Source organism: Grampus griseus (genome assembly GCF_964374135.1).
Source record: "Grampus griseus genome assembly, chromosome: 19".
In the NCBI taxonomy this organism is placed as follows: Eukaryota; Metazoa; Chordata; class Mammalia; order Artiodactyla; family Delphinidae; genus Grampus; species Grampus griseus.
The window spans coordinates 56,925,241-56,997,329 of NC_139013.1; the positions used below are offsets into that span (position 1 = coordinate 56,925,241).

The 72,089-nt window shown below is 49.1% G+C and overlaps 1 protein-coding gene across 5 annotated transcripts; it reads right to left on the minus strand.

The window, feature by feature from the left end:
• Positions 1-348: 348 nt before the first annotated feature.
• KLHDC4 (kelch domain containing 4) lies at positions 349-55,593 on the minus strand. Of its 5 annotated transcripts, XM_082677071.1 has the most exons (13): positions 55,454-55,593; positions 51,587-51,678; positions 51,365-51,412; positions 48,843-48,921; positions 48,170-48,268; positions 42,610-42,746; positions 18,522-18,614; positions 7,264-7,423; positions 4,745-4,820; positions 2,552-2,760; positions 1,637-2,042; positions 880-993; positions 349-535 (listed from the first exon to the last, which is right to left on the minus strand). In XM_082677071.1, exons 1-13 carry the CDS (start codon positions 55,550-55,552, stop codon positions 471-473), a joined length of 1,677 nt encoding a protein of 558 aa, XP_082533197.1. In that variant the 5' UTR covers positions 55,553-55,593; the 3' UTR covers positions 349-470. The 5 variants fall into 5 exon arrangements, with proteins under 5 accessions (XP_082533197.1, XP_082533198.1, XP_082533201.1 ...); XM_082677072.1 differs by lacking the exon at positions 51,365-51,412; XM_082677075.1 differs by lacking the exons at positions 51,365-51,412; positions 55,454-55,593 and adding an exon at positions 54,291-54,311.
• Positions 55,594-72,089: the final 16,496 nt, after the last annotated feature.

Sequence of the window (72,089 nt, forward strand, 5' to 3'; positions counted from 1 at the left end):
CTCCAGAGAACCGAGAAAACGCGTACAGGAGGCGGTGGGCGGCCACCGATCATTTTTAAAAAGGAAGGAGTCGGCTGAACGTGCAGGCGGGCAGAACCCGTCTCCTAGTTTTGCAGAGGGGAACCCCGCAAAGCCCGCGGCGTTCCACTTCATGATCAAGGTGCCGCCTGCCGTGTAGGCGGCTCCCCCTCACCATCAGCTCGGCCCGACCCAGCCCGAGGCCCCGCCAGAACCACCGGGGCCCGGAGGCTGCACGAAAGACCACCCTCGCGGCAGCAGCCCCCTGCCAAGTCCAGTTTATTTTAAACCGCACGCAGCGCGCTGAGGGCAGGGAACCCCACCCCCTCAGTCTAGGCTCTGGCGGGTGTGCGGCTGTGGCTGAGTCATCAGAGAAAGCCACGGCCACGGCCCGGGCGGCTCTCAGCGCTCTCCTCTCCGGGGCCCGGCGTCGTCCGCGCCAGCTTCGCCCACTACTGCTCGGTCCTGGGCAGGGAGTCTGCGAACGGCTCACCGGGCGCCGCCGAGGGGCGTTGCTCTTTCGTGGGGAAAGGGGAATAAGAAAGAAACGGGTTCAGTCGGGGAAGGAGCAAACGTGCTGCGAGCACCGGATTTACACGGAGGACGTCACGAGGCCGTCACGACCCTGCTTAGACAGCGAGTGCTCAAACGTACTCCAGACACAATTAGAAAAAACACTTCAGCTGACCTCAGGAGCGCACCTACACAGCAAAGTCAAATTTTAACAGAAACTTGGTAAAATTTTACGTACCCTTGTCACCGACAAAAATGAGGCTCCGGCAGAGAAGTGACCTGAGCGGTGAGCCCTGGGGCCCCTCCTCAGCACCGGCTGTGGCCGCGCGGCCCCCGTGGCACACTCACCCCTGGCCTCCTCGCCGCTGTCCTCGTCCTCTTCACTCTCCCCGCCGCCCTCGGCGCCCTTGACCTCGTCGCTGTCCTCCTCCGAGTCCGTCTCCTCCAGCCACTCCTGAGATTCTTTAAGCAAAAGCAAAAACCACAGTGTCAACACGACCAGGGCACCGGGGAAACTGCAGGCGAGCCGCGGCCGCCCCCAGGAGCCCACCTTCTGCCTGGACACGCAGATGTGAGTGCGGGGGCCCCGACCCCAGCACATCTGGAGCTCACGGCAAACATCACATCTCCACATGTCGAGGCAGAGACAGGCAGAGTGAGAAGCTGCGCTCCAAGACAGCAGCCGTCTCGCACAGCCACTCAGGGCCTCTGCCCAGACGTGTGGATTGTAAGGGATTTCAGCCTCAGACCCAAGGACCGAGCAGTGACCAAGTCCAGCGCAGCCTGTGGTGCAACACGGCAGTGGAGACGGGTGGGCCGCTAGTCTGCTCCCGGGCACACACACGCACCGCGGGGAAAACACGCGTCCAGTCCGCTCTGCCGGGGCAGGTCCGAGGCTTCCGAGTGGCGTCGGGGTGAGCCCGCGCCCTCCCCCAGGGCCCCTGCAGGGATGGCCGTGCACAGACATGCCCCTGGGCAACAGGGCCCTCCCCCCGGGGCTGAGGGCACGGGGGCGAGAGGGGGCAGAGGCGTGCAGCACTCTGCGGGTGCAGGGCAGACAAGCTGGGGGGCTCCCGAGGCAACTCCAGAGGTGCTACCCCCTCACCTGGATCCATCTCCACCAGGACGGTCCACTCCTCCATCTTGTGGAGGTCGAGGCAGTACAGGTCGCTGAGGGTGACCTGGCGGTCGCCAGCCTCAAACATGCCCCCATAGAGGTAGAGGCGCCCGTGCTTCACGGCCAGCATGGCGCTGGAGCGGGCGCTCGGCTCCACCGCAGGGACCCCCGCCTCGCTGGGGCCATCGTCGCTGTCGTCAGACTCGGGCTGTCCCGCCGGGCCCCGGGCAGCGAGCCCCTGCTGGATGGTGGCCGCGGTCCCGTCCTCTGCCACCAGCTCTCTGGCCACCTGCAGGGGCTCCTGGGCCCGGGTCCCCTTCAGTTCCTGCTTGCTGGAATCCCCGGGCTCCCCTTTTCTGCCCCGCCTGCGCCTCCTCTTCTCCACCTTGGGCCCCTGGTGATAAAGAGCAAAGGCACCGCGACTCAGGACGGGGGTCAGCGAGCACCCGACAGCCAGAGGAGCCCCGTCCACTTGCTGCCCCTCCCCGGGGAGCACACCACCCCTGCCTGGTGTGCCCTCTGAGGGGAACGGGCGGCAGATACCAGCCCTCACACGCTGCCCGACTCCCCTCAGAGGCACCCAGGCACTTCAACCGGAGCCAGCCTTTGCCACACAGTGGACCATCCGCCCTCCTTTGGCCACAGGGCCCTGCTTCTGAGGCCCCTGACCTGATGAAGCCCCCAGGGATGTCATTCCCGGGAGAGCAGCCACTGTGCCGCGTCTCTCAGGCTGGTGCCGGCAGGAGGGGCAGAGGCGACCCGGTCCCTGCTTAGGTGACAGTAAAGATGGTGGCAGCTCCACAGAGCCTCACAGACAGAGGGACCGGGGAGGCCCTGGGCATCACTGACGGAGGTGACAGCCGGGCAGACCCTGCGCTGGCTGCAGGTCTGGGGCCCAGGTACCTTCAGCTGCCCCGCGAACCAGCGGTTCCTGACGGGGTCGTAGAAGTGCAGGTCGCTGAGAAAGTGGCCCTCCAGGCTCTCGTCCTCCTCGTCGTCACACACACCCCCAAACAGCAGCGTCTGATGGTTCGGGGCCACAGCCACCGAGAAGCCGGACCTTGGCGTGGGCTTGGCTCCGGAAGGGTTGACCCGCGTCCAGGCCCATCTGCCTGATGAGGAGAGGAAATAAGGACGGGGGGCCTGCAGAATGCCATGGCCGTCGTTCTGTGCCTGCGGGTCCGGCACACCCTGGAGGCCATGCCTCCTCCTCGAGGGTCAGTCTGCGCTGAGGTAGGGAACCTGTCCACACACCCTCCCAACACTTGCCCAGGGGCGCCGTGTGGCTGTGATGTGAAGGGTGAGGGAGAGGCGGGCGCACCAGCTCCGGGGGACCCCGTACACTGTGCCCTCGGGCGGGGCCCTCCAACCTCAGACACCCCCAGAACCTCCCGTGGGCCACGCACTGTGGTCCTTCCTTCTAGGCGGGCGCCGTGTTTACGCAGCAACCCTCAAGATGTGGCCTGGCACAAAACATGTGGGAGTCTTCCCAACACGTCCAGAAAAAGGAACTGGGATGTTTTTTCTTTAATGAACATTTAAAAGAAGTGAGAGAAGCAGCCAACAGCAAGTCCCCCCTGGAGGCGCAGCCCTAGCGGCACTAGTGGGCCACAAGGTCACTCACAACAACCAGCATCTAACGCTTAAAGAGAAGAGGAGAAGCATCAGCGTGCCCTGCACGTGGCTGCGGGAGTCACTTTCCCAGCTGTGCCGGATGCGTCGCAGGACACGCCATGTACTTTTCACTGGGGGCCAAGGGCCTGACGGCCAGACGCGGGGGCTGAACACAAGGGCTGGGGTCCCACTGCCTAGAACACAGTCTACTTTCAAGTTCAAGTGCGCTGACATGTAAAAGGGGCTCTAAACCTTGGCTCCCACGTCCCCATCAGTCACCGCAATCCGGCGTGGTTGGGACCTGAGAAACGCCTTGTATGTGACGTTTCTGCAGCCTCTGCTTGAAGAACGTCACAGCAGGAAAGAGGAAACGTTCCTGCCCAGCAGGCCTCTTGTCTTACGGAGACGCGTCTCACAGGGGCCAAGGGGCAGCCAGGACCACACGGGCCCCATCCGCTCAGGCCCCTCTCCCATCACGTGCACCATGCAAACTAACCACCTCCCGACTTCTGAGCTTGAAAAATGAGCACTGGGAAGCCACCCTGGTGTCCATCAACAGAGGAACGGATATAGAAGATGTGTGTGTGTGTGTGTACACACACACACACACACAGACACACACACAGACACACACACAGACACACACACACCACACACACACACCACACACACACACACACACACACACACACACACACACACACACACACACACACACACACACACACACACACACACACACAGGAATATCACTCAGCCATGAAAAAGAATGAAACAATGCCATTTGCAGCAACCTGGAAGGACCTAGAGATGATCATACTAACTGAAGTCAGACAGAGAAAGACAAATACCATATGAGATCACTTATATGTGGAATCTAAAAAGATGATACAAATGAACTTATTTACAGGAGAAACAGACTCACAGACAAAGAAAACAAACTTATGCTTACCAAAGCAGAAAAGCAGGGAGGGATAAATTAGGAGTATGGGATTAACAGGTACACACTACTATATATAAAATAATTAACAAACGACCTCCTCTATAGTACAGGAAACTCTACTCAGTATTTTATAATAACCTATAAGGGAAAAGAATCTGAAAAACATATACACATATGTATGACTGAATCATTTTGCCGTACACCTAAAACTAACACAACATTGTACATTAACTATACTTCAAATAAACCAAACAAACAGTGGGCATTTCAACCCCACAAGATGCCTTCCAAAAGTCTACGTCCTAACATTAAGCAAGAACAAATGAGAGATGACACAGATGCCGTGGCCCCGCCCCCAAGAAGGGGAGCTGTGGATGGACTGACATCACCTGTGTTTCTAACTCAGTGCGTCCTCAACGCCCCAGAGGGGACACGGGGGCTGTTCATGGAGTGCCCCACCAGCCCCGCGACCCTCTGCCCGCTTCCCCCAGCGACACACTGACCACCCGCGTGGTCTGTCACCTGCACGGAGCACGTACCTTCTCTTCCCTCCTCAGCCTTCAGCAGGAACATGTCGGAGTGCTGGGTACCTCTGTCCACATCCTTCCTGACTCTCTGCAAAAGGAAAAGGGAGCCGTGACAAATGCCACGTGCTGTGCCAAGCCACGCAAGGCCCCCCAGGCTTGTGGTCCCGTCTTCCATGGAGGTGACTCGCTAGCCTTCAGACCAGCCTCAAAATCTGAAACACAACAGGTTCCATCCAGACCGCCTCTGAACGGACAGAATAAATGACCCCAGGCTGGGGACACCCCAGAGCTCTCCTCCCAGAGCTTCCTGTGGCTCCAGGCCGAGCCCTGCTCTGGATGGGCGGGGTCGCCGCAGGGACCCTCCTATCATTACACAGCCACCCTCCATCTCCAACGCCTGTGCCCTCGATTCCCATCGCCTTCCCAGTAACGGGATTCAAGCTTCGGTGCGAGGATCAAACGCTCTGTGCAGAAGCCGGCACAGCCATTCAAAGAGCTTTCCTGAGCTGCAGACAGCACAGCCCACCTCCACCCGGGCCTGCTGCTTCACACCAGGCTGACGACGCTGGGCAGACCACACACTTCACTCTCCTGAGCAGCTGCACTGAGACGGCATACTCCTCTCTTCCAGCAGGCTAGCAGGGGAAGCAGCTGCCACTCCAATGCCCACCTTCCAGGCCAAAAGCCCAGCACTCTCAGGAACTAAATCCACACGAGGGGCTTCCCTGGTGGTGCAGTGGTTCAGAATCCGCCTGCCAATCCAGGGGACACGGGTTCGAGCCCTGGTCCGGGAAAATCCCACATGTCGCGGAGCAACTAAGCGCATGCGCCACAACTACTGAGCCTGCGCTCTAGAGCCCGTGTGCTGCAACTACTGAGCCTGCATGCCACAACTACTGAAGCCCACGCACCTAGAGCCTGTGCTCCACAACAAGAGAAGCCACCACAATGAGATGCCCACGCACCGCAACGAAGAGTAGCCCCCACTCACCACAACCAGAGAAAACCCACACGCAGCAACGAAGACCCAACACAGCCAAAAATAAATAAATTAAATAAATTAAAAAAAATAAATCCACACGAGGCCTTGCCCACTGGCCGCCCATTGCAGGAATGCAGTGCCGTCTGCTTGTGTCGCAAACTTGACCACAGCCGGGCTCCAGCCCTTCCCTCTCAGCCCCTTGCCCTCCTGCACCTGCAGGCATCCACGGCACTGCTCCGCCGACAGCAACCTTCCTTCCTTAGAACCAACGAGCTGAGGGGAACTTTCATGCTGTCACATTTCAATACACCCCCCGAGGCCTGTACGCCAGAGCCCTGCCGCTCTGCCCGCCCGGGGCCACGGCTTCCACACAGTGGCCGGCGTGGCAGAGCCCGGGGCTGGGGAGGCAAGGAGGCTGCTCCCCACGAAGCATGTAACTCCCACTCCACCTCCCCTTCCTGACAGGGGTGATGAGAGGCCCGTGCGCTAGTCCCTCACCCAGTGGCCTGCGCCGTCCTTCCAGTAACGCGAATCACACTGGCCGGACGCTCACTCTCCTCACTGGACTAGAGGAGGACGCAGAACGTGCGTGAAGCTCTGGAGCTGTCAAACTTCCCCCAGGGCGTGCAAGGCTCCGCACGGGGTCTCAGCTCGTCCCCAAGGGGGAGTGGACGCTAACGCCACGGAGCAGTGACTTGGGCGTGCACCTGACAGAGCATTCCTTCCGCTGCTCGCAAATCTCTGTCTCGTACAGTATTAATGGAGCCCAAAGACATGTGAGAGAGCCGTGTACCAAGGGTCACGACACTACGCTGCTCCTGTGGAGGGCGTTCCCACCCAGAAGAACCCCAGTGTCACACCCACGCCTTTACCACCGACTCTGGTAAATCCCCCGTGAGCGCCAACAGAGCAGCTTCTCACTGCCATCAAATGCCGAAGGCCTGGCGTGAGTGGCCCTGAATCAAAGGGACTCGGATCACCCCCCCGCTGTCCGCGTGGCTGCAGAAAAGCCGCATTTGGGAGTCAGGCGCTGCTTGGACTGAAGTGGCATCAGTCTGACGAGGGCTTGCTGTTCATCACTGGGTTTGAGGAGCATCTACTGCGACAAAGCATCAGTTCTGGGCACTGCACACAGCTTCTGGCGACAGCCGCCTGTTTCGCAGGGCCCTCCCAGCTGTCACGCGTCTAGCCACACCCCAGGCAGGTCACAACCACAAATCCCAAGTCAGTTTTCCTTTCCAGAACAAGGGCTGGCCGCTGGCTGGGTGGGGGTGTGGCAGGGTGGACGGAGGTGGCCGGGGCACCCCCCTGCCACAGCCATCACTTACGCTGCGTGTTTCGGGGGCACGTGGGTAAGAACGCAACGTGACCGTAAAGAACCTTAGTGTGTTCACACAGGAGCAGATCAACACCACCGCTGTCCACTTCTCATTCAACAGAAAGGACTGTTCATATTAATCTAATGAACTATTACTTGAAGTTTTCATCGCTGGTGAAACTGAAAAGGCAGCAGACAGAAGTCACTCTGCACCCCACACACGCGTCTTACCTGCTTCGAGTAGCCCCCGTAGATGACGATGCTGCCCTGGGCGGTGACGGTCATCTGGCAGCCTGACCTGGGTGTGGGCCCAGTCCCGGACGGGGACAGCCTGCTCCACGTGAAAGCGTCCAGGTTGAAGGCATACAGGTCATTGTAATAGATGTAATCTCTGGTATAATATAGGAACACAAAAAGGCGGTGACGTGAAAAAGTGAACTTGATCTAAAATAAAGGTACGTTTGCTACCGTATGGACTAAGTTATCGGTTTAATTAAAGTTTAAATTCACAGGAAAGGACAGCAAGCCTATGTGGGTTTGCACTTGAAGCCAGAAATAACGCTGGCCCAGAGAAGCACTGTAACATGCCTGGATCCGAAAGTCTTTTCCTTCTGAAAGTTACGTGATACATCCTTACACAGCTTATACAATCACAGTCTTGCGAAACAACTCCATTAGTTTTGTGTGTGTGTAACCTTAAGCGGGACAATGAACTATGCACCAATACCCTTCATCCTCGGAAGGGAGATACTACAGCTTGGCAAGCGCTGTGGAGACCCCGGGCTGGGCAGAGACGGGGCAAAGCGTTCCTGGGACTGAGAGAGAACTCCTGGAGCCCACAAGCCCGAGCCAAAGCCCAGAGGCCATGGCTGAGGCATCCAAGAGGCACAGCGGCCTTGCCCTGCTCAACGCTCCTGGGGCTTCCGTGGCAAAGGACTCAAAACACACATGGGGCCTTGAGGAGGGAGCACGTGTGTGAGGAAAGCAGCAGTTCTGCCAGAGACACAGAGGCAACCGTGTGTCCTGACGGGAATTTCACAGGTGGCCACGGGCAAAGCCAAGGGGCCTCGGGTCAGAATTACATGGGAGAATGGGAGATGCTCCCCAGCTACTCCACACAGAGAGCTGGGCCCGATGTTCGCAGGAAGAAAGCATGGATGCACGGAAGGACTGAGCAGCCCCACCGGTCAGACGTGATTCCTGACTCCCCTGCTGCACTCAGGTCACCCACGTCTGGCGCCCTGCAGCCAACGTGCAGGTCACTGAGCTCCCCGGAGGGCTGTCCAAAGCAGGGCGCCGGGAACAGGGTGAGCCACGTGACCGCCCCACCGAGCACGCCCTTCCGTGGGAGGCGGGCTTTGAAGCAGACGAACTGAGGAGCCAGGGGCACAGTTTTTAAAAGACTTCACCACATACCACAGTTTTCTCAGATTTCACGTTGCAAATTTCCAGGAAAAACATACTCTATTCTGCACGTAGGGTAAACAACAACTGTCATTGGGTTTTAAAGGTCAAACTGGACTTTGTTTAATGTGGATGGTGACCACACAGACATCTGTTTGAGGAACTTCAACTTTTCTGTATGTTTGAAATACTTCATAAAAAATAATTTTAAACAAAGTAACAGATGATAGCTTTTGAAAAACGTTCTGAGTTTGAAATGGTTCCAAGTTACAACCACTGTAACACCTGACTCATTTTGTAACCTGTGAGTTTCAGGAGAAGGGCCTGCGTAGACCCCACTCACTGTCCCGCACACGACAGGTGCTGAATTAACACACTGACGTCGCATGAACCCCCGTGTCTGCGATGGCAAACGATTATTTGCTTTGTTCAGGGTTTTAAATGTAAACAACAGTCCTTTAAATAAGAATTTTAAAAAACAGAGCAGGCTCTCTTCTCCAAAATGGCAAGAAACCAAACACGTGCAGGTCAGGAAACGGACCATGGGCAGGAGATGGACCAGGACAGGGCAGGGAGCCAGGGTGGAGGCAGGAGACGGACCAGGGGTAGGAGATTAACCAGGACAGAAAACCAGGGTGTAGGCAAGAGACACACCAGGAGCAGGAGACGTTACCAGGGGCAGGGAGCCGAGGGGTGCAGCGCGACAGAATATGGGAGTAACTGAACATCTGCAATCTTTGGTCAAGGACAAGTTCTACTACCTAACAGTTACCTTGGTTTCCTCATCTTTAACTTGAGATAATATAACCTACTCTCCCTATAGCTTGGTTTTTAAGTGAATTCTGTAAAAACCACTTGGTGAACTTTGTGACGAGACATAAAATTTAAGCACTATTATACCCAGATTACGTCTTTAAGATACACAATCATTCCTTGTTTTATGTGAATTCGACTTTAAAAATCTCCTCCCAAAGCACTTAAGAATTATACCCTGGGAGACCTTCAAGATGGCAGAAGAGTAAGACACGGAGATCACCTTCCTCCCCACAGATACACCAGAAATACATTTACACGTGGAACAACTCCTACAGAACACCTACTGAACGCTGGCAGAAGACCTCAGACCTCCCAAAAGGCAAGAAACTCCCCACGTACCTGGGTAGGGAAAAAGAAACAAGAAAAAACAGAGACAGAAGAATAGGAACGGGACCTGCACCAGTGGGAGGGAGCTGTGAAGGAGGAAAGGTTTCCACACACTAGAAGCCCCTTCACTGGCGGAGACGGGGGGGGGGGGCGGGGGGGATGGCGGAGGGAAGCTTCGGAGCCACGGAGGAGAGCGCAGCAACAACGGTGCGGAGGGCAAAGCAGAGAGATTCCCGCACAGAGGATCAGGGCCGACCGGCACTCACCAGCCCGAGAGGCTTGTGCTCACCTGCCGGGGTGGGCGGGGGCTGGGGGCTGAGGCTCGGGCTTCGGAGGTCAGATCCCAGGGAGAGGACGGGGGTTGGCGGCGTGAACACAGCCTGAAGGGGGCTAGTGTGCCACAGCTAGCCAGGACGGACTCCGGGGAAATGTCTGGAACTGCCTAGGAGGCAAGAGACCATTGTTTCAAGGTGCACGGAGAGAGGGGGTTCAGAGCACCGCCTAAACAAGCTCCAGAGATGGGCGCAAGCCACAGCTATCAGCACAGACCCCAGAGACGGGCATGAGACGCTAAGGCTGCTGCTGCCGCCGCCAAGAAGCCTGTGTGCGAGCACAGGTCACTCTCCACACCTCCCTTCCGGGGAGCCTGTGCAGCCCGCCACTGCCAGGGTCCCGGGATCCAGGGACAACTTCCCCGGGAGAACGCACGGTGCGCCTCAGGCAGCTGCAACGTCATGCCGGCCTCTGCTGCCGCAGGCCCGCCCCGCGCCCCCCCTCCCCGCCTTAGTGAGCCAGAGCCCCCGAATCAGCGGCTCCTTTAACCCCGTCCTGCCTGAGCAAAGAACAGACGCCCTCCGGCGACCTACACGCAGAGGTGGGGCCACATCCAAAGCTGAGCCCCTGAGAGCTGTGAGAACAAAGAAGAGAAAGGGAAATCTCTCCCAGCAGCCTCAGAAGCAGAGGATTAAATCTCCACAATCAACTTGATGTACCTGCATCTGTGGAATACCTGAATAGACAGCGAGTCATCCCAAAATTGAGGCGGTGCACTTTGGGAGCAACGATATTTGTATTTTTTTCCTTTTTCTCTTTTGTGGGTGTGTATGTGTATGCTTCTGTGTGTGATTTTCTCTGTATAGCTTTGCTTTTACCATTTATCCTAGGGTTTTGTCTGTCAGGGGTTTTTTTGGTTTGTTTAGTATAGATTTTAGTGCTTGTTATCAGTGGTGGATTTGTTTTTTGGTTCGGTTGCCCTCTTCTTTCTTTTTTTAAATTACTTTTTAATTTTAAATAATTATTTTTTTATTTTAATTATTTTATTTTATTTTTCTTTCTTTCCTTCTTTTTTTCTCCCTTTTATTCTGAGCCATGTGGATGATAGGGTCTTGGTGCTCCAGCCGGGTGTCACAGTTGTGCCTCTGAGGTGGGAGAGCCTAGGTCAGGACATTGGTCCACCAGAGACCTCCCGACTCCACGTAATATCAAACAGCAAAAATCTCCCAGAGATCTCCATCTCAATGCTAAGACCCAGCTCCACTCAACAACCAGCAAGCTACAGTACTGCACACCCTATGCCAAACAACTAGCAAGACAGGAACACAACCCCACCCATTAGCAGAGAGGCTGCCTAAAATCATAAGGTCACAGACAGCCCAAAACACACCACCGGACGCAGACCTGCCCGAGAGAAAGACAAGGTCCAGCCTCATCCACCAGAACACAGGCACTAGTCCCCTCCACCAGGAAGCCTACACAAGCCACTGAACCAACCTTAGCCACTAGGGGCAGACAGCAAAAACAACAGGAACTACGAACCTGCAGCCTGCGAAAAGGAGACCCCAAACACAGTAAGTGAAGCAAAATGAGAAGACAGAGAAACACACAGCAGATGAAGGAGCAAGGTAAAAACCCACCAGACCTAACAAATGAAGAGGAAACTGGCAGTCTACCTGAAAAAGAATTCAGAGTAACGACAGTAAAGATGATCCAAACTCTTGGAAATAGAATGGAGAAAATACAATAAACGTTTAACAAGGAACTAGAAGAACTAAAGAGCAAACAAACAATGAACAACACAATAAATGAAATTAAAAATTCTCTAGAAGGAATCAATAGCAGAATAACTGAGGCAGAAGAACAGATAAGTGACCTGGAAGATAAAATAGTGGAAATAACTGCTGCAGAGCAGAATAAAGAAAAAAGAGTGAAAAGAATTGAGGACAGAGGCTTCCCTGGTGGCACAGTGGTTAAGAATCTGCCTGCCAGTGCGGGAGACATGGGTTCAAGCCCTGGTCTGGGAAGATCCCACATGCCGTGGAGCAACTAAGCCCATGCACCACAACTACTGAGACTGTGCCCTAGAGCCACCGAGCCACAACTACTGAGCCCGTGTACCACAAGTGCTGAAGGCCGTGCACCTAGAGCCCATGCTCCCAACAAGAGAAGCCACCGCAATGAGAAGCCTGCACACTGCAACGAAGAGTAGTCCCCACGTGCAACAACTAGAGAAAGCCCACGCACAGCAACGAGGACCCAACGCAGCCAAAAATAAAAATAAATAAAATAAAATAAATTTATATATAAAAAAAAGAATTGAGGACAGTCTCAGAGACCTCTGGAACAACATTAAATGCACCAACGCACCAACATTCGAATAACCCCACCAACATTAGGGGTCCCAAAAGAAGAGGAGAAAAAGAAAGGGACTGAGAAAATATCTGAAGAGATTATAGCTGAAAACTTCCCTAATATGGGAAAGGAAATAGTTAATCAAGTCCAGGAAGCACAGAGAGTCCCATACAGGATAAATCCAAGGAGAAAAACACCAAGACACATATTAATCAAACTATCAAAAATTAAATACAAAGAAAAAATATTAAAAGCAGCAAGGGAAAAACAACAAATAACATGCGAGGGAATCCCCATAAGGTTAACAGCTGATCTTTCAGCAGAAACTCTATAAGCCAGAAGAGAATGGCAGGACATATTTAAAGTGATGAAAGGGAAAAACCTACAACCAAGATTACTCTACCCAGCAAGGATCTCACTCAGATTTGACAGAGAAATTAAAACCTTTACAGACAAGCAAAAGCTAAGAGAATTCAGCACCATCAAACCAGCTTTACAACAAATGCTAAAGGAACTTGTCTAGGCAGGAAACACAAGAGAAGGTAGAGACCTACGATAACAAACCCAAAACAACTAAGAAAATGGTAATAGGAACATACATATCGATAATTACCTTAAATATAAATGCATTAAATACTCCAACCAAAAGACACAGACTGGCTGAATGGATACAAAAACAAGACCCATATATATGCTGTCTGTAAGAGACCCACTTCAGACCTAGGGACACATACAGACTGAAAGTGAGGGGATGGAAAAAGATATTCCATGCAAATGGAAATCAAAAGAAAGCTGGAGTACCAATACTCATATCAGACAAAATAGACTTTAAAATAAAGTCTAGGGCTACCCTGGTGGCGCAGTGGTTGAGAGTCCGCCTGCCGATGCAGGGGACACAGGTTCGTGCCCCGGTCCGGGAAGATCCCACATGCTGCGGAGCGGCTGGGCCCGTGAGCCATGGTCGCTGAGCCTGCGCATCCAGAGCCTGTGCCCCACAACGGGAGGGGCCACAGCAGTGAGAGGCCCGCATACCGGCAAAACAAAAACAAAAAAAATAAAATAAAGTCTATTTTATTTTAGATGTTACATAATGATCGAGGGATCAATCCAAGAAGAAGATATAACAACTGTAAACATTTATGCACCCAACATAGGAGCACCTCAATACATAAGGCAAATGCTAACAGCCATAAAAAGGGAAAGCGACAGTAACACAATCACAGTAGGGGACTTTAACACCCCACTTTCACCAATGGACAGATCATCCAAAATGAAAATAAATAAGGAAACACAAGCTTTAAATGAAACATTAAACAAGATGGACTTAATTGATATTTATAGGACAGTCCATCCAAAAACAACAGAATACACATTTTTCTCAAGTGCTCATGGAACATTCTCCAGGATAGACCATATCTTGGGTCACAAATCAAGCCTTGGTAAATTTAAGAAAATTGAAATTGTATCAAGTATCTTTTCCGACCACAATGCTATGAGACTAGATATCAATTACAGGAAAAGATCTGTAAAAAATACAAACACATGGAGGCTAAACAATACACTACTTAATAACGAAGTGATCACTGAAGAAATCAAAGAGGAAATTAAAAAATACCTAGAAACAAATGACAATGGAGACACGACAACCCAAAATCTATGGGATGCAGCAAAAGCAGTTCTAAGAGGGAAGTTTATAGCAATACAAGCCCACCTTAAGAAACAGGAAACATCTTGAATAAACAACCCAACCTTACACCTAAAGCAATTAGAGAAAGAAGAACAAAGAAACCCCAAAGATAGCAGAAGGAAAAAAATCATAAAGATCAGATCAGAAATAAATGAAAAAGAAATGAAGGAAACAATAGCAAAGATCAATAAAACTAAAAGCTGGCTCTTTGAGAAGATAAACAAAATTGATAAACCACTAGCCAGACTCAGCAAGAAAAAAAGGGAGAAGACTCAAATCAATAGAATTAGAAATGAAAAAGGAGAAGTAACAACTGACACTGCAGAAATACAAAGGATCATGAGAGATTACTACAGGCAACTGTATGCCAATAAAATGGACAACCTGGAAGAAATGGACAAATTCTTAGAAAAGCACAACCTTCCGAGACTAAACCAGGAAGAAATAGAAAATATAAACAGACCAACGCCAAGCAGTGATATTGAAACTGTGATTAAAAACCTTCCAACAAACAAAAGCCCAGGACCAGATAGATTACAGGCGAATTCTATCAAACATTTAGAGAAGAGCAACACCTATCCTTCTCAAACTCTTCCAAAATATAGCAGAGGGAGGAACACTCCCAAACTCATTCTACGAGGCCACCATCACCCTGATACCGAAACCAGACAAAGATGTCACAAAGAAAGAAAACTACAGGCCAATATCACTGAGGAACACAGGTGCAAAAATCCTCAACAAAATACCAGCAAACAGAATCCAACAGCACATTAAAAGGATCATACACCATGATCAAGTGGGGTTAATTCCAGGAATGCAAGGATTCTTCAATATTCGCAAATCAATCAATGTGATACACCATATTAACAAACTGAAGGATAAAAACCACACGATCATCTCAATAGATGCTGAAAAGGCTTTTGAAAAAATTCAACACCCATTTATGATAAAAAACCCTCCAAAAAGTAGGCATAGAGGGAACTTATCTCAACATAATAAAGGCCATATATGACAAACCCACAGCCAACATCGTTCTCAATGTGAAAAACTGAAACCATTTCCACTAAGATCAGGAACAAAACAAGGTTGCCCACTCTCACCACTATTATTCAACATTGTTTTGGAAGTTTTAGCCACAGCAATCAGAGAAGAAAAAGAAATAAAAGGAATCCAAATCAGAAAAGAAGTAAAGCTGTCACTGTTTGCAGATAACATGATACTATAAATAGAGAATCCTAAAGACTCTACCAGAAAACTAGTAGAGCTAATCAATGAATTTGGTAAAGTAGCAGGAGACAAAATTAATGCACAGAAATCTCTGGCATTCCTATACACTAATTTTGAAAACTCTGAAAGAGAAATTAAGGAAACACTTCCATTTACCACTGCAACAAAGAGAATAAAATACCTAGGAATAAACGTACCTAAGGACACAAAAGATCTGTATGCAGAAAACTATAAGACACTGATGAAAGAAATTAAAGATGATACAAACAGACGGAGAGACAGACCGTGTTCTTGGATTGGAAGAATCAACATTGTGAAAATGACTCTACTACCTAAAACAATCTACAGATTCAGTGCAATCCCTATCAAACTACCAGTAGCATTTTTCACAGAACTAGAACAAAAAATTTCACAATTTGTATGGAAACACAAAAGACCCCGAATAGCCAAAGCAATCTTGAGAAAGAAAAACAGACCTGGAGGAACCAGGCTCCCTGACTCTGGACTACACTACAAAGCTACAGTAATCAAGACAGTCCGGTACTGGCACAAAACCAGAAATATACATCAACAGAAAGCCCAGAGATCAACCCACACACATATGGTCACCTTATTTTTGATAAAGGAGGCAAGAATATACAATGGAGAAAAGACAGTCTTTAAGTGGTGCTGGGAAAACTGGACAGCTACATGTAAAAGAATGAAATTAGAACACTCCCTAATAACATACACAAAAATAAGCTCAAAATGGATTAAAGACCTAAATGTAAGGCCAGAAACTATCAAACTCTTAAGAGGAAAACATAGGAAGAACACTCTTTGACATAAATCACAGCAAGATCTTTTTTGATCCACCTCCTAGAGAAATGGAAATAAAAACAAAAATAAACAAATGGGACCTAATGAAACTTAAAAGCTTTTGCACAGCAAAGGAAACCATAAATAAGACGAAAAGACAACCCTCAGGAGTGGGAGAAAATATTTGCAAATGAAGCAACTGACAAAGGATTAATCTCCAAAATTTATAAGCAGCTCATGCAGCTCAATATCAAAAAAATAACCCAATCCAAAAACGGGCATAAGACCTAAATAGACATTTCTCCAAAGAAGACATACAGATGGCCAACAAACACATGAAAGAATGCTCAACATCATTCATCACTAGAGAAATGCAAATCAAAACTACAAATGAGGTATCACCTCACACCAGTCAGAATGGCCATCATCAAAAAATCTACAAACAATAAATGCTGGAGAGGGTGTGGAGAAGAGGGAACCCTTTTGCACTGTTGGTGGGAATGTAAATTGATACAGCCACTATGGAGAACAGTATGGAGGTTCCTTAAAAAACTAAAAAGAGAATTACGATATGACCCAGCAATCCCAGTACTGGGCATATACCCTGAGAAAACCATAATTCAAAAAGAGACATGTACCACAATGTTCACTGCAGCACTATTTATAATCACCAGGACATGGAAGCAACCTAAGTGTCCGTCAACAGATGAAAGGATAAAGAAGATGTGTCACATATATACAATGGAATATTACTCAGCCATAAAAATAAACGAAACTGAGTTATCTGTAGTGAGGTGGATGTACCTAGAGTCTGTCACTCAAGAGTGCAGTAAGTCAGAAAGAGAAAAACAAATACTGTATGCTAACACATATATATCGAATCTAAAAAAAAAAAGTTATGAAGAACCTAGGGGCAGGACAGGAATAAAGATGCAGACATAGAGAATGGACTTGAGGACATGGGGAGGGGGAAGGGTAAGCTGGAATGAAGTGAGAGAGTGGCATGGACATATGTACACTACCAAATGTAAAACAGATAGCTAGTGGGAATCAGTCGCATAGCACAGGGAGATCAGCTCGGTGCTTTGTGACCACCTAGAGGGGTGGGATAGGGAGGGTGGGAGGGAGACGCAAGAGGAAGGAGATATGGGGATATATGTATAGCTGATTCACTTTGTTATACAGCAGAAACTAACACACCATTGTAAAGCAATTAAACTCCAATAAAGATGTTAAAAAATAAAAAAGAATTAAAAGAAAAAAGAATTATATCCCCTTTTCTCAACTAATGAAAATATTTTTTGTTCGTGAAAAAAACCTGAAACCTTAACTGAGCCAGATCGACACCAGGATGCCTCAGCTCGGGTAGGGAACAGTGAACACAGAAACGCTCGCTCCCGTTAACGTACCGAGCGCCACTCTCTCCACATATACGTGCAAGGACTTATTTTCACGAGCCAGTGAGTATCATAAAAAATGTGTGCCAGGGGCCTCCCTGGTGGCGCAGTGGTTGAGAGTCCGCCTGCCAATGCAGGGGACATGGGTTTGTGCCCCGGTCCGGGAAGATCCCACATGCCGCGGAGCGGCTGGGCCCGTGAGCCATGGCCGCTGAGCCTGCGCGTCCGGAGCCTGTGCTCCGCAACGGGAGAGGCCACAACAGTGAGAGGCCCACGTACCGCAAAAAAAAAACAAAAAAAGTGTGCCAATGGAGTCACACTGAAAAAAGTGTGTGTGCTGCCACCACAACGAGTTGACGAGTATGTTATTTTTTAAAGGAGTAGGGAACAGAGGAGCTTGTGAAATGAGGCACCAGCGAGAAAGCCATCCACCCACCTTGTCTGACACGGCCCGAGGTCAGAGGAAACGCACCACCTGCGGGGCCTGCACCAGGCATCAGAGCGGTCTGGATGTCTCACCCAGAGCCTTAGCGTTTTACGACAGTGGCAGGAACTAACCTGTTCACCAAGTGTCTTCTTTTTCTGGACTGAACTAATAAGGACATTCAAGAAAGTATCAGTATAGATGATGGGCTAAAGACCCCCGGAGAACATGCCGCCAGGCTAGGCACATAAGCACTGTGGCGACACAACCAGGCACAGCAGACCTGGATGTCCCCTCAGGTCCCTCTGCAGGATGCAAGCTGCCCCATGCTCCCCATCGGGCGGATTTTCAAGTTATTTTAGCCTCGTGCTTCTCAAAGTGGGGTTCCCTGGCCAGCAGCATCACCTGGAGGCTGAAGAAACGCAGATTCTCAGCCCAATCCCAGGCCAATGGAGTCACAGATCAGTCTGAACAAGCCTTTCAGAGGATTCTCAACAGGCTGAAGTTTGAGAGCCCATCTTAGATAGGATTGGCCACATTACTTGCAGGCCTTGGTGCAAAATAAAACTGTGGGAACCTCTGTTCAGTAATTATGAAGAATCCCACGACAGTGACAACAGAGCATTAAACCAAGCCCAGGGCCCGCCTCTGCAGCTGCCCAGGCCGCTGGCCCTGGTTTAAGGGATGAGCAGCATTTTCCACGTGTATTCAGAACGGTTCTTCACATAAGGAGCCCACTCCTTACAGCTCCAGGAGACATGGTCCTCCTGTTTGTACTGACCTTGTACTCTCATGGAAGCCACCAAAAAGGATTAACTGTCTCTTCCAGGCCACCATCCGATGTCCACTCCGTCCTGAAGGACCGCCTGGTGATCTAAAATTGAACAACAAAAAAAGAGGAGCTTGGCAGATAGCGGAAGAGTAGGACATGGAGCTCACCTCCTCCCACAAACACCAAAATACATGTACAAGGGGAACGACTTGCACAGAACATCTACGGAATGCTGGCACAAGACCTCAGACCCCCGAAAGCACGAGAAAACCTCCACATGACTGGGGAGAACAAAAGGAAAAAGAAAAAAAAGTGAAAGGAGTTGGGACGGGACCTACACCCCAGAGAGGGAGCTGTGAAGGAGGAAAGGTTGCTGCACCGTGGGAAGTCCACTCATCGTCAGGGAGATCAGCCTGGACAGACGGGGAGCTCTGAAGCCTGAGGGGAGCTAACAGCCAGTTCGCGGAAGGCAACACGGAGAGTGCCCTGCACAGACAGTCGGTACAGCTGCCCTGCACTCCCCAGCCTGAGACACTCATCCACAGGCACGGGGGGCGGCTGGGTGCTGAAGCTTGGGCTTCGGAGGTCAGACCCAGGGAGAGGACCAGAGCTGGCACACGGAGACAGCCTGAAGAGGCTGCACTGTGGCAACTGGGGGTGTGCTCCGAAGAAGCCTGGGCCTGTCAGAGAGGCAAGGCGCCATTGCTGGGGGGCATGTAAGGAGAGAAGCCGGACCATCATAAAAGCTTCCTTCCTTGTACACGTGCTCTCAGTCAACGGGATACCACCTACACGAGCTCTGAGCTGGGTGTTAGCCGCCACCACCATCATGGGCTCTAGAGGCGGGCATGGGCCATCGCCACTGCTAAGACACACACAAGCAGACCCGAAGCGCTGCCCCCCGCTGTCCTGGGAGTGCACAGGCCACGACCACGAAGCCCGCGAGCAGGCCCCAAGCGCTGCCCCTGCTGCCCCAGGAGTGCACGGGCTGCCGCTGCCACCACAAGACCCATGAAGAGGTGCCAAGTGCTGCCTGCACTGTCTCCGGAGGGCATGGGCCACCACCACCAAGAGACCCGCCAGCAGGCGCCAGTCACTGTGCCCTCGTGGGAGCATGCGGGCTGCCACCGCCACTACGAGAACTGGGAGCAGGGGCCAATCGCTGCCCCCACTGCCCAAAAGGCTCAGGGGCCACGGCCACTGCAGGGAGACCAAGAGGGGCTGATCGCCATCCCCGCCACAGCAGGAGCGCACGGGCCCCCGCACCTGCACACCCCGTATCAAGGGGATAACGTCCAGCACACACTGAGGAAGGAGGCAGCAAGCATCCAGACTGAAAGCAACCCCTCAAAGCCAGACAAGATGGCAGAGTAGAGGGTCACGCTCACCTCCTCTCAAGAAAACTCCAAAATCACAGCTAACTGCTAAACAACTATCAACAAAAAAGACTGGAGGGCTTCCCTGGTAGTGCAGTGGTTAAGAATCCACCTGCCAATGCAGGGGACACGGGTTCGGGCCCTGGTCCGGGAAGATCCCACATGCCATGGAGCAACTAAGCCCATGAGCCACAACTACTGAGCCTGCGCTCTAGAGCCCGCGAGCCACAACTACTGAGCCCTCGTGCCACAACTACTGAAGCCCACAAGCCACGACTACTAAAGCCCGTGAACCACAACTACTGAAGCCCGCACACCTAGAGCCCATGCTCCGCTACAAGAGAAGCCACCACAATGACAAGCCCGCACACTGCAATGAAAGGTAGCCCCCACTCACCACAACTGGAGAAAGCCTGTGCGCAGCAACAAAGACCCAACTCAGCCATAAGTAAACAAACAAACAAGCAAGCAAATTTTTTTTAAAAAGACCGGAACCTACGAAAAAAGATATTTTACACCCAAAGACAAAGAAGAAGCCACAACGAGATGGCAGGAGGGGCACTTTCACAATATAATCAAATTCCATACCCGCCAGGTGGGTGACCAACAAACTGGAAAATAATTATATGGTAGAGGTCCTCCCACAGGAGTGAGAATTCTGAGCCCCACGTCAGGCTCCCCAGCCTGAGGGTCTGGCCTCAGGAGGAAGAGCCCCCAGAGCTCTTGGCTTTCCAGGCCAGCAGGGCTTGAGTGCAGGAGCTCCACAGGACTGGGGGAAACAAGAGACTCCACTCCTGGAGGGCACACACAAGATTTCGTGGGCAACGGGACCCAGCACAAAGCAGTGACTCCACAGGAGCCTGGGACAGACATATCTGCGGGTCTTGGACGGTCTCCTGGGGAGGCAGGGATCAGCTGTGGCTCACTGTGGTGGCAAGGACACTGGTGACAGAGGCCCCAGGGAATATGATCAATGTGAGCTCTCCTGCAGGTCACCATCTTGGCACCAAGACCTGGCCCCACCCAACAGCCAGCAGGCTCTAGTGCTGGGATGCCTCAGGCCAAACAACCAGCAGGGGAAACACAGCCCCACCCATCAGCAGACAGGCTGCCTAAAGTTGTAATGAGCTCACAGTTACCTCTAAGCACACCCCCTGACATGGGTCTGTCCACCAGAGGGACAAGACCCAGCTCCACCCACCAGAGGGCTGGCTCCAGTCCCTCCCACCAGGAAGCCAGCACAAGCCCAGCACCAACCTCACCTACCAAGGGCAGACACCAAAAACAAGAGGAACTACAATCCTGCAGCCTGCAGAAAGGAGACCACAAACACAGAAAGTTAGACAAAAAGAGATGACAAAGAAATATGTGCCAGATGAAGGAACAAGATAAAAACCCAGAAGAACTAAGTGAAGTGGAGATAGGCAAGCTACCTGAAAAAGAATTCAAAGTAATTATAGTAAAGATGACCCAAGATCTCAGAAAAAGAATGGAGGCACAGACCGAGAAGACACAAGAAATGTTTAATAAAGAGCTAGAAGATTTAAAGAACAAACAGACGAACAACACAATAACTGAAATGAAAACTACATTGAAAAGAATCGACAGCAGAATAAATGAGGCAGAAGAATGAATAAATGAGCTGGACAACAGAGTGGTGGAAATTATTGCCACAGACCAGAATAAAGAAAAAAGAATGAAAAGAAATAAGGACAGCCTCACAGACCTTTGAGACAACATGAAACACATCAACATTCACAATATAGAACTCCTAGAAGAAGAGAGAGAGAAAGGGTCCAAGAAAATAGTTGAAGATATTATAGCCGAAAACTTCCCTAACATGGGAAAGGAAACACTCACTCAAGTCCAGTAAGTGCAGAGAGTCCCATACAGGATAAACCCAAGGAGGAACATGCCAAGACACATATTAACGAAACTGACAAAAATTAAAGACAAAGAGAAAATATTAAAAGCAACAAGGGAAAAGCAACAAGTATCATACAAGGGAATCCCCATAAGGTTTTTTCAGCAGAAACTCTGCAGGCCAGAAGTGAGTGGCATGATACACTTAAAGTAATGAAAGGGAAAAAGCTACAACCAAGAATACTCTACCCAGCAAGGCTCTCGTTCAGATTCGAAAGAGAAATCGGAAGTTTTACAGACAAGCAAAAGCTAAGATAATTCAGCACCACCAAACCAGCTCTACAACAAATGCTAAAGGAACTTCTCTAGGTGGAAAAGGCCACAACTAGAAACAAGAAAATTATGAATGGGAAAGCTCACCAGTAAAGGCAAACACACAGAAAACGTAGGAAATCACCCACACACAAATATGATATCAAAACCAGCCATCGTGAGAAGAGGAAAGTACAGATGCAGGATATAGGAAGTGTGTTTGAAATTAAGAGACCAGCAACTTAAAACAATCTTGTATATATTCAATACACAGACTGCTTTACCAAAACCTCATGGGAACCGCAAACCAAAAATCTACAATAGATACAACAGACACACACACACAAAGCAATCCAAACACAAGACTAAGAGAGCCATCAAATCACAAGAGAACAGAAGAAGAAGGCAAGAAAAAAGACCTACAAAAACAAAACAATTAACAAAATGGCAATAAGAACATACATATCGAGAATTACCTTATGTGGAAATGGTTTAAAGGCTCCAAACAAAAGACACAGACTGCCTGAATGGATACAAAAACAAGACCCATATATACGCTGTCTACAAGAGACCCACTTCAGATCTAGGGACACATACAGTTTGAAAGTGAGGGGATGGAAAAAGGTATCCCATGCAAATAGAAATCAAAAGAAAGCTGGAGTAGCAATACTCATATCAGACAAAATAGACTTTAAAATAAAGACTGTTACAAGAAACAAAGAAGGACACTACCTAATGATCAAGGGGTAAATCCAAGAGGAAAATATAACAATTGTAAACATATATATACACCCAACATAGGAGCACCTCAACATGTAAGGCAAATGCAAACAGCCATAAAAGGAGAAATTGACAGTAACACAGTAATAGTAGGGGGCTTTAACATCCCACTTACATCAATGACAGATCATCCAGACAGAAAATCAGTAAGAAAACCCAGGCCATAAGTAACACGCTAGACCATCCAAAAGCAGCAGAATACACATTCTTCTCAAGTGCACATGGAACATTCTCCAGGACAGGTCACATGCTGGGCCACAAAGCAAGTCTTGGTGGATTTAAGAAAATTGGAATCATATCAAGCATCTTTTCCGACCACAACACTATGAGATTAGAAATCAATAACAGAAAGAACTTTAAAAAAATAACAATACAAACACATGGAGGCTAAACAACATGTTATTAAACAACCAATGGATCACTGAATAAATCAAAGAGTGAATAAATAAATAACTAGAGATAAAAGACAATGAAAACACGGGAATCCAAAACCTATAGGATGTGGCAAAAGCAGCTCTAAGAAGGAAATTTACAGCAATACAATCTTACCTCAGGAAACAAGAAAAATCTCAAACAACCTAACTTACACCTAAAACAACTAGAGAAAGAAGAAGGAAACACAAAGTTAGTAGAAAAAAAAATCATAAAGGTCTGAGCAGAAATAAATAAAACAGAGACAGAAAACAATAGCAAAGATCAATGAAACTAAAAGCTGGTTCTTTGAAAAGATAAAATTGATAAACCTTTAGCCAGACTCATCAAGAAAAAAAGGGAGACGGGTCAAATCAATAAAATTAGAAATGAAAAAGGAGAAGTCACTACTGACACCACAAAAAATACAAAGGATCATAAGAGACTACTACAAGCAACTATATGCCAGTGAAATAGACAACCTAGAAGAAATGGACAAATTCTGAGAAAGGTACAACCTTCCAAGATGGAATCAGGAAGAAATAGAAAATATGAACAGACCAATCACAAGTACTGAAATTGAAACTGTGAGTAAAAAACTTCTGACAAACCAAAGTCCAAGACCACATGGCTTCACAGAGGAATTCTATCAAACATTTAAAGAAGAGTTAACACCTATCCTTCTGAAACTCTTCCCCAAAACTGCACAGGAATAAACATTCCCAAACTCATTCTATGAGTCCACCATCACCCTGATACCAAAACCAGACAAAAATACCACAAAAAAAGAAAATTACAGGCCAATATCACTGATGAATATAGATGCAAAAATTCTCAACAGAATACTAGCAAACCAAATACAACAATACATTAAAAGGATCATACACCGCGATCCAGTGGCATTTATCCCAGGGATGCAAAAATTCTTCAATATACGCAAATCAACCAGTATGATACACATTAACAAAGTGAAAAATAAAAACCGTATGATCATCTCAATAGATGCAGAAAAAGCTTTTGACAAAGTTCAACACCCAGTAATGATAAAAACTCTCCAGAAAATGGGCAAAGAGGGAACGTACCTCAACATAATAAAGGCCATAGGCCATAGATGACCAACCCACAGCTAACATCATTCTCAATGGTGAAAAGCTCAAAGTATTTCCTCTAAGATCAGGAACAAGACAAAGATGTCCACTCTCACCACTTTTATTCAACATAGTTTTGGAAGTCCTAGCCATGGCAATCAGAGAAGAAAAAGAAATAAAAGGAATTCAAATTGGAAAAGAAGAAGTAAAACTGTCACTGTTTGCAGATGACGTGATACTATACATAGAAAATCCTAAAGATGCTACCAGAAAACTACTAGAGCTCATCAATGAATTCAGAAAAGTTCAAGGACACAAAATTAATGCACAGAAATCTCTTGCATTCCTATACACTAACAATGAAAGATCAGAAAGAGAAATTAAGAAAACAATCCCATTTACCACCGCATGAAAAAGAACAAAATACCTAGGAATAAACCTACCTAAGGAGGAAAAAAGACCCATACCCTGAAAACTATAAGACACTGATGAAAAAATCGAAGATGACACAAACAGATGGAAAGATATACCATGTTCTTGGATTGGAAGAATCAACACTGTCAAAATGACTATACTACCCAAAGCAATCTACAGATTCAGGGTAATCCCTATCAAATTACCAATGGTATTTTTCACAGAACTAGAAAAAAAATTTTTTTAATTTCTATGGAAACACAAAAGACCCCAAATAGCCAAAGCAATCCTGCGAAAGAAAAACGGAGCTGGAGGAATCAGACTCCCTGACTTCCCACTATGCTACAAAGCTATAGTAATCAAAACAGTATGGTACTGGCACAAAAACAGAAATATAGATCAATGGGACAGGATAGAAAGCCCCAAAATAAACCCATACACCTACGATCAATTAATCTATGACAAAGGAGGCAAGAATATACAATGGAGAAAAGACATTCTCTTCAATAAGTGGTGCTAGGAAAACTAGGCAACTACATGTAAAAGAATGAAATGAGAACATTCTCTAACACCATACACAAAAATAAACTCAAAATGGATTAAAGATCTACTGTAAGGCTGGATATGATAAAACTCTTAGAGGAAAACATAGGCAGAACACTCTGACATAAATCACAGCAATATTTTTTTTGGATCCACCTCCTAGAGAGTAATGAAAATAAAAACAAAAATAAACAAATAAACAAATGGGACCTAATGAAACTTAGAAGCTTTTGCACAGCAAAGGAAACCATAGAAAACAAAAAAAACCCCACAGAATGGGAGAAAATATTTGCAAATGAAGTGACTGACAAGGGATTAATCTCCAAAATATATACACAGCTCATGCAGCTCAATATCAAAAAAAAAAACAAACAACCCAATCAAAAAATGGGCAGAAGGGGCTTCCCTGGTGGCGCAGTGGTTGAGAGTCCACCTGCCGATGCAGGGGACATGGGTTTGCCCCGGTCCGGAAGATCCCACATGCTGCGCAGCGGCTGGGCCCGTGAGCCATGGCCGCTAAGCCTGCGCGTCCAGAGCCTGTGCTCCGCAACAGGAGAGGCCATAACAGTGAGAGGGCCACGTACTGCAAAAAAAAAAAAAAAAAATGGGCAGAAGACCTAAACAGACATTTCTCCAAAGAAGACAAACAGATGGCCAAAAAGCACATGAAAAGATGCTCAACATCATTTATTACTAGAGAAATGAAAATCAAAACTACAATGAGGTACACCTCACACCTGCCAGATAGCCACCCTCAAAATATCTACAAAGAATGAATGCTGGAGAGGGTGTGGGGGAAAAGGAACCCTCCTACACTGTTGGTGGGAATGTAAATTGGTGCAGCCACTATGGAGAACAGTATGGAAGTTCCTCAAATAACTAAAAATAGAGCTACATATGACCCAGCAATCCCACTCCTGGGCATATATCCAGAGAAAACAATAATTCAAAAAGATACATGCACCCCAGCATTCACTGCAGCTCTTATTTACAATACCCAAGACATGGAAGCAACCTAAAAATCCACTGACAGAGAAATAGATAAAGAAGATGTGGTATGTATACACAATGGAATATTACTCAGCCATAAAAAAGAATAAAATAATGTCAGTTGCAGCAACATGGATGGACCTAGAAATTATCATACTAAGTGAAGTAAGTCAGACAAGGACAAATATCATATGATACCATTTATATGTGTAATCTAAAAATATAATAATAATACAAATGAACTTATCTACAAAGCAGAAACAGACTCACAGACTTCAAAAAAAAGTGATGGTTACAAAGGGGAAACGTGGAGGGGGGAGGGATAAATTAGGAGTTTGCAATTAACATATACACACTACTATATGTAAAATACATAATCAACAAGGACCTACTGTATAGCACAGGAAACTCTACTCAATATTCTGTAATAACCTATACAGGAAAAGAATCTGAAAAAGAATGGATATATGTATATGCATAACTGAATCACTTAGCTGGACACCTGAAACTAACACAGCACTGTAAATCAACTATACTCCACTATAAAAGAAAAATTAAAAATAAAAAAGAACCACTTTTTACACCAATTTATCCTGTAAGCACTTACTGGGTACCATCAAATTTGACCACAAGCTACCAAAACCATCCTGAGTATAACTAACTATTATAAACTCTAGAATAAAACAGGAGAAAATCTCTATGACCTTGGCATAGATATAGATAGAAGCTAACAAACTGGACTCCATCCAAATAAAAATCTTCAGCTCTTCAAAATAAACCATTAAAAAATAAAAAGGCAAGTGATGGACTGGGAGAAGTATCTGCAAATATATATCTGCAAGTGACCTGTATCCAGAATATATAAAGAACCCTTACTATCTTATCAGTAAGATAAACAACCCAATAAAAACACAGGCAAGGGCTTCCCTGGTGGTGCAGTGGTTGGGGGTCCGCCTGCCGATGCAGGGAACACGGGTTCGTGCCCCGGTCTGGGGGGATCCCGCATGCCGCGGAGCGGCTGGGCCCGTGGGCCAAGGCCGCTGGGCCTGTGCGTCCGGAGCCTGTGCTCCGCGGCGGGAGAGGCCGCGGCGGTGAGAGGCCTGCGTACCGCATAAAAAAAAAAAAAAAAACCACAGACAGAAGATCTGAACAGAAAGTTCACAAAAGATATGAAAACAAAATTCACAAAAGATAGAAAAATTATGTATAGACATACAGACGACTAACAAAAATATGAAATGTGGTCAAGGCCATTAGATGTCAGCTGTTTAATACCAGAAGTGAGCTCCTCCCTGCACCCCCCGGGGGGCCTGAGACAAGAGACAGCACCCAGAGCTGTGAGGCCAGGAAGCCCTGGAGCTGTGGGGAGGGTGAAAACGGGACAACAGCTCCTCACAACTGCCACACAGACTCAGCACACAACCTAGCAATGTGACACCAGACATTTACTCAAGAGAAATGGGAACACAGGTTCACAGACACCTCCACGTGTTCAGAGAAGTTTTACTAACGGCTGTCCAAAGCTGGAAGCGGTGGAAAGTGCTCCGAGTACACAGATACACAAGGTGTGGTGTGTTCATCAGACAGAACACGCGTCTGCCATGGAAAGGAGCCACCTACTGACACACACCACGACGTGGACGGTCTCAAATACACCACAGACGAGGGAAGCAGGGAGATGGAGGAGCGTGGACTGGGTGATTCCACTTGTAGGAGATTATAAAAAGGCAAAAGGAATCCCTGGTGACAGCAGCTGCCTGGGGCCCAAGCTTAGGAGGGAACTGACTGCAAAGGGGCAGAAAGGAACTTTGCAGGGTGATGGAATGTTCTGTTTCGGGTATGGGGGTGGCTACACAGGTATATATAGTTGCTGAAATTCAGCTAACTGTACACATAAAAGGTATACATTTTATAGAATGTAACTGTATCTCAATAAAATGGATATAAAAATACACAGCAATAAAAAAACAGGAAAAGGGACGTCCCAGCTTCTGGTTCAGCATATAAGGAGCCTGGAAGTTGCTACTCTGTCCTATAAAAAGCTAAACAGACTGAAAAATCCACAGTTCTTGATCTGTAAGAGAGGTGAGGACACAGGGAACACTGCTGCCCACAGACTGGAGAGACGGGCAGTGACACAGAGTTGTGCTCGTGGCAGGGGGGACATACACAAGCAGAAACCCCGGAAGGAACCAGTGCTGGGGTAGAAACCGGGTAGAAACCCTAGCTCAGCTGGAAGCCCAGTGCAGACAACTCTGAGCGTGGGAAGCCCCAGGTGGACCTCATCACCAGGGTACCCACAATATTGTAAGATGTACCGCCAGGGGCTCGACCAAAGTCCCACAGTAAATATCAGAGAAAACCCCCCTCGAGCCTCTGGCAGGGGGAGAGGAAAAGGAACCACTTTGAGAGACAACAGAGCCCTGTTCTTAACGAGGCCGGCCCTCGAGGGAAACTAGTTAACCACAATCTAAGCTGCTGTGTATTATCAGGGCCAAAATGACCTGGAGGAAGAGAAATACCCAACTCCAGCCCACTCCAGGCAGCCTGTCTCACCTAAAGGGATGGAGAAAACTGAGAAACACTGGAGAAGTTCATGGTCCAGAGGCACAGGCTTCACTAGAAGACCTAAACCCAATCAAAGAACAAGCGAACGCTTCCAGTCCCCCCTCATCCCCAGCGACCTATTTACAGCAGTTCCTTTAACAGATACATCATGTCCGGCAGTTGAGGAAAAATTACAAGGCATACTAAAGGCAAAAAACACAATTTGAAGAGACAAGCGTCTGAACCAGACATGGCAGGAATGCTGGAATTCTCAGACCAGAAATTTGAAACTAAGTTTAATATGCTAAGGGTTCAAATGGACAAAGCAGACAGCATGCGGGGACACATGGGCAATGTAAGCGGAGATGGAAGTCCTAAGGAAGAACCAAAAAGAAAGCCTAGACATGAAAACCACAGTGACAGAAATGAAGAATGCCTTTGATGGGCTTGTAGTTAGACTGGACACAGCTGAGGAAAGAATCACCGAGCTAGAGGATATCTCAATAGAATTCCTGAAAACCAAAAAGCAAGGAGAAAGAGACTGGGCGGAAAAAAGAACAGAATATATAAGGACTGTGGGACAACTACACAAGGTGTAATGTACATGTAATGGGACTATTAAAAGGAGAAGAGAGCAAGGAACAGAAGAAATATTTGAAGTAACACTTACTGAGAATTTCCCCAAGTTAAATTCAGACACCAAACTACAGACCCAGGAAGCTCAGAGGATGCCAAGCAGGATAAATGCCAAAAACTACACCTTGGTATATATATCATTTTTAAATTACAGAAAATCAAAGATAAAGAAAGTATCCTGAAAGAAACCAAAGGAAAAAACACCTCACCTACAGAGGAACACAGATAACAATTACATCCAGCTACTCCCCAGAATGCACGCAAGCAGGAAGAGACTGGAAATATTTAAAGTGCTGAGAGAAAAAACCCCATCACCTAGAATTCTGTACTCTATGAGAGTATCCGTCAAAAGTGAAGGAGAAATAAAGCCTTTATGAGACAAATAAAAATTGAGAGAATTTGTTGCCAGTAGACCTGCCTTACAAGAAATGTTTAAGGAAGTTCTTCAGAGAAAAGGAAAACAATATAGGTCAGAAACTTAACTCATCATACAGGTAACAGTTTGTTTAAAATAATAATGGCAACAATGTATTCAGTTATGTTTGCTTTTGTGCCTGTGTGCGTGAGTGTGTGTGTATATATGTGTATGCCTCTAAGGAATATATATTTGTGTGTGTATACATACTCACATATGTGTACATATAAGTGAAATGAATGACACAATGATACAAGGGATTGGAAAAAGAAATCAGGATTATCTTGTTCTTACAAGGTACTCACACCACCTGTGAAGTGGTATAGTGTTATTTGAAAGTGGACTTGGATTAGTTATAAATGTATACTGCAAACTATACGGCAACCACTTAAAAAAGTAAAAAAAGAAGTATAACTGATATGCTAAGAAAGGAGAAAAAAATGGAATTATAAAATGCTCTATTAAGACCATAAAAGGCAGAAAAAAGAGTGGAGGATAAAAACAGGAACAAATAACAAGGGCAACAAACGGAAAACTATAACAAACATGGTAGATACTATATCAGTAATCACTTTGAATGTCAATGGTTTAAATGCACCAATTAAAACACAGAGACTATCGGAGTGGATCAAAACACAAGACCCAATTACGTGTTATCTACAAGAAACACACTTTAACCATAAAGACATATATGGATTAAAAGTAAATGGAATGGGGACTTCCCTGGTGGCACAGTGGTAAAGAGTCCACCTGCCAATACAGGGGACACGGGTTCAAGCCCTGGTCTGGGAAGATCCCACATGCTGCAGAGCAGCTAAGCCCGTGAGCCACAGCTACTGAGCAACCCCCACTTGCCACAACTAGAGGAAGCCTGCACACAGCAACAAAGACCCAATGCAGCCAAAAATAAATAAATTAAAATAAATAATTTTTTTAAAAAAGGAAATGGATGAAGAAAGATATACCATGCTAACAATGATCAAAGGAAAGTAACAGTAGCTATATTAATTTCAGATGGGGCCGACTTCAAAGCAAGGAAAGGTGTCAGGGATAAAGGGGGCATTACATAACGATAAAGGAGTCAATTCTCTAAGAATACATAACAATTTTTAACAGGTATGCACCTAAGAACAGAATGTCAAACTACGTGAGGCAAAAACTAACCGAAGTGCAAGGAAAAACAGATGAATCCATTATCATTGCTAGAGAATTCAATGCCGCCCTCTCAAAAATGGACAGATAAGATACAGCAAGCAGAAATCAATAAGGATATGCCTGAACTCAACAACCATCAATCAAGTGGATAAAATTGACATCTACAGACTACTTCGTCCAGCAACAGCAGAACACACATTTTTCTCAAGCTCACAAAGATCATTCGCCAAGTCAGACTCCATTCTGGGCCATAAAACACATCGTAACGACATTAAGAGTACAGAAATCATATAAAGCCCACTCTTCGACCACGACAGAATTAAGCTAGAAATCAGTAACGAGAAAGGTAACTGGAAAATCCCAAAAAAGGCAGAAATTAAACAACACACTTCTAAACAACACATGGGCCAAAGGATAATTACCAAGGGAAATTATTAAATATTTTACGTCAGATGGAAATGAAAAGACAACTTACCAAAATTTGTGGGATGCCGTGATAGCAGTGCTTAAGGGAAACTTACAGGGTTGAATGCACATATAAGAAGATCTAAAATCAATAATCTAAGTTTCCACCTTAGGAAACTAGAGAAAGAAGAGGAAATTAAACCCAAAGTAAGCAGAAGAAGAAAAAAAAGAAATTTAAAAAAAAGAAATTAATGAAATTGAAAACAGGAAATGAATAGAGAAAAAATGAACAAAACGAAAAGCTGGTTCTTTGAAAAGATGGATAAAATCAATAAATCCCTAGCCAAGTTAAGAAAAAAAGGGACAGGATACAAAGCACTAATATCAGAAATGAGGGCTTCCCTGGTGGCGCAGTGGTTATGAATCCGCCTGCCCAGGCAGGGGACATGGGTTCGAGCCCTGGTCCAGGAAGATTCTACATGCCACGGAGGAACTAAGCCCGTGTGCCACAACTACTGAGCCTGTGCTCTACAGCCCGTGTGCCACAACTACTGAGCCCACATGCCACAACTACTGAAGCCCGTGTGCCTAGAGCCCATGCTCCACAACAAGAGAAGCCACCACAATGAGAAGCCCACGCACGGCCACTTGCTGCAACTAGAGAAAGCCCGCGTGCAACAATGAAGACCCAACACAGCCAAAAAATAAATAAATTTAATAAATGAAAAAAAAAAAGGCTTCCCTGGTGGTGCAGTGGTTGAGAGTCCGCCTGCCGATGCACGGGGCACCGCTTCGTGCCCCGGTCCGGGAAGATCCCACATGTCGCGGAGCGGCTGGGCCCGTGAGCCATGGCCGCTGAGCCTGCGCGTCCGGAGCCTGTGCTCCGCAACGGGAGAGGCCACGACAGTGAGAGGCCCGTGTACCGCAAAAAAAAACCAAAAACAAAGACCCAACGCAGCCATAAATTAATTAATTAATTTATAAATTTATAAAAAAAAGAAATGGAAGAGGGGACATCACTATAGATCACATGGAAATGAAAATGAAAATAAAGGAATACTGTGAACAATTCTATGCCCACAAATTGGATAGCCTGCATGAAATGGACCTACTTCAAACAATTGGACCTCCTTCAAACAATTGTGTGTCAAAACCCACACAAGAAACAAACAATCTGAATAGACCTATATCTATTAAGTAAAAGTAATCAATAATTAATAACTTTCCAAAACAGAAAGCCACAAGGCCCAAAAGGGTTCACTGGTGAAATCTACCAAACATTTAAGGAAGAAATTATACTAATCCTCTACAATCTCTCTGAGGAGAGCTTCTATCCTCTATCCAGCATTACCCTAATGACAAAACCAAACAAAGACATTATAAGAAAACTATAGGCCAATATCTCTTGTGAACATAAATGCAAAAATCCTCGACAAAATATTAGCAAACTGAATCCAAAAAATATAAAAAGAAGTATACACTATGGCCAGGTGGAATTTATCCCGGGTATGCAGGGCTGGTTCAAGGTTTGAAAGTCAATATAAGCCATCACATCTGACAGACTACAAATGAAACATCACATGCTCATATCAACAGCTGAAAAAAAGCATTTGACAAAATCTAATATCCATTCATGATAAAAACTCTCAGTAAACTTGGAATAAAGGGGAACTTTTCCAACTTGATAAAGATCTACCAAAAAAACTACAGCTGAAGTCATACTTAATGATGAGAAACTTGAGGCTTTCCCACTAACAGCAGGTACATGGTAAGGATATTCTCTCTCACCACTCCTTTTCAACTTCGTACTGAAAAGCTCTTGCTAACACAATACGGCAAGAAATGGAAATAAAATGTATACACATTGGGAACATAAAAACTCTCTTTGTTCACAAATGACATGATCATCTATGTGGAAAATACTTAAGAATTGACAGGAGAACTTCTGGAACTAGTAAGCATTTATAGCAAGGTTGTAGGCAACAAAGTTAATATGCAAAAGTCAATTGCTTTCCTATAAACCAGCAATGAACAAGTGAAATTTGAAATTAAAAGCAGTATTGTTTACATTAGCACTACAACATGAAATACTTAGGTACGAACCTAACAAAATATATATAAAATCTATATGGGGAAAACTGCAAAATTCTGATGAAGAAAACCAAAGAAGAACTAAGTAAATGGAGGGACATTCCACGTTCATGGATAAGAAGACTCAGTATTGTCAAGGTGTCAGTACTTCCCAACTTGATCTATAGATTCAACAGTCCCAATCCAAATCCCAGTAAATTATTTCATGGATATCAACACACGAATTCTAAAGTTTATATGGAAAGCCAAAAGACACAGAATAGTCAACACGATCTTGAAGAACAAAGTTGGAGGACTGATGTTACCTGACTTCAAGACTTACTATAAAGCTACAGTAATCATGACAGTGTGGTGTTGAACGAGTAAACAGGGAGATCAATGGAAGAGAATAGACAGCCCAGAAACAGAGTTCCATAAATATAGTCAACTGATCTCTGACAAAAGAGCAAAGGCAATACAACGGAGCAAAGACAGTCTCTTCAACAAATGGCGTTGCAACAACTGAACATCCACGCGCAAAAGAATGAACCTGACCACAGACCTTTCGCAAAACATACTCAAAATGGATCACAGGCCTACGTGTAAAGTAACTGATAGATAAGGTGGACCTATAAATGTAAAACAACTGCTCTGCAGAAGATAGTGTCAAGAGAATTAAAAGTCACAGTCTGGGAGAAAATATTTGCAAAAAACACATCTGATAAAGGACTATTATCCAACATACACAAACAACTCTTAAAACTCAACAGTAAGGAAACAACCTGATGTAAAAAGAGCTGACGTGGCCACCCGGGCACACTCACCAGGTACCCCTGCCCACCTTGTTTTGCGCTGGTGCTATCTCAATCTGGCTCTCCCACCTACACAATCCAACCATGACGTCAAGGCTGCAAAAGATGGTTACAACCTGAGCTGCCCAGTCCAGTACTTCTCTGTACAAGGCATTATTCTCCATTTATTCCACAAAGCTTTCCCCAAACCAGGTGCCCTAAAAGAAATACAACACAAAGACTCTCAAAAGGAAAGAGAAGCCTGAGCTGCCCAACCCAGCGTCTCCCCACCAGCAAATCTCAGATGAACATTTCATCACACACTGCTGTGAGGACCTCCAGGATCTTCCCTTATTCCAACCTAGAAAAAATTCCATTCTTCTCACCTTTCTTGAAATGCTTAAACATCCTAGTCTCTCTCCCCTAATGCCCTCAGCTTATTAACTTCCCTTTTAATGTGTCATTCAAACCAACCATGGTACTCATCCATGGAAAGTCAACCAAAAATCACCAGTTCCTATTCCTGAAGACTACATCCTGCTAATCTCGTCTTTAAGCATCAGTCTTGGAGTAGCCTCACCATATGTAGATGACGACCGGCGTTTCAACTTACTAAATAAATACCTCTCTTCTACTAGCAAGGGCAGCTTCTTTAAATGCTACATTTATATGCAACCTACAAGGAAAACTTACCCCACTTCAATTTCATCTTGCTAGATCTGCTCCACAAAGAGAATTTTGGATGCTGAACTGCCAACCAATTTATTTGCTTTTCTTCCTAGTTTTGTTTTTTTTTGAATTTATTTATTATTTATTTTTTAAATTCTTTTGGCTGCCTTGGGTCTTCATTGCTGCGCGCAGGCTTTCTCTAGTTGCGGTGAGCGGGGGCTACTCTTCCTTGTGGGACACGTGCTTCTCATTGCGGTGGCTTCTCTTGTTGCAGAGCACGGGCTCTAGGCGCACGGGCTCTAGGCACACGGGCTTCAGTAGCTGTGGCGCACGGGCTTAGTTGCTCCACAGCATGTGGGATCTTCCCAGACCAGGGATCGAACCCGCGTCCCCTGCCTTGGCAGGTGGATTCTTAACCACTGTGCCACCGGGAAGTCCTTTCCTAGCTGTTTATCACCCACAAATCTAGTAAGCATGTTTTCTTTCCAAATTCATGATAAAAATCCCAGACGGACAAGGTTCAGGAGGGTCTGCACCGCGCCACGACATCACCACCGCAGGTTCACGCCATCACTGGGCACTGACCCTGCCTGTGCACTCTGCACGGTGAGAGCAGCGCTCTCCTCGGAGCTGGCCGCACTCCGCAGGCTGAAGCGGCTGGCACGACTTTTCCATGTCCCGGGACCAGGTGCCGAGGAGACAAGCCACAGTGTACAGCTGCACAACAGAGAAGGGGAACGAGAAGACCACCACCGTGCCGGGCAAGCAACGAACCCCCTTCTGAGAAACTGCCTGTTACAGTACTTTACAAGTACAACCTGGGAAACAGGTTTTCTTTCAAAAACTAATAGGTTTGCTTCCAATTCTACTTCAGAAAAGTACACAGGAGAGCCCAAAACGCTCCCAATGTTACTCCAGTAACCGTGAATGGAATGGCCCAGTGACCTATGGAAACAGCACCAGCGAGCCAAGTGATCTCTAGATGACTCCCCAGAGCCGAGATGGCCAGGTTAGGGCCTCCTGCAGCCTCTGGCCACAAATCTGATGGGTGTTCTGTCCTTTGGTGAGCCAGGCATTAAGGACTCAATTAACTTTCTGTGGCAGCAGCCAAGTACCACTGTGTTTTGTAACCAAAAAGGGAAATGTTTTCTAAAAAAAGACTCCATATACCCCTTTAGAAAATAAAGCCACCCAAAAAAGCCTGTTTATATTTGAATCTCCAACAGGCACTTTTCAACTGCCGTCACTCCTAAATATGGAGTCTTAAAAAATTAACATGTCCTACTCAGCCAGCTCTATAAGCAGCGCAAAAATACATGTGTACTGTCGTGGGAGTGAGCGCTTCCAGCGCATCTGAGCTGCGTGCAGAGCAGCGCTGCGGCAGGGCACACTGCCACTCAGCACCACCCAGGCCCCTTCCAGCCAGCTGCTGTGGTGACATTTACAGAAGACGCACACGCGTCCAATAGCTCCATGGGCTTCGGGTACAAACAGAGTGTTAAGCACTCAGTATGCAAATGCTTCCCTGAGTTATCTGAAAGTTTACACCTTACAAAAGATACACCATAGTACCATGCTGTTCCCGAGATATTTACTGAGCAAAGGAAAAATTCCTCTCACCATCCCAGAGATTCAGGGCCACACAGGCCGACCTGATGGGGCACTCAGTCTAGTGGCCCATCCTCAGAAAAGGAAAGGGCCCTCCTCCAAGAATGGTTCCGACGTGGAGAGCAGGAAACGCAGGCGAGAGCATCTCTCCCTTCATCAAACCGGGCACCTTCAGAATTCAGCGCCGCTTTTCCAAGTACCACCAGACAACAAATTTGGGACTTAGTAAGTGTTTACTCACATTGCACAGAACAACTAGTAGCAGTCTCTAGAATCCAGGCAGCCTATCAAACTGTGCCCTTCTACTTTAACTATTACTATTAGTAACGAAACCATTTATGGAGTGTTTATATAATAATAACCCTACCATAGCGGAGTCTGCGCTGTGAGAGACTGAGCAGGCAGGCAAATGCTGAGTCCTGCCTTTGGTGTCGAACTGCCCTCAGACTCACACAGGTGCACATACACCTAAGCACAGTCCACTCTCCTCCCCGACCTCCTGGAGGAGATGCAGCGGGGAACGGGGGGAGAGGCTGTGTATGGTATAAAAATAAAAACACGATTAGTACACAGAATCTGTGTTACCAAATCAGGCCTTTGTTTTTTTTTTTAAATCACGTCAGTTGTGCAGGCACGTCCCACCGAAGACAGACACTGCAGGGAATCTCAAAACATCTGTTAAAGTTGGTCACACTCGTCCAATGTAAACCAGGAAGCTGTGCTGACATTTAAGCTCTGGTCTTCTTGATGTTAGTAACACTACGACCTTTCCTCTCATTTTCAAACTGTTATGATGTCAATTAAATGTTGCAAGAATGGAGAACGTGCATAAAGGAAGACAATACAAACTCCTAAGGGTCTGCTCGTTGGAAATGCGCTACAGATGAAACCCGAGAAGGGCAAAATTGAAAGACAAAGCGGATGCCTGGGAATCAATCACCCTGCCCTCCCGCGAGAAAAACCCGCTTAAAAGCCCACAAAGGGACTACACATACCACATACTGATTTAACTCTGCCTCTGCCGGCCTTTACTGTTACATAACCTTTTCTTGGTCTCAGTCTCCCCAAACATAAAACTTCCCCCACGGGAGTGAAGAATGTTTCCTAAAAAATGAATGCACAGAATTCCCTAGTTAGGACTCGGTGCTCTCACTGCCAAGGGTGAGGGTTCAAAACCTGGCCAGGGAGCTAAGATCCCGCAAGCCGTGCAGCATGGCAAAAAGAATGCAGAGTGCCGGGCCAAGTCCTGGAGACTGAATAAGTTCGGTTCACAGTGACCTTTTCCTGCACTTTTCCCATGATTTGAGCTCACACCGTGTGGATTCCCCCAGACTCAGTGATCTTCCCCAGAAATAGCAAAATCAGCCTTCATTTTGGCTGAAGCGCCTTCCCTTTTCTTTTAGGTAAGAAAAAATTACAGAGGAGACAGCAGCCATTGTGTCTGCCTATTAATAACCAAGCCCAGTTCCGAGCGTCGGCAGCTCCAAGGCAAAACCCCACGTGCTGTAACCCAGCCCCCGGGATCGATAGACCAACTTCAGTAATTAGTCGGCCTGCTTCCGCCGCTACACCGGGCCTCGTCAATTAAGCATGCACAGCCCTGCCAAACAACGGTGGGGCGACGCTTTCATTGTGGAATAAGTAGTAAATTACAAAAGCAATACCCACGCCGTTTTTCATTGTTAAGGATCTAAGAGGCATTTTACATGAGTCTCTTACTTCTGAAAAGGCAGCCGACGCTTTCACATTAGTGAACAGTGCTCAAAATATGCATGAGATGCGCCAGTAGGCGAGGCCTCCAGCTGTGATCCAGGGCCGCCTGGATCAAGGTCACTAAGGGGGGTGGGGAGGGGTTACTGTCAGATGCAGACTCCTGAGCCCCATTTTAAAGCGGCTCTGAATCAGACCTGATGTTTAGGGGGCCGAGGACAGGAACACGCACTTTCAGAGCTCCCTAGGTGCTGATCGGTGCACGGAAGACCAAGAATCACCCAGAGAGGTATCCTCTCCGCTCTGAGCCATCTCCCCAGGCTGACAAGTCGCCCAGCCACTCCACCACCGACTCCTGCTGTGAAACCGTGGAAGTTCTTTAAGACACCCCCTCCAAAGTGCAGACAGGGCAGCCACCCCGCGGACTAAGCATGTGCTACACTGTGAAGCGAGGGTGGTCCCTGAGAACAAGTAAGAACTGCCCCAGACAAAACACCTGTGCACTGCAGACAGCTGTGCCCACAGGGCCTGGGGAGAAAGTCAGACCCGGCGACAAGGCTCCAGGAACACATGCCCTCTGACTTTGAAACTCTACCTCCGGGCCGGTTTAAATGTTTCTGGAGAATAAAAAATAAACCTAACTGAGACTCCTAAGAGGAGAGAAGTGAAATGTTCCCGACTGGGAAAGCTAAGGATTAGACAGATGTCAATTCTCCCTAGGAGAAATCGACAAACTATGATCCAATCGAAATCCCCTTGGAACGTTTATAAAACAGAACTTGAACATTCTGAAGCTCTTATGAAAAACAATAAGTGGGGCTTCCCTGGTGGCACAGTGGTTAAGAACCCACCTGCAAATGCAGGGGACACAGGTTCCAGCCCTGGTCCAGGAAGATCCCACACGCCGTGGAGCAACTAAGCCCATGCACAACTACTGAGCCTGCGCTCTAGAGCCCGTGAGCCACAACTACTGAGCCCATGAGCCACAACGACTGAGGCTGCGCACCTAGAGCCCGTGCTCCACAACAAGAGAAACCACTGCAATGAGAAGCCCATGCACCTCAACGAAGAGTAGCCCCCGCTCGCCGCAACTAGAGAAAGCGCGCACGCAGCAACAAAGACCCAATGCGACCAAATATTAAAAAAATTTAAAAATTAAAAAAAAATGAGTGCATGACAAAGAAATGTTTTAAGTAAATGAGAAAAACCTTCCTGCTATCCAAATAAACCACAGAGCTATAGCGATTAAAATGGAGCAATACTAGAATAGGTGGGAAGAGAAGATTAAGGAATCAGAAGAAAACCCGGAAACATCCAGACCCTTCTGGACTGCGTGTGTGCACGCATGTGTGCCTGCACCGGCTGTCTGGCCCAGTCTGCAGGCACACGTGCATGCACACACACTCAGGCACGTGCTGCTCTGCATCTTAGGTTTCTGTACAAGCTTTTTTGTACAACATGAGAGGGAACATTTCTTTAGGGTATATTCCTAACAGTGCACATGGGGTCGAGGGGCAGGCGCAAGCAACAGGACGCTGGAACCACAGGTGCTGCCGGCGACACTTCAGCCAGCGGGAGGGACCCCTGCCTGCCCAGCCCTCGCCGCCTGGCAGTCCGGCCTTCCGTGGAGCCACTCGTGCTGCCTTCTCACGTCCGGCCGCTTGCTGCTCACTCTCTACGCAAAGTCTCTATTCTGAACATGAGCTCGCTTCACGCTGTAAACCTGTCACCACTCCCACACTTTCCTGGTGGCATCATTCCTGATACAAAAACCTTAACATTTCCCATGGTCAGACAGTCACCCTCTTGTGGCTTCCAGTGTGTGACTCACTCAGGGAACCTTCCCTGAGACGTGCTTGCTCCCCACAAACGGTGGCTGCAGACACCGTAACAGCAAGGAACGGGCCACACAGGGCACACCTTCCTCGCTGGTCTCACAGAACACGCTGGGGCAGGGCGGGGGAAGGGCTGTGGCTGTGCGCAGTCCCAGGCACCGAGCCCAGCGCCCACGATGACAAAGGGGAATGGAGGTCGTCACCCCACAGTATCTCTTGCACACCGCTTCCAATTTCTTGCATCCCACCAGGGGCCTTAAAAACAGAGCCAGCCTCGAACACAACGCACCGGGGAACCGTGGGCACGTGAAGCAGCAGTAAGTGAACTGGGCTGAGCAGCAGAAACAGAGAAATTGAGCTGGTCGTTTAAAATCTCCCGGCAAACAGGGTAAGAGGAGAAGCCAGGGACAGACCCTCCGTCCCCCAACTTTCAGCCCCGCAGGGACCACGGGCTCTGGTGAAATGCACCGCCGCACCCTGGCCACTGAAGAGAACAGCTCAGCACAGCTCTGCTCGGCTGCCCATCTCCCCACCGAGAACCAGAGATGACGGCCCAGAAGGTAGGCTCAAAAAAAAGATGCTGCAGACAAAAAAGACAAAAAAAAAAAGCGCCTAACCCTTTCCCTGCCACCCCACTCTATCCAGGCTAGAACAGGGGTGCCGAGAGAGGCAGCTCAGTTCTGTCTCTGCACCTTCACATGAGCATTTCGCAGGCTCCCCAGTATACCTTTAGGAATCCTCCCACTTTAATTACAATCAGCAAAAGAGTAATGAAAGACCTGCTCATCAGGAATGACTTCTGACTTAGGACAGCGGCCTCGCGTGCCGAGCAGGCGCAACCAGGCCGACGACGCCGGGACGCAGCTCACGGCGCGCAGTGAGGCGGGGCTCGGGACAGCAGGCCCGGCGAGCTCTGCAAAGAGCACTGACTGCACGGCACTAGGGCCCCCCTGCTTCCCTGGAGCGAACACCTGCACTACCTGTCACAGAAGCGGAAAGGTCCGGAGGCCACGAGAAAGCACGCGCCACAGCACAGCCCGGCAGGGCACTGCGGGACAGCCCACAACATGCTGCCACCACCAACACCAGGCCCCACGGGTGCCGCAGGCCCCACGGGGCCGTTCACCGCCCCTCACCCACACGCTACAGGCAAAAGCTACCAAAGCTGACAAAAATGCAACGAAAACATCAAGAACCGATTCGCCAGAAGTGAACAAAGACATAACAACTGGATTTTAAAAAGAATAACTGAAGCAAAGCAAGAAAGACAAAAAAGGGCACATGCTCTGGGCCTGAACACTCTTTAAATTATGGGGAAAATGAAAATGACTAGGTCTCAACATACACACAATGAAATCAATTTTTAACATGAAAAGTTCTCAGTTGCCACGCCTTTCCCAAAGCAAGTAAGACAAGCAGATGCAGGCGGCGCTCGGGAGAGCGCACCAGGCTCACCCCGGGTCCCACCTTACTAGCACTGCTCTCCAGAGCTTCCCCGGCAGCTGAGCGGGCTTGGGAATCTCCGAGCACCTTCCAGTCACTCTCACGGTCAACTCTTTACACGTTAGTCCAACACTCCAGGCTGGAAGCTGATCTGAGCAGGCCACAGCCGGGTGTTCACGGGCTCCTAAAAGGCCCCTCAGGGGACCACGGAGCACACCCTCCAGAGACCTCCCTCGGATGCAAGTCCCGGGACCTGACAGCAGCCCTGCACCCCCCCCCCCGAATTCCACTCCGCTGAGGCGAGGAGCCTGAACTAATGCCCCAGAGCCACGCGTGCACCCCACGAGGGCAAAGCCACTGCCTCCACTTTCAGTCCGTCATGCTACTAGGCTTCTTCTTGTACATAATTTATAGGCAGACACACCGTCCGTCTCTCTACAGAGTCAGGTGTGTGGCTCTGGCCATGGAGACTGCAGGGGTGAACGTGACAACCACACGTCAATGTCACCGCCAGAAGCAGGAATCGAGCACCAACGATGGCCGAGCCTGCTTTATTCAACAGTGACATAAAGGCTTCCCTGTCCTTCCTCTTATACGCTCCACTATTCCTATGTCAAGCGGACCTAGCCGGATACTTCCTCTCAGTGACACGGCACTCCACGGGCAGCAAGATGAAACCCAGAGCTGCCTCTGGGGCGATAAACGGACAGGAGAACTGCAGGAAAACATGATCAGTGTTGACGCTGACGAGGGGAGGGAGGACCAGGAAAACGAGCCCAGATGCGGCGCTGGTCCCAGAGACCCTGGCAATGCCTTCCACGAAGCCAGATGTCAGGCAGCCGGCACCGGGCCGGGCCGCTCCGCGAAGGGGAAGCTCCTCCCTCACTTTGGTCACCAGCCAGACTGGTCTCCCAGGCGGGGCAACCGCGCTCCTCGGAGGCCTGGAATTATCCTACGAGAGCCGACCCCGTCACTGTGAACCCCAGACGCCGGCACGGGGCAGGGGCGGGCCCAGGGGTCACGCTCCTCACCTCACCTGACTTGCTCCCACGTCCTGGTGGCCAAATGCAGGACCCAGAGGTCCCTGTAGTGGTAGAAGTGCTCTCCGTCGGGAGAGGCAAACTCCCCGCCAAAGATCCACAGCTGTCCGCCGCCCTGGGGCACCACCACCGCCTGTTGAGAGAATGGCGACAGGTCAGGGCACAGCCATACAGCTCTCGGGGAAAACCGGAGCCCCTCCCCCAGAACGCCCGGTGCCAAGCCCCGACCTCGTCTTCAAATGCCTGCCCCGTCAGGTCCTTCTCGCATCCTGCCCTGCTGTGGTTCTGCTGAAGGCCCGGGACTCACAGGCCACGTGGGAACCAGGCAGGACCGCCTGGGCTGACAGAGCCACACAAGCCATTGGTGGGCCAGCCCGCCCCGAGAGTCCCCAGCCCTGGGCCCAGACAGCGAAGGAGGCAACTGGGCCTGTCCTTCACACCAAGGGGGTGCGGGACGGGAACCCGTCGAGGGGCCGTCTGGCCAGGGGCTCACATGCAGTGCCAACGGCAGCAGGCACAGTGTGGCCGGGGCAGGGGAACTGGATCGGGGGCAGCTGGACACCAGGTGCTCCAAAGCAGCCCGTGTGAATGCCTCCTGCCCTCGCAAACCGCCACGGGCAAGCACACAGTGGGCGGTCAGATGGTGGTTCCCAGAAGGCCCGCCCCGGGCACCCTCCGAGCACCCTGGGGCTTGCACTGCAGTGTGGTCCTTCGCTTAATTAAGCTTAACGCTGCAGAACTGCAGCTCCATCACCGATGCTGCTCCTGTCCTGGACTAACTGGAGGGTCCTGGTGACACACTTAGGGTGATGTGCCCCCCCCACCATTTTCACTCAGTCTTGTGCATCCTCTCAGGACTGACCTATCGAGACAAGCCAGCTTCCTAGGACTCTAGAACCCCAGTAATTATAAAGCAAGAAACTGACCACTTCAAATCTTTAAACCAGACATGAGGATTAGCTCAGGCCCAAACCTAACACGTTTTTTTGAGCTTAATGAAGTTTGGGTAGTACTTTCACGCTACGCAATACAATGCAGTTTTGAAATATCTTATTATAGAAGCTGCTGAACGTCCCAGGATAACACCACAAATAATGCATTAACTGGGAAGAACAGTACAGGGAGAATATATGTATGTATACGTACACATGCATATGTGTGCACACACACGTATACACACGTATGTACGTGTACAGTCCAACTAAGATGAGATGCACAGAAATATGAATCACAGGTGCAGAGAAAAGATGCAGAAAATATAAATTAGGAGTTCTGGAAGAATGGGCAATGGACTTACTCTGCTTTCATTATCTTCATTTTTTTTTTCCACAATGAATATTTATTACTTACATAATCAGTTTTCAGAGCCATTCTTAAAAAATGAAGTCAAACTCCAGGCAAGAAAAAAGACTGTGACCAGAGTGTGTCTCCCACGTCCCATCACAGGCAGAACTCTGGGGACGACACGAAGGTGGATTATGGGCAGTGATCTGAAGGCTCTGTATTAACCTCCTCCTCAAAGACCATAAACACCAAGAAAGAGCTAACATACTACTCAAGAGAAGATGCAAACTATAGGGCCAGGCATACAACTTCCACTTCTGCCCAGGCTCAGCCATCAGCACCATGCCAGCCCTCCCACTGTAAACAAGGAGGAAACTGGACAAAACCCATGAAGCACGACAGCCAGACAGCACGACGTGCAGGACCGTGACCCTGAGACACGGTAAACGGGCAAGGTCAGCCCTCCGACCCCACAGGCAGTTTCACACCCTCGTGGCCCTGCTGAGCTGAGGAAACAGAAGCCAGAGCTCCAGGATGCGGAGGCAGCTGGAATTTGCAGGGCCGAGCACCTGGCGTCTGGCTGGGTTCCCCGGGAGCCCATAGACACTAAGCTGCACGTGTGCAGACTGAGACCACCCGAGGCCGGGCACACGGTGGGGACCATCACTGTGAGGCTGAAAACTTGAAAACGACCTGAGCTCACAGGGGGCTCGGAGACAGACAAGTTCCAACCAGAGGGATAGGTGCCACTGAATACCCAGGGCGTTCGCTAGAGACCCCAGCAAGGCCACGCCATAGAGCTACCATTCTTCAGAGAGCCTCCAAAGGCTCATGGTGATCTGCACGAGGCTGAGCCACCTACCAGAACGAAACTCATCACCTGTTGATGAATGAAAACAAACGCAGACAGTCAACCCTCCAGCGGCCCTTTGCTGAATGGCGTCATGCTCACGGCAGGAGGGGTCTCGGCGTCCCAAACACCACCCACTTTACTAGCGTGACACAGACTGAGGCCGCTGTCTCCTTGTGGGCCAGGCTGAAGCTGCAGAAGGCATCACAACCACTGTTGACAGAGAAGGAGTATGAAGACCCCAGTGGAATGCTGTGAATATGAAGACATGTGAGAATCTGCAAAGACCAGAACTGCCCTAGTGCTCAGGGATGCACCTCAGCTTTGGGGCTTGCCCAGGCTTCCCTAAGATCTTCTTTTGCATCCACAAAGTCTATCACCTAACCACACAGTTCCAGCAGAAAGACGTGACCCACATCAACAAGGCTGGTCGATACAAAGAGACCCAGAAATGATACAGATGAGAGAATCAGCAGACAAACACTTGAAAAGTTATAAATATGTCCAAAGACTCAGAAGAAAACATGAACATAATAAACAAACATATAAACAACCAACATTCCCTGGATCTAACAGAGGCAAAGCACCGCCCAGAGACCAAAGTAGGACGGCACTGCTCCCCACACCAGGCAGGGCTGTCCTAGCCAGCATCTACTTTGCTACTTGTCCCACGAGGCTGTATGCTTCCCAGGTGTTTGGGTTTCTGTATTGTTGTCTTAACTGGAATAAAAATCATGTCTAGAAAACCTTAACTTCACAACTCTCTCTCCAAAGATCAAAAAAAAAGGCACAATGGAGTCCAAACAACATACAGACTCTGAATGGATTCTGACATCAGCCACATAGGTCAGCTTTGTGAAAGCCAAGTCCTAAAAGCGTGCCAGGCCATCAGGACCAAAGGAAACACAAACTATGGGGCATCACCGAGAACGGCAAACGTGTCTTTTTTGCCGCTGCATCCCAGCCCTGCAAGAGTGCCTTGCCTGTTAAAGATGCTCAGACTTTCCCAAGGAACAAGTCTGCAACACCTTCTCGGAGGGACGGCAACGAAGCTGTGACTGAGCTGGAGGAAAACACTCTCTGCAGCTCACGTGGGCACTGTCAGTGCAATTCTGCTCGCTCAGGAACAGGCATTTTGTAAACACTAACTCTTCTACATGAACGGCTTACTGCTCATGCTTGCACCAAGCCCGATGAGAACAGAGGTGACGTTTTTAACCATACGGAACCTTCTGTTCTACTGTATGAGAGAATGCATTTTGTTTCAAGTGAGTTTAGTTAGTCATTGCTTGGGGAGAAACAAACCATCAGGCAAGTAACAAAATGTGAACTCCGTCTGTGCCCGCACCTCCCACTCCCCCACCCCTCAATCCTCAACAGTCCCGTCAGCCCACCCAGGCAGGAGCGTCTGAACACTCTCCCCAAGGGAGGGCGCCGGGAGGGGAGCGCCTGCCAAGGCCTGACAGGTGAGGCCTGACAGGTCGTCGTCAGGCACACCCTCAACGGGCCTCGTGACCCTTTCCCTTCTCTCACTGGCTGTATTCATTTCAGAAAAGGCCACTGGACTCTCAAATTATGTGCTAAAATAACTTAACCACTGGACCGCCAGGGAAGTCCCGGGTTAAGACTCCACGCTCCCAACGCAGGGAGCACGGGTTCAATCCCTGGCTGGGGAACTAAAATCCCACAAGCCACACAGCACAGCTAAATGAACGAATGAATGAATGAACAAAATAAAATAACCCCCCAAATATCTAGAGGGAAAAGACAGAACGAAGGGTCCACGTATAAGCTTTCTCTTTCTACTCATTTTACCCCTAACTGATTCAAGATAAAGAACATGGCTTCTATCATCACATTCATAACCTAGTCCATCATGAGGAATAAACTTTTTTAAATATTTATTTATCTATTTATTTGGCTGCACCGGGTCTCAGTTGCAGCATGTGGGATCTAGTTCCCTAACCAGGGATCAAACCCGGGCCCCCTGTGTTGGGAGCACGGAGTCTTAACCACTGGACCACCAGGGAAGTCCCATGAGGAAATTTTTATGTCTCAGAATTTAACATAGTGGAATCTGAACTGTAATGACCTTTAGGCAAAAGACATTTATAAGCAATCATCTGTTTTCCACAGCCCCGATTTGTTGTGAAAGTCACAGAGTAAACAGCAAGCCAACCTTATCTACAGCCTCAGACTCACAAAGTACTCACAAGATGTACATCCAAACCGGAGCCTGCCCAAGTAACTTACTTAAAACTCTCAGAGACTTTTCTCAGAAATCTCAGTGACACTAATTCTTCAGGGACAGAGTTAATAACTGATTGAAACGGATAAGAAAACGAACATCAAAGAAGCACCTCAGCCTGCGTTCCTGGGGCCCAGGAACTGGAGAGGCGTTGAGCGGACAGCGCTCCCCACCGGATGGGCCGGGATGGGACAGGACAGGACTAAGTGCTTGGCCTGGAGGCCTGGGGTGGATGCATTCTCAGAACTGGAGAGGGCTCCGGCGAATGCACTAGAACTTATCAAGATCCATTTACTAGCCTTACTAAGGTGTAGTTTTTATATCAGAAAGCAGTGCATGCCTCTCTTCCAGAAGATGAGCCAGTCCAAATGCCTGCCAGCCCGGCTATGCACGAGACGTCCGTGCAGTTCAGGCAGTCAGCTCCCCCTCACAGACCCCATTTCAATCGGGAGGCTATTCCGAGCACAGGATTAGAAAAAAGAGAACCACACACTGTGGAGGGATGTTTCAGTCGTGCCGCAGTAGGCTGACACTGGCGAGGTATCACTCCTTCAGGTTATCTTTTGAGCCCCAACACTGTCCCGGGTACAATAATGAACAAGAAAGACCAATGCCTGTCCTCGTGGAGCGTACGACTGTGGAACCATGAAACCAGGACTCCTTCCCTGGTAAGTCATCGGCTCTGACGGAGCTCGCTGGGGTGAGCGGAAACGAGCTGAAAGCATGCCGACCTGGCGCTGCTCCCTCAGCGTCCCTGGGCACGACTCACTTCACTCTGCAGTAGCTACTTTCTGTAACCACTGACACCTTCCGTTCTGTCTTCTTGTTTTCATCTCTCTGGTCACCAGATCTTGGGCCTGTGGGAGCCTCTCTCACTCAAATACAGGAGCCTTTTTCTGACTGCTCCACGCCAGGCACCACGTCGGTATTTTTACCTAGCTTCACACCACCTGCAGGAGCAGGAGTTCATCTCCAGCCTCACAGGTGAAGGCTGAGGGTGAAGCAGCTCAGAAACAAGGCCAAGTTGGAGGCGGCAGAGTGAGGACCAGGGGCAAGGTCCAGCGTCTCCATACCAGGCTGCCCGCCATTACCAGCTCTAAAGGTCTGTCGTGGAATCCTGAGCCAGAGCCCCAGCGAGAGAGGAGGGGAGGCTGATGGCCATACGGACACGTACCTGGTGAGCACAACGCCTCGGAGGTGGGTTGGGGATTTCGACTTTAGTCCAGGCGTCCTTCCTGATGTTGTAGACGTAGAGTTCATTATATACAAAAGTCTGCAGAAAGGAAGAGGTACTTTAGCATCACAAATGGTGCTTCCACACAAGCGACAGCAAGTGGAAGGTAGGATCTCAATCACTAGCTCTCCCCAGGAAACGTGTTTTCTAAGGCTGGTCCCTGGACCCTTCAGGGTGATGACACAATGACAAAGACCATCTCTGGACCGCCACACAGGGAAGGCGAACTCAGGATTTTGGAACTGTTTCATCTATAGCTCTGAAACCCAGGGCTTTCTGGTCTGCTCAAGAATAAAAATTACAGGTTTTACAATTTATCAATTGCTCTGCAATTTATCAGCACTTCCCTTTTCAGACACCTCTGGAAACCCATCATGAGGAAGAACAGCAGGGTACTGGCCCACCTCACGCAGGCAGTTAAGAGGCGTGACCCTAAAGGTCCCTAAAGGACCCTGGTGGCTTGTCAAGGACCATGGCCCAGGCCAGTCCTGACATGCAGACACACAAGAGGGGAGTTCAAGGACCATGAATATCTGATATCAGCCTAAAATGAAGTTTCCTCTAAATGCGACCCATGAAAACTTGGAGGGAAAGAAGAAAATATATACGTAACTTTTTGGCCATTGAAATATTCACCTCCGAAAAGGATTAATTCTTCTTTCTCAGGATGAGCAGAGAGTGAGGCATTTAACCTGCAAGAGACACAAGCAGCAGCTCAACACAAAATCAAACCACGTGACGCCCAAACTGAGAGCTGCTCTCCTTTCCAGCAGAGGGCTTCCCCACCAGGGACATGCCTGTCCTAAACTTCTGTGAAAGAGAAGCCTGGCACTGAGGACAGAAGCTGAGGCACCGCCCTTAAAAGCAGTCTCACCGTCAAGACACTAACACCCCGGCTCAGTCTCCTACGAGGGCAGGGGCTACTCACACAGCGTTTGGCTGAAAATCAGCAGCAGCGGGAAGTCCAGGGGCTCCTATTCATGTGCCAATTTTCCAGAACTGTCCTGTTTTAAAGGTCTATCCTCTTAAATCACAATCTAAACTGTTCTAAGAGGTCCAGTATTGAAGCATTTCAATATACAACCCAGATCCCTTCCATCTAGAAAATGCAAATACTTTTCTACTTACTTCACACACGAGGACAAGGGAATAGCCATAAGGGAATTATAAGTAGGTCCTGACCATTGCAGCAGGAAGTAATGAAGAGTCCGGTGACTGAGAGGGAAAATACCCTTCTTGCAGAAACCCTTAGAGGGGCATTCCCCAAGGTGCCCTCCACCACGTTAATCCCACAGGACGCTTCTCAAAGGGCAAAGGGTTTTAAGGTCAGGGAAGTCTGGGAAATCTGAAAACTGTTTTTCTCCTGGGGATTTAATGTAGACAGAGACGTTCTATAGGCTGAGAAACTCTGCAGTCAAACTCTCAAGTCAAGATAGTGCACCCCTGGGCTCTGGTACAACCAAGCACCTCATCCTCACGTCCCCATTAAACTACCTCTGAGCCAAGACGTGGGGACGTACACACTTAAATTTGATAACTTTCATGGGTTTTTCCCCGTAATGCGATAGAGAGGTGGAGGTGAGAAGGTACTAAGGTTACCACCGAAACGTCTGCATCCCAGGAGATCTCAGCTCCAACTGCTCCCTTCTGCCAGGAAGCTTCCCAGCTGACCCATGGAACTGCCGATGTCTCACATCATACTGTGACATTACACCTGGCCTTTTTGGGCAGCATACTTTAGGAAAAATGTCATCCAAAAAAAGTCAACCCACATTCTAAGTGAGTTCCCTCAGGGGTGCTGCACAGATAAAGCCTCAAAGGTCTCAAGGACTCATCTGCTTCAACAATTCAGAAGAAAACGTCCACCTACCGTGTGTGAGTCTTATGCTTGGCCTCAACGATAACATGATAAATACAAGGAAAAGAATAGCAGATTCCTAACGGAATTTAAGAGCCAAAGAATAAGAAGGATCTGCAACTTTGGGAGCAGTTGCAAAGTCGCTTGTGTCTGCTCAGGGGTAAGCACACTGCTCCCAACCCTGAACAGGTAATGATCGCATGCCGGGGGCGAAGTCGTGGGATTCGGGGCCATGCCCTGCACCCACTGAAGCAGAGGGGGCACTCTTACCACCTGCCTTCCTGACGTGCTAGACCAAGGCCTCCACTCAGGCCTGAGGGAAACAAAGCAAATCATTTCTCAACTGATCAAGACAGCCCCGGATGCTCGTGCAGTTAAGGCATTCCCCCTTCTCCAAAGGACACGGCATCTCCTTATCAGGGTCACTCAGCCTCCCTGGGCTCCTAGCTTGATGCACTCCGTGTCCAGCCTCTGCTCTGCCAGGAGCAAGTATAAGAACTATGGAGCCTGAATCCCTGGATCAAATTAGAGAACTGGCATTCCGGAGCCAAGGGGACGAGAAGAAAGGAGCAAGAAGCCAGTGAAAACCCCAGCCTGGGGCTTCCCTGGTAGTGCAGTTAAGAATCCACCTGCCAATGCAGGGGACACGGGTTCGAGACCTGATCCGGGAAGATCCCACATGCTACAGAGCAACTAAACCCGTGTGCCACAACTACTCAGCCTGCACTCTAGAGTCCGCGAGCCACAACTACTGAGCCCGCGAGGTGCAACTACTGGAGCCCACGTGCCTAGAGCCTGTGTTCGGCAACAAGAGAAGCCCCCTTAATGAGAGGACTGCGCACCGCAACGAAGAGCAGCCTCCACTCTCTGCCACTAGAGAAAGCCCGCGCATAGCAACGGAGACCCAACGCAGTCTAAAATTAATTAATTATTTTTTTAAAAAACAAAAGAAACCCCACAGCCTGCTCCTTCCACAGGGTCTCAAATCCTACAAAAGATGCTGGAGCTCCTCACATAAACTACAAACCCACCTAAAATGGCCAACAGACAGTTTACGCTTAATGGTCACACTTTTCACACGAGAATTCGAAAGCATTATGAACGAACACAGCAAAAAACTATCATGATTTTAAGTTTCGCACCGTGATGGGCCTTTAGAAACCTAAGAAGCAAGGAGAAGCTCACGGACTGCCCACAGACTGTCACCGGGTGGCGAGCAACCCAGCCCACACAACCTCCCTGACTGGCAGAGCAGCTGAGCCAGGAGACCTCCTCACCGGGTTTCTCCACGACAATGAAGCTGAGCTGCCTCGCTCCCATTCTTCCTAAGCGGAAGTGAAAAAAAGGTTTTGTGGGAGCTGACCTGGCGGGTTTTCATGATGAAACTGTCCCAAGTGCCCGGTTACTTACGAAAACACAGTGCCTACTTCAAGCACTTTTCCAACCTATACCAGAAGACTTCAGGTCAGAAGCTACACTGGAGAGTCCGTGCTGCTTACCTTGGAGAAGGTGGGGAGCAGGGTGTCTCCACGATCCGAGTCTTTCTGGCATCGAGAGCCTGGAAGTGGGCTATGAGGGCTTCGAGGTCCTCCTGTAGACAGACAAGCCACCACACGTGAGACGTTTGCTTAAACCCCATCACGTGGCCAGATGCCTGGGCCAGCTTTCCCCAGCCCTCTGACCTGACCGGGGTCCAGTCACATCCGTGAATTACAACTTGTTTCTCCCATTTCAAACACACAGAACCTGACACATGCGCAAATGCTCAGGGCCTGACCTGCCCGCGCACGGCATGTGCATCATCTCCTTCCAAACTCTCACCCCGCCCCCCAAGGCCTTCCTCTCAGACAAGCCCACCCAACTTCACGCCAACACCTTCAGCCACCCCTGGAAACCCAGGCCTGGGCTACCGCACCAGCCTGCTTTGCTGTCTGCAGAGCGGGGTCTGATGTTTCCTTGTTCACTTATTTATTTTGTTGCCACCTCCCTCCCACCAACATAACAAAACATAAGCTCCAAAGGAACCAGACATGTCGGTCTGCTTAGAACGGCGCCTGCGCGGTGGGCGCCCGACCTCTATCAGCTGCAGCCAATCCGTGTACGAAGGCCTCCACCTTCGCAGAAGGACCGCAGAAACCAATTTAGATGTTAAGGCGCCAATTTCCGTGCACAGCTGGGTAGCATTGGCACTCAGTCTTCCCGCCCTCAGTCCCTGCATTTACAGTAGTGCCGCCCACCCCGCAGTGATGCGTGATGTCTGTCACGGGAAAGTCTTCCAGCCTTCTCTTCAATGCTCGGCCCAGCACTTTGCTCATGCTGACACCTGGCATCTGTCCCCCCCATCCTTCCTCCCATCCCACCCCACCCCACCTCACACTACCCCGGCTCTCCTTCCCAGGCTCCACATTCTGCAGGGCCTGAAAGCAGGTCTTCCAGACCCTTCTCCCTCCCTCGCCTGCCTCACGTCCCACCCCACCTCCTCACTCTCCCAGCCGCACTGGCTTCCTCTCAGCTCCTTTCCTCAGAGCATCACACCCCCGGGCCTGAACAGCCACCTGCAACCCCGCCCCCACCGTGTGTACCCCCTTCACCTTCCCGAAGGCAGCCACTCTCTGGAACGGAGGGCTCGTTACTCTCACACCATCTCTCTATACTTTTACTACACGTTATGTATCCCTAAACTACGTACGTTGTTGTTTTAGGTTTTTCAATTCCATGTAAATGTTATCGTACTGAACATTCCCCTGCAACTTGCTTTTCTGCTTAACACTGCTGAAAGAAAGCTCTGAGGCCCTGAACCCGTTCGTCATCATGGTGGCGGAGCTACATGGCTTCTGCACCATCCAGCTGCTGCTGAACATCTGGGTCAACTCCAAAATGTTCTTTTTTACAAGAAATACTACCTCGGCCGTTCTAGTACCTGTCTTTGTGTAGCTGGGGGTAATTTTTCCAAAGTAAACCTTTAGGTGGGTAACTGCTAGGTTGTAGCTTCCACTTTTCTAGGTATTGACAAATTAGAACCCAACTGGCTCTACCAATTTTCACCTTCGCAGGAGTCCACAAAAACACCCGTCATCCTGCTACTCCTACGTGTAATTAGGTACTCAAGGTAAGTTCTGAACCGCTGCACCCTTACAGGAAGACGTGCGTGGAGAAGTGACTGCTGGGGCCTCAGTAAGCTCAGAGCTTCCAGTCCACTGTCACTCACCCGAGAAATTGTCTTACTTAAAGGGAGAAGGGAAGACGGGAACAAGGTGGGAGGAAGGCGTGGCTGCGACGAGCAGCGGCAGGCCTGGAGGGAGAGCTGCTGTATCAGTCCTGGGGCGAGTGGCACTGACACCCACCTGGCTAGGCCGGCAGGAAGCATCAAACCCCGTCACGCGAGGGCAGGCACGAGCACGGTGTCTCTGGTTGGGAGCAGGCCTCGTCAACCCCTTAGTTAGCAGCACAGGCTCTGCCGTCGTGTAACTGAGCAGGACCCTATGAAGCCTTCCGCGAACAAGAAACCGCACCCCTCCCCCCGCCCCCCCCTCCGCCAACATGTCCTCTGCCTGCCTCTTGTCTGTAGAAAAACTTTAGCCTCCTAGGCCTTCCCGAGTTCCAAAGAATAAATTTAATCAGAGAAGGGAGAAAATGCAGAAAGAAAAAGAGTCAAGGAGGACAAAATAATAATAGTTTGATCTCAAAGTCAAGGACCTTTAGTCCCTCCTCAACAGCTGCATTTGATACTCTGCGCCATGTCCTGTGAGCTGTTTCGCAGATGTGGAAACCCTCACCAGGTGGAAGAAGTTAACTGCGTGCTGCCACCGGAATGCAGACCCCAGACGGGCTGGAAACAGGTTAATGATGTTGACTCCCGATGACCTCACCACCAACCAACAAGAAGAATGTCCACAAGCTGATCACACAGCCCACAGCACCCCCTCCCTGACCCTGTCTTTAAAAAGCTTCCCTAAAAGCCTTCAGGGAGGTCGGGTCTTTTGAGCACCAGCTGCTGGACTCCTTACTGGGCACCTGCAATAAACCCCGCAGTTTCCCTCACCACAACCCAGGGTCTGTAGGTTGGCTCTGCTGCGTGCAGGCTAGGGGACCCAACTTTGGTTCGGTGGCTGTCGGGTGACTCGCTTCAACCCCCACCTCCTCCACATCTCGCCAGTTAATCTAGCAGCCGCTCCCCATGCCCGCACGTTGAACAAATCTCACCAGATTAAAACAAGGTCCAGAAGCCAGGTAAGCTTCCCTCCTACCACTCTAAGGCAGCACTTCTCAAGCGGCTGAGCATCACAATCGCGGGGCCGAGGGGCTGGGACAGGGCAGGTCTGGTAGCACAGGCAGCCTAGGCTGGGAAAGCCTCTGCAAGGTGACAACAAGCTGAAAGATGAAAAGGAACGAGTGTAGAATAATGTACTTGGGGCTGAGGTGCAGAAAGAAGGCGGCATATCTGGGACACAGCGCAGAGTTGTGTGGCTGGAGGGGAGTGAGCCCAGGCGATGTAGGTCTCCCCAGCAGGGTGAGGAGATGGAGCTCCAATAGGACAGTTCAGAAGGGGAGGAATCTGCGCGACAGCCACTTGCAGGTGTCAACCAGGTATGTGAGACATGAGTTCTGCACTGGGCAGAACTCCAAGTTGTCCCCCAACACCACTCGCTTAGTCCCCCTGCCAAAAAATGATAGGAGACAGGGAGAGAAAAAGCTCAACCCCATTATTTGACAGATGAGGAAATGGAGACACGAATGCCTTAGGAAGAAAAGGGACAAGGGTATGTGGTTAAGAGCTCTGGATCAGGGACACCCGGTCAAATTCCAGCTCCAAGCCACCTCACAGCTGTGTGACCCTGAGCTGCGTGTAACCTGTTAGCTTCTGACTTCCTGTCAGATGGGGACGCCAAAGCTACCTAACTCAATTGGTTGTAAGAATTAAAGCCCAGAGAGCACAATGCCTGGCACGCAGCAAACACTCATTAACCACTATAAACCGCCCCGGGTTAGGGAGCCCGTGAACAACAGTCAATTAAGAGCAGAGAGCTCTCCTCTAAGCTCAGCACTGATCCATGTGTACACACTTCTAAAGATAGAGAGAAAGAGGGGGAGAGAGTAAGAGGGGGAGGGAGGGAGAAGGAGAGACAGAGACGGAGAGAGACACAGAGAACTCTTTTGGAACACCCCACAGTTCCACTTACTTATTCCACTGACGCTCACTGCTCAGGGCTGCCGCGAGGATCACGTACCCTCTTTTAAAGCCGAGGGCTGAGGCTTGCAGAGGCGCGCCCGCTCAGCCCGGCCCCTCCCAGCGCCCAGCACAGGGGGCCCGGCTACGCACGAGACCCGGGACGAAGGAGGCCAGCCCGCCTTCCGGCCCCGCTCACCTCCTCCTTCCGCGAGCGCTTGGACACCTTCTTCTCCACCTTGGCGGCCGTCTTCTCCGCCCCGCGGCCCTTCTTCTCTTTCTTGCTCTTCTTGCCCATCACGCCGGGTCAGAGGAGATGCCGGGACGCCTGCAAGTCTCGAGCGGCGCGCAGCGCGCAAAAAATACGTGCTAGGCGGCGCGCAGAAGGCGCGTCACTTCCGGTCCGCCCCCACGGCGCGTTTCCGAGAGAGTGGGCGGAGCGGGCGGGGCGGGGCGGGGCGGGGCGGAGCGGGCGGGCCTCGGCCCGGGGATGGATGTTTTACTGGTTGTCTGTGCGGAAGTTTCTGCCGTGTTTACGCATATTGCTTAGTGCGTGCACATTGCACAGTGACCCAGTTGGGTGACTTGGTAAATGAGCCGCGTTTTGTCAGCGCGAGCCCTTGTACGAGTCAAATGATTGCTGTGCCTTCGTTCCCCATAGAGACGCTTATGCACTTAAAGGATTCGCAGACCCTGAGCACCAGATATTGTTAGGGGCTGAGGGTACTGTGCTCAGCAAGAAAAACAGCCCTGCCAGTCCGCCTTCTAGGTGAATCCTTAAGTGTCCTGTGTGAGGCGACTTGTTTCTCCATGATCGAGCAGGGCTGATGACACCCCCTCCAAAAGCAGTCAGTGTTCCAAGTCTGGGAAGCCAAACTGCCCGCTAGCATTTGACTCAAACGACTTAGTAAATGGGAAGAACCACAGGTAGAACGTGGAATGCTATGGTTTGGACAGAGCAGAGTGAAAACGCTTCTCATTGCTTAGAAGATGTCATCTTTGGACTTGTGATCAAGGAAACAGGACAAATTAAGGACAAGCACAAGCAAACATTTGGCAAAGGGAAAGCATAAATCAGGAAATAATCTCCTTTCCTACTTTGTGGGTGAACCGCCACAAGGCTCAGCCTTAAAGAAATTGAGACAGGCTGAGACCTGGGACCTTTTGGTGCAGTGCTTGCACCTGGACAAATCTCGTCCAAACAAAATACAAAGAAACTAAGGGATTAAAAATAACTGCATGAAAAACAACAACAACAAAAAACTGCATGCATGTGGCAGTTGGGGCAAACTATGAACAAGATACAAAAAGACCAAAGACCCAACTGCCACTTCTGAGGAGTCAGGAAGCAAAGCACAGGTACTGCAAATCCCTCTACTCAGCACCGCCAAGTTGGGGGGGGCAGACCACCCAAGCCACTGTTGGGGACCATCCCGTGGACCCGCCTCTGCCCTCACCCCATGTAAGGTACAAGCTCGCCCCCCGCCATCCCCCGTCAGGGGGCAAGCAAAGGATCCTGCTACTTGGTTTCGCTGCCTCGTGCTGCAGCACAAGTCCCAATAAAGCCTTGCCTGAATTTCTTCTCTGGCCTCTTACCAATTTTTATTGATTAAGGAGTCCAAGAATCCTAATCGGTAACAAAATCAACTTAGATCCAATCAACTTACTAATCTCTGAGCAGCCAGGGAGGAATGCTTTTTCAGCCAACTCCAAGCCTTGTCAATTAACCTAGCCTTTCAGAAGAAAAATAGGGCTTCCCTGGTGGCGCAGTAGACAAGAATCCTCCTGCCGACGAAGTGGACGTGGGTTTGAGCCCTGGTCCGGGAAGATCCCACATGCAGCGGAGAAACTAAGCCCGTGCGCCACAACTACTGAGCCTGTGCTTTAGAGCCCTTGAGCCACAACTACTGAAGCCCGTGCGCCTAGAGCCCGTGCTCTGCAACAAGAGAAGCCACCACAAGGAGCAGCCCACACACCACAGCAAAGAGTAGCCCCGCCCGCCACAAGTAGAGAAAGCCCGTGCACAGCAACGAAGACCCAACGCAGCTAAAAATAAATTTAAAAATTAAATCTTTAGGGTTTCCCTGGTGGCGCAGTGGTTGAGAGTCCGCCTGCCGATGCAGGGTACATGGGTTCGTGTCCCGGTCCGGGAGGATCCCACGTGCCACGGAGCGGCTGGGCCCGTGAGCCATGGCCACTGAGCCTGTGCGTGCGGAGCCTGTGAGAGGCCCCAACAGTGAGAGGCCCGCATACAGGAAAAAAAATAAATAAATCTTTAAAAAAAAAGAAGAAAAATAAAATTTGGGGAACTACGGGGGGTGGGGAGGATGGAGAGGTGGAATAGGATTCAGGCTGCCGCCGTCCCCAGCACCGATTGTAGGAGAATGTGAGAACACGTGAGATGATAGAGAAAAGAACCAGCTAGAAGCCAATTGGAAGGGAGCTGCAGAATTCCACAGTACCCTGGCCCCTGAACCTGCAGACATAATCGCCTTCAACAATGAGCTACAAATGGCGAAAGCCTCACTAGTGCTCCTCAGAAACCGTTACTTTCCCTCTAGTGCAATATGACTAAGAGCATGCCTAATCCTTTTATACTTTTCTGAGAACACTGGGTAACCTGGAGGCAACACACTTGAAGTAAGATGGCCCTTCAGTCACAGCGCATCTGTCTGCAACACATTACACTGATCGCCTCTTAAGAGCTACGGAAGGGGGAGCCTATGCCCTGCTGAAGATTTGGAAGGATCTGATAGATGGAGGATTTTGTACTTTTATTATCTGAAAGAATCTTGAAGCTCAGTTGGAAGGCTCTTGGAATTAATAGTGTCATGGTGATTTACATGAGGTTGAAACTCTCATTACCAAGAAAGAACACTTAAAATGAGATCAGGATCCTAAAATAGTAGAAAGATGAAGTACACGGTCCTATTTTAGCGAAATTCGCGTTTTTGAAACTTTAATGAATAATCTTAAATCTAATATATCATTAACATTTAGAGTGTACCTTTTGTGTGGTCAGGCGCCCTCTGCTGTCTTCAAGTTGAAATCTAGAAGAGAAAAAAATATTAACAATGCACCTAACATCTAATTACCCTCACCACAAATAATCAGTGTAATTGGAGAGATCTCCCAAGTATGCTATAGATGCAGTGGGTCTTTGTACTTTCCCACCTGGAAAGTGATCATATTAAACCCGCCCGCCTACTACACAGAACTCTTGAGAGAATCAAGTGAAATTTAAAAAGCTTAGAAAAGTAAAAAGCAAAATACAAATTTAAGAGATTCTCTGTGCTGCAAAGTGGGGTCGCGGTTTTGAACTGGCTGACGATCATTTCATTTAACAACATGAATTGGTTACCACAACGCGGGGATGTTGTACCGGGACGCATGAGACAGAAAACAGAAGACCCAGCCACCAGCTTCAAGGAGGTTTTCTTCTAATGAGATCAACATGATGACATTCCTCAAATGCTCTGTGAAATGAAGCAGGGAATAAGTACAGAAGGAGAGGATGTGGGGAGAAAGGGAAGAGGGAAGGCAAGGGAGGGAGTGACATCAAAACCTTTGTTTCATGTATTTTGTCCAGTTTAATAGACATCTGAGGGGAAAGGGGGAAACCCAGTCTCTCTGCTCCATCATGGCTGAAAGCAAAACTTTCTCCTCTTTGGGGTCAAAGTGTGCTGTTTAATTTCCAAACACTTGGAGATCTTTCTGTTATTTGTTTCTAATCCAATTCATTGATTTGAGGGATCTCAGAATTCAGTGCTCTCCATGTCCCTTTAATTCTGCTTCAGCTGCATCCTACAAATTTTAATATGTTATTTTGATTTTCATTCAGTTCAAGACACTTCCTGATTCCCTTTTTGATTTCTTCTTTGACCCTTGGGCTACTTAGAAGTGTGTTATTTCGTTTCCAGATATTTGGAGATTTTCTAAAGATCTTTCTGGAGAGTAATATTTTTTCTCCACCTGCTTTTGCGGTTTTTTCCTTCATCTTAGTTTCACTAAGATACGTTTAGATATTTATTTCTTTGTATTCACTTTGCTTGGGTCCTCGTGAGGCTGTGTGTGGTGGCCTTACAGGTCTGGGATTTCTCTGTCATCCTCTCTTCAGAGGACGCTGTTGCCCCCTCGTCTCTCTCTTCTGGGTCTCTTAACCTCTCTTCTCCATTTTCCCTCTGTTTGTCCCTCTATGCTGCATTCTAGATAATTCCTCCTGGTTTATCTGCTGGTTCATGGATTCTTTGCTCAGCCCCATCACATCTGTCTCACTTGTCCATATAATTTTTTATTATGATGAGTAATTTTCAGAGGTTCAATTTTTCTCAAATCTGCTGGATCCCTTTTATAGCTTTCAGTTCCCTGAAGATGTTTTCAAGCTGGTCTTGTCCTTAAATAATGTATGTTCATCAGTCTGTGCTGCAGTGACGCTGCTCGTATCCTTGAAGAACTGCTTGTGAATAACCTTTGAAAGATTTCAGCGAAAGCATCTTTTTCCCAAGGGTAATTGCTTTTGCTTCTGCCAGACAGCCTCGGACACTGCCAGCTCATGACATCCTGAGTCCAGTTTAGTATCTTAAGTTTCTTTTGGACAACCCAGGTGATGTAAATTGAGGCTGAGAATCCAAGGAAAGCCTGGATGTGGTTACAGTATCTCAGGGACCTTGCCTTCCCACATACCCCGCTCGGCACTGGAGTGACTTTCTCTGTTCCCGGCATTCTGGGCAGCAGGCTTACTTCTGCTGCTCCCTCATCCTCAGGCACAGCTCTGGCACCTCAGCTTCATCTGCAGGGAATGGCCCTGTAGCCCCCACCTGGGACAGCCGTGGATTTGCTGAGCTTTCTCCTTGCCCTTCGAGGCTGTCAAACCCAAGTCAAACACGGCAACACTTGCCCATGCCGGAAGCAGAAGCCGTCTCGGAGCCCAGCCTCTACTCGGTTTTCTTTCTGTATGTACCTCCCGTTAGGCTCCGATTTGGTGATTCTTTACTCCTTGTTGATGCCTTTAAGAAGACTCATTTCAACATTTATCCATCATTTTCTAGTTTGAATGGGAGGATCGGTCCAGATAACTAGTCTACCATATTACAGCACTGCTTCAGTCTTTACATGGTATTTTTCAGCGTGTCATTAATACACTAACTTTTAAAATTCGGAAAATACAGGCACAGCCTGTCTTTCTTCGCTCCCACGCACATCCACGCTTAGCATGGGGGGGAGTTTCCTGCTGACTGATTTTAAGCAAAGATCTGTGTTGTAGTTTCACTCATCTGCTTGGCTCACACGTGCAGGGTTTCTTCATCCTTGCCGTCGCCCCATCTTCTTTATCACCCATCTCGGAGCCAACACGTGAGGATCAGGGACATTCTGTAAGTCATCAGAGGCCAAAACTGGGGAGGGGGAAACGCCAAAACCTAGATAATAGTGCAGGAAATGCAACAAAAGACAGAGCCATGCTGGGTATGTTAACTGCAAACTCGAAACGGACCCGTAACATCACAGCGAGTCAGGGAACAGGTTGCGATGAAGCCAACGACCTTGCGTGCCGCCCTGTGAGCCTGCAACTGCTCAGTTTCCCAGCCACTGCGTCCCCTAAACCTACCCAAACGCAGCCCAAAGCCAGCTCTCCTGCACGCAGATTCCGAGGCACCAGCCTAGAGAACACGCAGCATGCGAAACTGCAAATCTGTCCCCAAGGTTAAATTTGTTTTTAAAAAGGTAAAACTCCTTGCCCAAATAGTTGGAGATATTGGTGATTCTTTAAGTTGATTTTTTTTTTTTTTTTTTTTTTTGTAGTACACGGGCCTCTCACTGTTGTGGCCTCTCCCGTTGCGGAGCCTGTGCTCCGGACGCACAGGCTCAGCGGCCATGGCTCACGGGCCCAGCCGCTCCGCGGCATGTGGGATCTTCCCGGACCGGGGCACAAACCCGTGTCCCCTGCATCGGCAGGCGGACTCTCAACCACTGCGCCACCAGGGAAGCCCTAAGTTGAGTTTTTAAATCCCCATAATATCACTCTTTTGAGCATCTGGCCCTTTAATCCTGCCTGACCCAGGAACCAGCTCGGTTTTCAAGCCTGATCATCTCACAGTCAACAACTTATGCTCAGGGTTCACAGCCATAGCCCCTTAAATTCCAGCTGCCTGGCTTTGAAAATAGATCGCACGGCACTAAACGTTCTAATTCTCCAGAAGGGCTGTTCTCTCGCCTCTTCCAGAGAGGCTCTGACCTCAGGCCATCTGGAGGGGGCCAGGTGTTAACCCTTCACGGAAACGCAGTTCTGAAACCTAGGTTCTGGGCAGAGACCTAACCACATCCTCCTATCCTTGGCCATTAACTGCGTCATTCATGAATGATGCAATTAATCTAAAACATGTGAAATGCAACAGACGTCTCATCAAAACCGTAGAGTTCTACGTTGTTACAAAGCACTCAAAGACCGGACTGGAGAATTGGTTAAGTGGCGCCCAGTATTGCAGAGGCATGCCAGGAATAATGTTCATGTTATCCGATTTCCAAGGAAGTCAAGATTTTCCCATGAACGCATTTCCTGGAACGGTCCCCAGGATATGCGAGGAGCTTACCGCTTTATAGTTATCCATGTGCTGTGTCTCTCCTCCGCTAGGTGTCAGTCTCCCTCAGGCTGTATCTTATTCACCTTTGTATCCCCAGGACAAAAATGTTGCACTATTTGCTAAATGTTAATAAATTATGAATAAACAGTGAATGAATCAAAGCCCCCACATGACACCACGACTTGACGCAGAGAAGGTCTGTCCAGCATGGTCAGAGGAGGGGAATGTTTGAGCTGCTCAAACATTTCACAGCAATGTCCTGTATGTGGATCATTCATCCCCAAAGACTAAGAACCACACACGTGGGAAATCAAAACTCAAGGGAGATAAAAATGAAGAGCTAGAAAGATCTATTAGAGGAACACAGGACCAGTGAATAAGTGCACAGTCGACCCATTTTGAATAAGATGCCTGTCCTATCTTCCCTGTGAAGCCGCTTTGATTGCAGGTTTGATCCTCTCATAGCAAACTGTTCAACTCTAAGGGGTTTGGGGTAGGCTCTCACCCCGATTCCTGTCTCACACTTGCTGTTTTTCCTTCCTCCCTTCTCTTGACTGAAAGGAAAAGGCACAGCGTAAAAGTTGTCAGTTAAGTTGATTCGGGGACCTTCCTGAGGACTATATACCCCTCTCAGAAGAGGTAAGGGAGAAGCCAGGTTATATAGGAATTCGTGTGATCAAGCATGAAAAGATTACTGCTAATCACAAAGAACGGACATCTCAAGTTAATGATTTTGGTGTGCTTTTCTATGTGTGGAAAGATGCAAGAATCTGGGGTCATTGAAACTTTTCCTTAGACATGTAACTTCACTATCTAGGGGGTCTGGTATCCAAGGCACAGAGTGCTTCCTGGTTTTTTTCCATCCTGAATTCCCCTCACTGTTGGTGGGCGACTGCAGGGGCCAAAGGCTCGATACTTGTAGCCGTGGAGTGGCGGGCAACTTTTCTTCCTTACTCTCCCTTCCTCCCTTCTTTCTCTCTTTCTCTTTCTTTCTCTCTCCATCCCCCGCCCCCCTTCCTTTCTTAGTGTTTCCCTCCTTCTGGCCTGAGAAGGAAGGCCTGGGGTGGACAGAGCGGAATTCTGCCCCAATGGGCCCCGGAAACACTGTCAACGTTGAGAGTAAAAACAAAAAGTAGGTTATTCCGGGGAATGGGTGGAAGCTGATCAAAGGCAAAATCGTGACGCCGGTGAAATTGCTCTGACGCTGTGCAAGGCCCTCATGCTGTGCTGCCACCCGGACCCTCCCAGGTGGGGCTCCACTCCGACGCCTTAACACCCCATCCAAATGTCTTACCTCCCGGTCTCTCAGATAACCTCTCTCGAGGATGACAGCATTAACTAGTGATTTTATAAGTAACACAGATGCTCCACATCACACGTCATCAGGGAGTTGCAGGTTAAAACAGCCAGGAGACGCCTCCACACACCCATCGGAACGCCCGAAACCCAGAACGCTGACAATACCAAATGCTGGTGAGGACCTGGGGCATGTGTTTACACGAGTCATGTCGGGGAAGACTTTTCCTCTACCTTCTAGGTTTTTCTGCCTGGTCTATGAAGTGGATGGGCATGGGACAGATTAACGGGAGAAAAATCAAAGATTAATAACACGTGTACATGGGAGAGATCCAGAAAGGCTGAGTAACTCACCAAAACGGCCGAAACCCTCGCCCTAAATACCATTTGCAGCTAAACACAAACGAGGATGGTGAGTGCAGTGGTTTGGGACTTCAAAGGGGAGGAAGGTCATTCACGTGGAGATGTTTGGTAAATATCTGTTTGCTGGGCCGGGCAGAGACAATGGGACGCTGAGTGGACTCTGATCTCCACGCCTGGCCCATATTCTTTGCAGACATATCGGGTGATAGCTCTATTCTGGGAACAAGCCCTCTGTCTAAATCCTTCGGGCAGTTGGAGGAAGGTCAAAGTTTCTTCCCGAAGTCTTTTGGTGTCTTGATTGTTCTCAGCTTGAAATAATTTGCAGGCCAGAGACATTTTGGGTGTCTCTGGCCTGCAAATTTTGTTCCCCTACAGTAATGTATTTAACGTTACCCTCGATTCATCCAAAAAACGTAGCAAGCCTGTAAGAGCAGTGCTACAGCAGGTGGGGTCTCGGGAGCCAATGCCCACCTCCCAGAAAGTAGGTTTAGGGGGTGCTCTCTCTGGGACACGGAATATGAAACTGCAGGCTCTCGAGTGGGTGGCATGCAAGGCTCATGTGTCACTACAACCTGCTCACCGACCCATTGCTGTGCATTTGACGTTAATGGTTGCTTCCTGGCTGGCAGAAGACCCCGTCTTCCTGGGATACCTCTGAGATACCCCAATAAAGATGAGGAAACATCTGTCACAGGCTGGGCCACCTAGCAGGGGCTCTACCCACAGGCACATGGGAAATGTTCACATTAGTATATGTTTAATAATAATAATAAAAGAAGAAGAAAAAGAGAGAGAGAAAACCCAGTCACCAGACTTACCTCATTAAAAATTACCAGGTACTGGGACTTCCCTGGCAGTCCAGTGGTTAAGACTCCACGCTTCCACCACAAGCGGCACAGGTTCGATCCCTGGTCGGGGAGCTAAGATCCCACGTGCCGCACGGTGCAACCAAAAACAAAAAAGCAAATTACCAGGTACTATGTGAACTGGGCATCCTCCCCCTGCACTGACCCCTCCCCACTCTGACCCTTGACACGGAGGAGGCATCGAAGGGTCTGCTGTCAGCATTACTTGGTGATAAAATAATGACTTGGTGACAATATTCTTAAAGGCAGAAAGGGGTGTCTCGTTTTGTCTTAGCATCAGGCCACTTTGGTCCGAGTGGCCAGGGCAGGGCAGGCTGAGTACCTTCTGGCTTTTGCTGAGACAGAGCCGACCGGACCCTCTCCTGGGCCGAGGACGGAAGGACGCAGACTGGGGGATCTGGGCTCAGCAAGGGCAGACAGAGCTCCCTTAGGGTTGAGGAGCAGCCCCATGGTCCTAGTGGACCACCAGAACCCATAGACGGGAGCCAGGCCCAGGGCCACAGGGCTGTGGACATAGTCCGCACAGGGAGAAAGGGGCCTGAGGGGTGAGCTCACCCTACCCGACACACCCTCATGACCCCCAGCCAGGAAGGCGCCCGTGGGATGGGGAGGGCCTGGGTCACCCCGGACGGGACGGACAAGCCTTGGTGTCCCCAGGCTCCCGTGGGGGGGATGCAGACAGCATAGAAGCCGGGAGAAGCACGGAGGCAGCAATATGGGAACTGGCCACCAGAGGTCAGCCTTTCCCCACAGACGGCCGCAGGCCATGTGACACTGACCTTGCATCATCCCCGCATGGCGTCCGGGAGGAGGGCCTGGGACTCACCACTGCCAGGGCTGAGCCCGCAGGAAAGCCCCCGGCACTGGAAGTAGGAGCAGCCACAGCTCTCCGTGGCACGGACTGTGCCCCCTGCGCCTGTCACACTGGAGGTTGGCTGGTCCCCAGGCAGGGAGCCAAGAGGGGCCGGGACGGGAGGCTGGGAAAAGTAGCTCTTCGAACTAACTTACCTCCCTGATGAATAACGTGTTAGGCGCTGCGTTGGTTTTTGGTTTTTCGAGGGGTTTTTTGGCCGCGCCGCGTGGTTTGCAGGATGTTAGTTCCCCCAACAGGGATCGAACCTGGACCCCCGGCATTGGCATTGGCAGCTCAGAGTCCTAACCATTGGACTGCCAGGGAAGTCCCAGAAGCTGCGTTTTAAAGAGCGGCTTCGGTGCAGGCTTTGTGATCGTTTTGTAGGATGAACCGAGGGAGGACCAGGCTTGCCAGCCTTCAGATAGGACACCGGGGCAGGCACAGCCGGAGCCCTGGGGCCCCAGAGGAGTCGGCCAGGCTTTCCTAATCCAGAAAGATGACGGGGGTGTGGGGGGGTGATGTCTGGGAAAAGGGTCGTTTGCAACCCCTGGCGGCACAGTCACCCAGTGTCTTCAGATGTCTATGGAAGCCTGTAAATTACCGTTTGCTCAATTGTTGGGCACAGGAAGAATCCTCCCTCCTGCCTGCCAGGTGAGGACAGCCGTACCAAGGGCTCACGTGGAGGCCAACTGTTTGTTCTTAAAATCTCAACCTTCAACACTGTCATCTCCGATGATGATGATGACGTCATCTCCGTCATCAAAGTGTCGGAAAGAATTAGAGCCGACCCACCTCTGTGCTTCCTGCAGTCAGACCCACGCGGCTCTCTCCACCGGGTTTATAATGGGCTCTCCGGCCTCACCCTCTGCCCTCTGCCCCTGCACCTGCCCCCGCACCTGCCCTCTCCCCTCCCGCGCCTTACTATTGCTTTCACCTTTGGCTCCTTTTTTTTTTTTAAATCAGATACTTTTCCTTTGGAATACTTTTAGATTTGCAAAAAAGTTGCAAAGATAGTTCTGAGTTTTTGTGTGTTCATCTTCCAGGGCATGGTAAGTCGGTCAAAATGGAGAAACCAACACGGGAACATGACTGGTAGCTAAACTGCAGACGTTATTTGGACTTGGCTGGTGTCCTCACTGAGAAGTGGAGTATTTTCTGCCATATCAGTAAACAAAGGATGTCACAGTCGTCAGCGCTTGCAGCCACTCCCCACGGGGAGCCCTGGGGAAACTGAGGAGGTGAAAACTGCGGATACTGGCCCCAGAGGGCTGAGGTGCACATCAAAGGAATGAGTTCAGTGAGCCCAGACTCTTGCATCTTCCCATACATAGAAAAGCGCTAAATTCCTTTAACTTGAGATATCTGGTTTTCCTTTAATTAACAATAATCTTTGGACATTCAGACTACCTGCCTTTCGTTGCAAAACTTCGATATAATCTGGCTGTACCCGCCCTCGCCTCCTGGGAGCAGTTCTCTCAGGGTTACTTGCGATGCTGCCTCCTGGGCTTGAAGTCCTAAAAATTCCCGCCGAATAAAACATAACTCTCAACTTTCAGGTTGTGAATATTTTTTTAAGTCGACACCACTACTATCCTTTGTCTGGTCCCATTCAGGATCCCATGCACGTCACAATGTTGCATTTAGAAGCAGATCACTTCTCAGAGTGCGGACTGCAAAGCACCCCTGCCCACCTGGTGTGGCTCCCACCCAGAAGGCCCCACCTGCTGCTCGTGGGAGAAACGCCCTGAGTGGAAGTGTCCGGCTGTCTCGGAAATGTCTTTGGGCTACAATGGAGACCTTCCTTTTTTTTTTTTTTTTTTTGCGGTACGCGGGCCTCTCACTGTTGTGGCCTCTCCCGTTGTGGAGCACAGGCTCCGGACGCAGAGGCTCAGCGGCCATGGCTCACGGGCCCAGCTGCTCCAGGTGCTCCCGGACCGGGGCACGAACCCGCGTCCCCTGCATCGGCAGGCAGACTCTCAACCACTGCGCCACCAGGGAAGCCCTGGAAGGCCTTCCTTTGGCCTCTCCCCAGCCAGCCTCCACAATGGCTGTCCTCCATCCCTTTGGGGTACCCTCTGTCCTCACCGCTCCCGTCGCCTTGCTCTCGAGATTCTGAGTATCAGTCATTCACTACTTAGTATATACCCCGGGCTTTGCTCAGCACTGTTCACTGCTGAGCTGTGAAGATTCAGAGTTCTCTGGGGTGGGAATCGTCTAGAATCTTGGGTGGCATTAGGGATTAAAGCTTTTTTTGAGAATCCCATTACTTAGAGAGTTCCCCTCACTCCTGTGACTGTGGCCCTTTCTGCCCCTTCCCCACCCATGCCTGGAATAGCGCAGATCCTCGTGCTGTGTTTCACTGATGCCCACCCCGCCCCACAGAGTTTCCCCCGAACCCTATAGCTGAAGCACCGACACAGGACATCATTTAAGACTCACTTCCATGCAGCGAGATGAGGTCTTTACTCAAAAAAAAAGGCAGGGAATCTGTAAGAGAATCTTGCCCGAGGCCGGGCCCTCCTCCACCACTGGTCTCCCGGTAACCAGGTAACCAGGATACCTTCCTCCAGCTGCCCAAGGTCATGGAGTTCCACTCAGAAAACCAAAACAAACCCCTAGGTAAGGGATGCAAAGATCAAAATGTCCCCACCGTGCACCAAAGGGAACACTGAGTTACCTGTTCCTCCCGCTCAGGGGCCGCCGGCCACAGGGAGCCGGGAGTGTTAGTGATTTCATCCACGGGACGATCCTTATTTCATGTGATTGTCAAACGAGGCCAAAGCCAGGGGTCTGAGGAGCACTGGTTTTCTGAATCAGTGACCACAGTAAAAGCTGCAGTGACCTTGCGGGGCCGCATAACTGAGCAGAGTTCTGGGTCGCTCACCCGGAGCCGCTCGGCCCTTCAGGCCAGAACTGGAGAAGGTGGACAGTGTCTTACCCAGGTCCCGGTCTTTCTGCAGTGGCCGCTAAACAAGCTTGGGCTGGGAGAGCTCGTGGCCCCTGCACACCCGGGAGGGCGGAGCTTGGGGAGGCGGTTGAGGCTGAGGCGCTGAGTCCTGTGCCCCGCACCGGGCAGTGGCTCCACCTGCGAGCTCCGTACCCATGGTTGTGCCCTCTCCCTGCTCCCCCCAGGCCCGAGCTACAGTTCACTCCACGTGCACTGCCCAAATTAGTCTTCCCCCTTCCCCTTCCCCCCGTGTTGGCCTTGCAGAACACCCCTGGGTTGATTCTGCGAATCTGGGAACATCCAGGAACAGCACAAAGAGAAGCCACTGGGGCCGCAGGCATGCAGCCAGGACCAGGGATCTGCTGCCCTCGTCCAGGCCCCGAGCCCCGGGCTACAGGGGCCTCTCGGCCCAGGAGCTTTCTGTACCTGGGACAGGCCGGGAGCACGGTGACACCCACTCCAGCCCCTCCGGCTCCCGTTGAGGTGTGCCCTGGCTCAGTGACCGTCCCTTTCCCTGGTTCCCCATGGCCACCCCACATCCACTTCCACCTCCATCTACTCAGGACAATGATACCAGAACAAACCCCCTCTTACCATGCAGCAGTGGCCTCAGATGTTACCCCCAACCTAGGACTTCCCTCGTGGCGCAGTGGTTAAGAATCCGCCTGCCGATGCAGGGGACACGGGTTCAAGCCCTGGTCCGGGAAGATCCCACATGCCGCGGAGCGATGAAGCCCGTGGGCCACAACTACTGAGCCTGCGCTCTAGAGCCCACAACTACTGCGCTCTAGAGCCACAACTACTGAGCCCACGCACTGTAACTACTGAAGCCCGCATGCCTAGAGCTCGTGCTCCGCAACAAGAGAAGCCACCACAATGAGAAACTCATGCACCGCAACAAAGAGTAGGCCCCGTTTGTGGCAACTAGAGAAAGCCCGCGCGCAGCAACGAGGAACCAATGCAGCCAAAAATAAAAATAAATAAATTTATTTAAAAAAAAAAAAAGAAGTCACCCCCAACCTAGAGAGAGAATAAACCTGGGTGACTGTACCAGGTGCAGGACCGTGGTACAGGAAGTCCATGCAGGGCAGGGTGAGCAGGGACTCTGGACCTGCTGCTTGATTTTGCTGTGAACCTATAACTGCTCCAAACAATAAAGGTTATTGTTTTAAAAAGCCAACACACTACTACATATAAAATAGATAACCAGCAAGAACCTACTGTATAGCACAGGGCACTCTACTCAATATTCTGTAATAACCTACAAGGGAAAAGAATCCGAAAGAATATATAGATATAAAGATATAGTTTAAAAAGCCAGCCTCTGGCTTGGCCAACCCCATTCCCTCCGTGAGCTCACTAAGGGATTAGGAGTCTCAAGGACACCTGGGATGACGGAATTAGAATATCCCTGAACTAATTTGTCCCACATTCTTTGTTTCCTTTTGAATTTTAAAACATTTCTCCTTCTCACCTTCTACTTCTCTTAAAGCATTATTTATGGTGTTTATTGACTCTTGTGTTTCTTCTAATTTAGTCTTCACTTAGGAAATGATTTTTTCTTCTTTTTTTTTTGGCACGCAGGATCTTAATTCCCGACCAGGGATCAAACCACTGACCCCTGCAGTGGAAGCGTGGAATCTGAACCACTGGGCCGCCAGGGACATCCCTTTTCTTTTTCTGTTTAATTTTTTTTTGGTTTATTTATTTGTTTATTTATTTATGGCTGCGTTGGGTCTTCGTTGCTGCACGTGGGCTTTCTCTAGTTGCGGCGAGCGGGGGCTACTCTTCGGTGCAGTGAACAGGCTTCTCACTGTGGTGGCTTCTCTTGTTGCGGAGCATGGGCTCTAGTCACGCGGGCTTCAGTAGTTGTGGCTCACGGGCTCTAGAGCGCAGGCTCAGTAGTTGTGGCGCATGGGCTTAGTTGCTCCGTGGCATGTGGGATCTTCCCGGACCAGGTATCGAACCCGTGTCCCCTGCATTGGCAGGTGGATTCTTAACCACTGCGCCACCAGGGAAGCCCCCTTTTCTTTTATTTTTAATTCTTTTCTGGAGTCTGTCATTTCTGAGTTTTAAAAATCGACTTATAATGGTGTTTTTCTCATATTTTGTATCATTGTCCTAAATATTTTTAGCTTATTTTGAAACAGCATGTTTCAGTTTTTATCTTTTTTCAGCGCCTCCTTCTAAGTCTCCTCATTCTCTGTAGGAATGTCATTCTGCTGCTTATTCTCATTTTTCCTGTAGTAACTTTGTATGGGGTTTGACCTTGATAGTTTTCTGTTGCTTTTTTTTTTTTAATGAATTTATTTATTTATTTTTGACTGCGTTGGGTCTTCATTGTTGCACACGGGCTTTTTCTAGTTGCGGCGAGCGGGGGCTGCTCTTCGTTGTGGTGCGTGGGCTTCTCATGGCGGTGGCTTCTCTTGTTGCGGAGCACGGGCTCTAGGCGCGTGGGCTTCAGTAGTTGTGGCTCGCGGGCTCTAGAGCGCAGGCTCAGTAGTTGTGGCCCACGGGCTTAGCTGCTCCGCGGCATGTGGGATCTTCCCGTGCCAGGGCTCGAACCGTGTCCCCTGCATTGGCAGGCGGATTCTTAACCACTGCGCCACCAGGGAAGCCCTTTCTGTTGCTTTTTATGTGAATGTAATGTTCATGAGCTTTTAGCAGGAGACCTGGTTCAAAGGCTTTTCCTATTTCATAGACACACTTCTTCTGTTGGTCTCATGTGATTTTGACACACATGGCAGCAGCTCCCCTTTCATCCCCACCGTCTCCCTCATTTGTCCCCATACTCCCTGTCCTGCTTAACTCTGATCCCAGCACTGCGGTTTTCCCCCCATGTAGGGCTCTGTCCTGGAAGGAGGCCCAGGTTGGCCATTTTGAGAGCTCACAGGGCCTGGACCATTCCAGCCCCTTCAGATACGACCAGGTTGCCCCGCACTCACCCCACTATCCCAGCAGCCACGCCTCTGCCAGCTTCACCTGCTGACGTCAACCTGGCCTGCTGCCGCGCTGTGCAGGGCGCACCTGTGGGCGTTCGGGGGCCCTACACTCAGCATGTAACTGCCCTCTGCTCTCTCCGCACAGACCCCGCACCCCACGGTCTGGGCCTACAGAGGCTCAACCCCACGCACTGAGGCTCCAGGCTGTGTGGGAACACCTTAGCTCCTTGTTTTGCTATAGATGTTGTCCATGGAATGTTTTTTATTTTAAAGATATATTTCTTCATTCACTTAAAATGGCAATAATAATCCTATTACATGTTAACATAAAAAACATTTTTTAATAAAAAGTAACTATATCTCTGAAAACACAACATTTAGTAACAAAAGTGTCATTGTTTCATGTTCTTGCCAATGTCTTAATGTCTGGATTAACAGAAGACAGTTGACTTCTTGGGACTTCCCTGGCAGTCCAGTGATTAGGACTCTGAGCTTCCACTGCAGGGGGCACAGGTTCGATCCCTGATAGGGGAAGTAAGATCCCGGAAGCCACGTGGTACAGCCAAAAAAGAAAAAACAAACAAAAAAACCCAAATAAACAAAACCCACCCCTTTAACTAAAAGAAAAAAAAAAGACAGTTGGATTCTTACATCTGCTTGTGCATTTAATCTGTTGGGCTGTAGCATGTCACGTGGCCTCTGGGAAACTCCGCCGTATACTCTCAGGAATTTTTCTTTTTCTATCTGGTGTACTACCTGTTTTTAAGCGGGGCTCTTGGAATATCCAAAAACTATGTTACTACTTCAATCTTCCCAGAATCCTTCATAAGCTTTTTAATGGGGGGGAAGGGGGAAGAAATAGCTAAAGCTGTGACATCCTTTCTCACCCCATCCATTTAACACAGCCAGCGTGAAACAGCAGGAGAAGGAAATCAAAGGCATAAGCCTTGGGAAAGGAGAAAGGAAGTTCTCATTATTCAGACACAACAT

Coding starts and splice junctions, on each gene's coding strand:
- KLHDC4 (XM_082677071.1), bottom strand. CDS start 55,552: ATGGGCAAGAAGAGCAAGAAAGAGAAGAAGGGCCGCGGGGCGGAGAAG. Junction 48,269..48,842: donor AATATTTCAATGGCCAAAAA/GTTACGTATATA, acceptor TCCTTTCTGCAG/ACTTTTGTATATAATGAACT. Junction 7,424..18,521: donor GGCTTCCATGAGAGTACAAG/GTCAGTACAAAC, acceptor ATATTATACCAG/AGATTACATCTATTACAATG.